Here is a 67,500-nt window from a genome sequence, read left to right as displayed (position 1 = left end):
AAGTGTGACTTAATTGTTTTTATAATGCAGTCTCAGGGGTCTATGGCTTATGTGTACGTAGCCAATCAAACATATGATAAATGGACTCAATGCAACACAGTGTCGTTAAGTTACACAAGTTTTCACTGGATTTTAACGACGTCCTGTAATAATACTGCGTACGTGTACTGCTGATTCAATACAATCTGTCCCAGCATTGCCGTTGTTTTCATCCCTGTCCTTGATAACAAAGAGTCTGTGTTATTAATTCACATTTAATTCATATTCTAATAAATGTTAATTCTCTGGCTAAGATGTTATGAGGCTTCCACATTCCCAAACCTATGCTTGAAAATGAATAACTCGGCATCTGTTCCATGGTGCTATCAGATGAAAATCACACCCTAGTGCACCGTCTAGCATATTCGGTACTGGAAATCAAACAAAACATGCAGGCAGCTCACACAAAATATTAACACTCTGTTATTGTGGGGTTAAAAGGATGAAAAGGATTGGCTTTAGTTTACGTGTTTGTGTGGGCTCGTATTCTCATACATGCTGACGCTCACGGTAACGTTTATGCTTTACTCGTGCTTTTTTTTTACCACCGTTCCTAATCCGATCATTTGGGCCGAACTCGATTATGATGTAATAGTATTTAAAACAACACGGCAAACGTTTGTCTCTGACATTATATTCAACGGTTTCCTCTCTCTCTTGTCTATGTCTATACTGTGAAGGAGCTACAGGTAAGCTCTAGTTGTATTCAGTGCAAGGACTGTAGCCTTTCGTGCATCTGTATTATCATGTTTTCTGTAGTGTGTGTGCTTGCGGTGTCGTGCATGGTGTTATTCCACTTGTGCATGGTTTGATATGGTTTTTGAACACTTTTAAATTTCGCCAAGCTCGGCTTTAATGGAAATATGAATGCTCTTAATCCATCAGTAACGTGACGAACGTCTTTGTAGTAAAATATAATGATGGTTGGAATTAATGCGGGATCATGACAGGACGTTCCTGCACCGGAAGTCGTCCTTTCTCTGAGATGGTCCTTAGTTCAGAAGGAAGCGCAATTGAGCGTGGGAAGTCATGGCTCTGGAGGGTTTGGTGAAACCGACAAACATGAGTGCATGCGATTTTTGGTTTCACCGATCTACTTTTTGGGCAGTTGGTTTTCACTATTCATGCCAGGAACGAGTTGTTAAACAGCCTGATCTACACACATGACATATAGTGCATCTATATTAGAAGAGCATGATGCTGCCTGCTTTTGTGAGTGTGTATGCAAGCATGAGTGTGTATAGAAGTATGTACTGTATATAGAATCATGAATTCCCCCCCCCCCCCAATATGCTCTGTGTGTTATCTGTGCCAGGGGGAGACGGTGGACAGTTTTAATTGGGGGGCAAGGAGGCGCTCTATAGACAGTCTGGACCGTGTGGAACAACGCATCCAAGAGGAAGATGAGAGTCAACAGTCGGGCAGCTCGACCAGCCTCAGGCCCATCGTCCGCCACGACTCAGACGAGTCCTCAGAGGAAGAGTCCCTTACTGTCAGCCAGATCCTAGCCTCCTCACAGCTCGTGAGTCAAAATCTCTGCTTTGGTGTCAATGTAGCTCCAGTTTGGCTAAGATTCCCAAATATTTCATCGCTGATGGATGTTAAACTTAGCAGGTGGTTCTCAGGATAATCGTTGTAACAATACCTAAAGGTGGGGTCAGCGATTTTTAAATAAAGTCTTCTTTGTATTCAGGCAGTTTCAGTAAAATATACTGTATGTTCAGATGAGAAAGTCTGGTCTCTGTGCTGACCAGCATCCGTGTGTCTCCAGTGACCACATTACCAATATGATGTTGTCATATGTGTTCCAGACCACCTCGGCATGTGGTTTGAGTTATCGGATAAGAATGCATGTTGACCCCGCTCACGCCTGTACTTAGTGCTGATCGCTTGTGATCCGATCCCCCAGGATGCATGTCAATGCAAGGTCTTTACATTAACACTCAGATGGTCTTGCCATTGCTTCGGACCTGTGCGTGTTTTGTGGGTGTGGCTGTGGACAGAACAATAAATAGCCTGCATTATGTGGATGAAAACAACTACTATCCCCTGTAAATGCTAAATTTTAGGATTGAAATAACGCCTTTAGATGGGTGAACTTAAATCCTGTTAGTGAGGTGTTGGGACACCACGAGCCAGCAGAACCGCTTCACTGCTCCTAGTCATCGATTCTTCACGTTCCTGGAACTGCACTGGAGTGACGAACAGCATTGGTGGTGGCCAAGAGCACCGTCGATCCTAAATCTCCAATCTCAATCTCAATCTAAATTCAGTTGGGTTGAGATCTGGTGAGTGTGAAGGCCATAGCTTATGACTCGCACCATTTTCATCCTCATCAAACCATTCACTGAGCTTTTGTGGATGGGGGTGGAGTCATCCTGGAAGAGACCACAACCATCAGTATAGAAATGTTTCACTGTAGGTTAAAGGGGATCCGTCAGAAGAGCTTTGTATTGATTTGCAGTGAGGCTTGCAGTTCTCAAACCCTGTCACCTGTCGGTAGTCTACGAGTATAGATGTCAATTAAACTTTCCCTTTCTTAAAGCATTTGTAAGTAAGATCCTGTGTATCTCTTTCCAGAATGTCATGATGTCCCCCATTGAGAAGGTGAACCACCTGGACTCACTTCCTTCCTCACTGGAACCTGTGCCAGCAACCCCCCTCTCTCTGTCCCCATCAGTGCCTGGTCTTCACGCCTCTACACCCGAGGACTCGACCCCACGGGTGAATAAGGCCCTCAGAACGGCTGACTTCTGGGGGCCGAGTCACTCCTACACCTACCGCACCTCCATTCTTCAGTTTTTCACTAACCCTGCTGATTAAAAACTCTTTCTGCTTTCTGTTTTGGGAAATGATTCTGCTTTTAGCTCTGCACACGGTTGAGGTTTAACATGTTCTGAGGGCTTATGGTTAGCTGCTGTACAGCTTGGTTTTTAATAACCTGCTTCTTTTATAGACCATTGCAGGATCTGGGATTTCTGTACATAGACATAGTTGCATGAAATTCAGCTAACATTAGCGCACTATAGAAGCGCCGTTGCTTTAAGGTTTCGTCTGGCTGTATTAACTGGCATCGCTTTGGGTTTGGGTTTGGGTTTGGGTGGCAGCGACTTTTACTCGGCCACCGTGGCAGTGTGTACGGCTTCTCGCTGGGGTGGCTGGGCTCGGATCTCCTCTGCATGTAAATTACGCTTGGAACTACAACGGAAGCGAGCGTACACATTGCCTGTGGCCTCATATATTAGACAAGATCGCTGGGTCTTAGTCTTCCGACGATTTTTAAACATTTCTCAATTTCCATTGATTTGAGCATTTTAAAAAATACCCTAAAGAAAAAAAAGAAACTCAACAAGAAGAATCTTAGTCTAAAAAGGTTAGTGTATCCATAATTCATTCCTCTACGTTTTCCTAAGCTTACGTAATTTTGCCATGAATACCTTTTGTTATAAATATATTATATTGCTTGCTTAACGTATTGGTTTCTTGGCTAAAAAAAGACTTTTCCACCATCGTTTTCCATCGTAGCATTGCTACTGTTCGCAGACATTAAACGTAACTAAAAACGGATAAAAAAAGAATGACGTGTTGATAAATAATCAACGGGATTGTTGGTAAATTGCCGCTGTATAAGGAGAATAACCACGCTGACACTGATTATTTTCCTATAACAGCATGTCATGTCATGTTTTATTCCTTAATTATGTTCCCGAGTTCAAAGGTAAAAGTGGAATTTTAACAGGAAGTTATAATACGAATAATATACTAATACAGTATATTAGTTATGATTATATAGTTCCATAGTTACATCGTTAGTGATGATTACACTGTATAGCTTCAGATTGAACTTTTTTTAAATACAGACCAGCCCGTATTTGCTCTTGATTATGAATCACTGTATTTAAAACAGGACATTATGTAACTTAACAATGAAAGGTGTAGCAAAGTCTGTATATAAAGATTTAGATATCTACAGTAGATATATACTTTATAATATAAGATACACTATGATTTTGGGTAAGGTAGACTTCCTTTACATTATACACGTCATTACATTAACATTGTAGCTACATGAAGAAGCAAGTGTGAGACATTAAACATGCCTCGGCTACATCGGGGGTAAAATTGCATAAGTTTATATAACGATAGGCTTTTTTTCAGTTTTAGATAGAATTGGGATTAATGAACACATAAAAGGACGAGAAACATACGATGATCCACATAGAGCATGAGTGTTTGCTTGACTGCTTATGCATAATTCAGTGCTAGCACACACTGTTTACTTTTCCAGTTATTGAGTTTCCAATAAAAGACCAACGTGTGGTGCGTTTTTACAGCCTCCAATTGCTTACACAGCTTTTCACCGTGTTTAATTATTAGACTGAGCTATCAGCAGAGGACGAGGATACGAGCCTCCATGAGGATGAGATCTCCCTCTGCATTTCTGAGCTTCCCAGTGGCTTTGACCACTCTGACAGGGTGTCTCTGAGCGCTCACGGGGAGGAAAAGGAAGATATGGGGCCGAGCTGTCCACCCAGGTTTGGGCGTTAAATGATTTTAATGATGAATACGAAGCATGGGTTCTCTTTTCAGTGCCATGGAATAGCTAGAGATTACTAAAGATCGCTTTTAGTAAATTAGCCAGGTCCATATTGGTACACATGGGCTTTGTCTTTCCATGGAATTCCCATCTTTGTTTTAGTCTAGGTCCATAATGAATTTCTAGTATACTTATGTAAAGAATAGTTCTCCGAGATCCATGAGATCCAACCCAAATATGGTGAAATAGTATTCAGCTTTTATGCTGCACATACCTAAAACCAATTCCTAGAAGATTTTAACTTTTAATTCATTTATTTACTTGTATTTTTCTCTTCTTTTATTGTAATTCTAATCTCAAGCTTTTCATTTTAGTCTTGTTTTTTTTTATTTTTTTTTATTTTAATTGCTATTATTATTATTATTATTATTATTATCATTTTTATTATGTAAAGCACTTTGAATGACCCCTGAGTATGAAATGTGCTAAACGGCTAAACCTCTGTCTCTTATTTTGCCTTTCACTCGGTTTGGGGATATTTTATGTTTTATTTATTTATTTATTAATTATTATTTATTTATTATTTTTAGCCTCAATTTATTGTAGGTCTATGACTTCCTTTTTTTTTTTTTTTTTTTAAATTATTTATTGTTATATTCTTTATGAAAAGAAATTGACCTTTGTGACCTCTGTGTTCGATTTTTTTTATTCACATAATCGTACTTTGCCTTGCAGTCGCTTTCGGGATCAGCCCAGTCCTGGAGCGATGGCTGAAGATGACCGAGAGGACGTCCTGCTTGACTCTCGTTCCTCCTCTCCCCCTCCGTCTCCCTTCTTCTCAGCTATCCTGGCTGCCTTCCAGCCGGTGGTGTGCGATGACGCGGAGGAGGCCTGGCGCTGCCACCTTAACCAGCTAGTATCCGACACTGACGGCTCCTGCGCTGTCTACACCTTCCACGTCTTTTCTTCACTCTTCGAGGTATGACGTGCTTCACTCTGAGGCTCATGTGCTTCAATAGTGCTGAAACACAGCTGCCTGCTTTGTTTTGATGTGGGTTTGTCATTAGGATGATTCGAAACATTGGTCCTGGAAAATCCGGTTTATTTTGGATTTTGTGGTTTATTCATTAATCTACTTCGTTGTGCTCCATTTCTCAAAGCTGACCGGCGTGGATGCGTGCTGTGACGTTATTAATACTGATGACATTTTTCTGTTAGAGCATCCAGACCAAGTTCTGTGCCTTGACGTGTGACTCTGCTGGCTTCCTCGGCGACGGACTTCGTGGAATAGGAGCGAAGTTCGTCAGGTCGTCGCAGATGTTAACCTCGTGCTTTAAGTGCCCCACTCTGTTTATAGACGCTGATACAGTGAGTGACGCTAGAACTACACACGTTACCTCCACACAAAACATCTTGGTATCGCTTAGGCCAAATGAACGTTCTTGGCCATATCTGATATGGAAGTTTTATCAGCAATGCTGATGTTACGCAGCTAAAATTTCTGATAGCACCGGCAGCTGTAATTAAAGATGATCAATAACGTAAACACAATATCGATATAGCACTTATTTAGGTCCTTAGACTTAAATAAACAGCAGAAACTTAAAAGTTCCAAAGAGGACTTTCTGTTACCACACTGAAGTTGATTATTTTCCTATTACAGCGTCATCCCAGCGTGTTTTATTCCTCTTACTCCACAGGGATTTGGCAGTGGTTAAAATACATTATTTGTTATTAAAGAATGACAGTTTTGTGCCCTTTATCCATTTACAGTTATATTTAATGATGTGGAATGTCCACGTAACGCATTCATTTTTATTTATTTATTTATTTATTTTCTTGAATGAAATTCAGATTTTCATTTATATTTTATGCATTCTATCATCATCATCATCATCATCATCTTTTTTTTAAATATACATACGTGCAGGTAGGGAAGCAAGGAAAATAAGGGGGAGGAGAAGTCGAAAGAAAGAAAGAGATGAGGAAGGGAGGGAAGAGAAGAAGATGAAGGGGCAAAAATGTTAAACACACGTTAATCCCTGTTCTCACTTACGTCAAAGCAGCTATGAAGTCTTGTTCCGCCATTTTCTCTTGAAGTTACTAAGACACAAAATCCTTGCAACCCCCCCAACCGCCTCTCCCCCCCCCAACCCCCTTAAAACCTTCTATCCGTTCCAGATCGTCTCTTATGGACTGCTGGAGAAAATGAAGTTCAGTGTGCTGGAGCTCCAGGAATATCTGGATACCTACAACAGCAGGAAGGAAGCGGCCATCTCAGTACGTGTCGTTTCTTTTCCCTTCTAATGCCTGATTTCAGATCTTTTCCCAACACCTCGTGTGTCGCTTTGCTTTCTCGCAGTGGCTGCGGAACTGCAAGGCTACTTTTCCCAAAGGCCCAGGAGACGGGATTATCACGTACCAGACTTCCGAAACTGAAGAGAAGGTATAAATTCACGTCAGTGTACAAATCTTACTTCATAATCATCTCAAAGTCTGAAATAATCCTCATGATGCGAGTCAGAATGTACCCAGTATATAAAGTGGACCACTGTAGGCTTGCCTGCTGCCCACTGCTCGCGTCATGACGTTGTTTGATCCAGAGTTTCATGTTGTACGTCGCCATTGATTACTGTTATGTATTGATGTGTAGCACTTGGTTTCCATGGTAACAAGTGAGCAATCTACGTGTTTTATGTACTGTAGCCGTCCAAATGTGATGCACGTTACCTACTTCTCACCTGTCTGTAGAGATATGACTCATTATTTGACCAGGTTTAATTTCAGCTTCCGTTTCAATCTGTCTCTCACATTTCCTGCCTGTCGGTTGTTCTGCGGTAGCTCTGTGAGTGAAATCGCTGTCTTGTCCTCTGACTCTTGAGCTTTAAGCCTGTTTCCAGAGCAGCCTTGTACGTTTGGCATATGGTTAAAAGGAAACCCCTCTCGTTTCTCAGGATTATTTTGAAAACTCTGCTGGGCAGAAGAGCCTTTGAAGGGTGTGGTTTACATGAGGATGTGTAACGTTCACCAACATTACTGCTTCATTTTCACTTCCTTAAATCTACACATCTAAAATGATTATTATATTATATTCAGGATGTCCTTGGATACGTATTAGTCATGATTTGCTTATAACATCATCCAGAAACACTTAAGGGTCGTGCTCATAGGACTACATGAAACAGTGTACTTTTTACAGTACACATCAGTTGTCTGAAATACTGTTTTTGTCAATTTTAATGTAAAAACAAAAAAATCACATTAATATTACTCCACTCAAAGAGCAGAGAAACATATCTATAACTCTCATTACAGTGGAGTAACTGTTAAATAACTTCCGATTACCAAGACATAGAAGAGGTGCTACTAGGCTACAGTGTCAGCTTAGAGGTTGCCATGTAAATTCCGTGACACTGAAGTTGATAAAAAGCATCCATCGTGTGAAAAGACTTTTACTGTATAGTAATGATAGAGTCTTTATTGATCACATATACATAGTGAGATTCTTTTCTTCACATACCCCAGCATGTCAGGAAGCTGGGGTCAGCCATGATACAGCGCCCCCTGGAGCAGAGAGGGTTAAGGGCCTTGCTCAAGGGCCCAACAGTGGCAGCTTGGCAGTACTGGGGCTTGAACCCCCGACCTTCTGATCAGTAACCCAGAGCCTTAACCGCCATGCCACTACCAGTCAAAAGTTTAGAATAACGTTTAGATAATAACGTTTTAGAATAATAATAAAGTCCTCAAAACTCTGGAGTAACTCAAATGGATCTATGGGAATTATGTTGTGATAAAAAATCCAAAATAAATCAAAATAATTTAATATTTTAGCATCTTCAGAGTAGATGGCGTTTTTGCCAATAATTTCCAGAAATGTATTCTTGGCGTTTTTCCTCACCCGATTTCTCGAGGAATTTCCCCGAGATGATTTTTAAACAGGAGTTCACACCGGAGCTGGACTCTTAACGGCTGCTTTTCGGAATATTTCTCTCCGAGTCGTCCGTTTAAAATATATATTTTTTTTATAAATCATTTTTTTTTTCTAATGAAACAAACGAACACGTCGGCACGATTATATTTTCAAACGTTTAATCACACACCTTCAGGTCAAAAGCTTTTTAACATCACGAGAAACATTTCAGTCGCGTGTCCACAAACTTTTGACCGGTAGTGTATGTCTATTGCAGTTGTCTCATGTAGCCCAATGAACGGCACCCTTAAAGAAACTCGTTGCCATAATTCTGAAAAATTTGAATAAACGTACAATATTTAGTACGTGTAAGGCTTGGGTTATACTTGTGCTTTCGGGTATTTGCGGTCATGCGAGGGTGTCGTGTTTGGTCCCACTGGTCCCTGCAGCTCTAGAACAACTGCGTGCAACAAATGAGTGCATAAAAATCTGGAAGGAGGTGAGTGGAAGACGGCTTGTAGCACCACCTCTGGCCACTATGAATATTGCATCATGCCTTATGGGCTCTCTTGCGCCCTCTCTATGTTCCAGCGTCTCATAAATGATGTCCCGCTAGAACATGCTCGGAAAGTTCGTCATTGCCTACACTGATGACATCCTGATCTATTCAATTCGATTCAGTTTTATTTACATAGCGCTTTTAACAATGGACAACAATGCACAGTGTCCCAAAGCAGCTTTATATACAGAAATATATAAACTCAGGATAAAGATTTTTAAATGTATGTATTTATCCCTGAATTTATCCCTGATCTACTCTCCCTTCCTCGAAAAACACACGTCAGTCACGTTCGCCAAGTCCTCGAGCGTCTGTCAAAACAGGTAGGCGGAAACGTATGATAAATGCTGTGAGAGTTTATTTTGAAACGCACGAGCAGACAGATCCAAATCGAGAGGCAAGGTCGTAGTGCGAAGTCGTAGTGCGAAGTGCAAAAGGCGAAATGAGGCAAAACCAGAAAACAAAAACCAGGGAGAGAGCAAGATCAAAACCAGATTAGCAATACACAACAAACGGCATGATAAGTCATGTACAAACACACACATACTTCGCGATGAGAGTGTGAAACAGAGGACGTTATATATTCTATAAGACAGACTACATGTGCACCAGGTTTACCCATAAACCCCTTCTCTGTGTAATGATCCAAATACACCGAACTCTACAAGTATAACCCAGCTGTAATAGGTCTCGCTGTCCCAGCAGAGTCTCCGCGAGAGGGCAGTGCTGCTTCTGTGCTTGGCTTGAAATAAGAGAGCTGCAGAGTTGCCTCATATTTCATCTCCATTTTGCCGCCCTTCGGCTCCGTCTTTCTCTGGCCATGCATGTGTCAATCAAACCGAGCCTCTGCTTGATCCTGCCCTGTCTGGAGGGCTGCATGTTTGTTTTTTGTTTTTTTGTTTTTTATGTTGATCTGCTAAACTTTCTCTTTCCTCACCTCTCGCCTTTCCCCTTGTAAACCGCCTGCTTTGTAGCAAATGGAAACGCTTGCAGTAAGTTTCACCAAACCTTTCTACACCCTTTTCCAACACTGGATTAAGTACTTTTGATCTGTACACTTTATTCTGTTATTATACTTTCTGTATGTCCCTAAAGAGATGACATTTAAAAGGTCGTGGAATTCATATAAATAAATACACAAATAAAACCTGCATTTGTTTTTGTTTTTGTTTTGTTTTGTTTTTTGCCGAGTGTAGTACATGAAGCAAGCCCTGATCATATTAGTCTGCTTTTTATTCATTGATTTATTTTTTTTTATTCTAGCAACTGGAGCTGTGTCAAAGACTGTACAAACTCCACTTTCAACTGCTCCTGCTTTTTCAGTCTTACTGTAAACTGATCAGTGAAGTCTACGCGATCAGCTCTGTCCCAGAGGTACCATCTTCATGAATGAACAATTTATATCAGGGCACGACTGATGAGTGAAGCTTGCATCCTTGTGGTTTTTTTAAATTATTATTTTATTTTCTGGCATGGGGTTTATTCCACTTGTCCTCTTAGAATGAAGTATCATGGCAAATCAGTACAAAGCCAAATGATTGATGAATTTAGGGTGGGGGGGGTTCGAATCCCACCTTCTCGCTGTGTGTGCGTAGCTTGCATGTTCTCCCTGTGCTTTGGTGGTTTCCTCCTGGTACTCCAGTTTCCTTCCCCAGTCCAAAGACGTGCATAGGCTGTAGGCTCTCTAACCTGTCCATAGTGTGTGAATGGGTGTAGGGGGGTGGGGGATGTAGCACCCCATCTTGTGCCCCAAGTTCCCTGGGATAGCCTCCAGACTCCCCCACGACCCAGTGTAGGAGAAGCGGTTTAGAAAACGGATGGATTGATAAATCATGTCCATTATGAGGAATCAATGATTCCTACTGATGCTGAAACCTTAATATCGGCTGTGTGGGGTTTTTTGTTTTGTTTTGTTTTGTTCAGGCGTTTTTTATGGCGGTATTCCTACCCCATTCATCTTAAGGCTATAAGCTCTTAGTTCCCTTTCATGACATTTATTAATATTTGATCATCCAAACCTCCAGACCGAGTAAAACTATAAAATATCATTTCTCCTCTCTAGCTGGTAAACATGTCCAAGGAGCTGAACGATCTAAAGAATAAACTGCGAGCAGCAGCAGCTTTGGTTGCAGGAGAGCAGGCAGCGCACGACACTGATCCCTCCTTCAGCTCGTCTGAGGCAGCGGTGCAGGCCATCCTGGAGAGCCTGAGGAACAACGAGTTCTCCACAGCCATCCTCTACATTCAGGAGTGCAGGTAGAACCACGGGCTCAAGCAGGCCTTTTCCATTTTCATTAGCATGTGAGCCCAATGAGGAAAATCAAGGCGATTTAGCTCGTTTAGTTCTCGTGTTGGGATTCAACACTCTGGGAGTTTTAGTCAAAGGGATTAGTATCAGACGTGGGATTGGTCATACTTTCTATGAGAGCTGGTGGGAGTGGGACTAAAAAATAAAAAATAAAAAAACAGTCACACATTTCTTTGAGAATGCTTTATTAGCTAAATAGTGAACGGGATATGAATTGGGAATCACCTCTGCCCCGCAGGAAGCTGTGGCCGAGCGACATCTTCGGCAGCAGCTCGGAGAACGAGACCCAGACTCTCTTGAACATCTACTTCCGGCACCAGACGCTGGGTCAGACGGGCACGTTCGCCCTGGTGGGCTGCAAGCAAGACTTGTCCGAGGCCTGCTCACGTCTCACCGAGCTTAACCGCGAGATCAGGGACATGCTCCGTTGGGCGCAAGGCTACAGCGCCATCACGGCCTTCCTGCCCGACTCCAGTGTCACTGGGATCAGCCTCTGAGGTCCCGCTTTTCCACTGGAGATCCATACACGCTGCTGAATTTACTATCTTCCATCCATGTAGGACTGGATACTGAATGTGTGACAATCTGTTCTAGGCTTAGTTTAAAAAATGACTCCTTGGCCTTGAGTATTGCACTAAATCTAGTACATATGATGTCACAGGGTCATGTTTTTCCGCCACTGGCGAAACCAAAGCTCCCTGAACGCCACACTCCCGTCTACCGTTGTAAAGGTTAAGGGAAAATGTGCAATGCTTTAAAAAAGACTTACTGTATCTTTGAAAGAATGTTTTTTTGTTGTTTTTTTGTTTTTTTTTTACTTTATTCAGGCTACCTGAATACTGTAGCAGCTGTAATGATGATGCTGTATTTTTCTTCTTCTTCTTCTTCATGATTAATCGTTAATGAAGATGGGTTTGTGCTCATCTGGGGAATATGACCATTAAGCACCTCAGTTTAACGACTACACACACACACACACACACACACAGAGTTATATACCAACTCAGAGCTATGTTGCTGCAGTGCTACTGTCTGAATGATCTGGATGCTTAGAAAAGTCATCCACTACTTAATGAAGATCAAATTATTATTATTATTTTTTTTTTTTTGCTTTCTACTGTTGCATATAGGAAATTTATTTATATTCTCAATCCATCCACATGCTTTGGATGGTCTAGTTTTATAGAAGGAAACATGGCCAAGCATGCAAATGTATGTACCATAAGAAGAGAGATATTTATGAAAATAAGAAGCTTATTTTAAATCAAGGTTGCATTTGTACATAATCGTACGTGTGAGTGAAGCGTGCTTGTACCTTTTTCTCTTCCCCCCCCCCGGCTTTCTGTTTTATTCCTCTTATTTTGTCGTTTTGACTCTGCAGACGTGCGTGCTTCGAAAGGGATGGCACGGACGTGCGACGCTTTGAGAGACGTGTTTAACGTGTAAATACTGTTCTTGTTGTGTTCTTTAAAGTTCCCTTGTAGAATAAACGTGATGAGTAACGTGTCAGTACACTACATCCTCCTGTAGTCATGCCTGATGCTTTGCAGACATTCTCTAACGTGAGCTTTAACATGAGAGACTATATGATGTGGATCTTGTTTGGGGTTTTTTTTTTTTTTTTCTTGTTTCCAATGGAAATCAATTTGAAAGCATCTGTTTATATTTTTTTGCTAGCTGCTTTACTAGCTAAAGCAGAATGAAACCAGAGTCTGCTAGAATACCTGAGCGAAGATGTCGGGTATACTTTTGCTAAATCTCTACGGATTAGCGATCGAAACGTTAGTTCCGGAATTAAAACCACGTGTCTGATATTGTGAAGATCCCCCGTGTGCCACCGAAACAGCTCTGAGTCGTCGAGGCATGGACTCTACGAGACCTCTGAAGGTGTGCTGTGGTGTCTGGTACCAAGGTGTTAGCAGTAGATCCTTTACGTCCTGTAAGTTGTGAGGTCGGGCCTCAATGGATCTGACTTGTTTGTCCAGAACGTCCCACAGACGCTCGATCGGATTGAGATCTGGGGAATTTGGAGCCCGAGTAATCGCGTTGAACTCTGTCATGTTCCTCAAACCATTCCTCAACAATTTTTGCAGTGTGTCAGGGCGTTTTATCCTGCTGAAAGAGGCCAGTACAATTAGTGAACACAGTTGCCATGAAGGTGTGTACTTGGTCTACAAATGTTTAGGTAGGTGGTACGTGTCAAAGTAACATCCACATAATGCTAGAACATCACACCGCCTCTGCCGGTTTCCCTTCGTCCCATTGTGCAACCTGGTGCCATCTCTTCCCAAGGTAAGAGACGCACACACACCCAGTCGTCCACATGAATTACAAGAAAACCCGATTCATCAGACCAGGCCACCTTCTTCCATTGCTCCATGGTCCAGTTCTGATGTGCCCATTGTAGGTACTTTCTTGCCCATTTTTCCTGCTTCCAACACATCAACTTCAACAACTGACTGTTCTCTGGCTGCCTAATAAACATATCCCACCCTTTGACAGGTGCCATCATAACGAGATCATTAATGTTCACTTGACCTGTCAGTGGTTTTAATCTTATGGCTGATTGGTGTATGTTGTAGCCGCTATAAATATACGTTGGATATAAAATATTTTGTTTTGGATATCGAATAATTCAGGGTTTTAGACTAATCAACTCTACAGTATACACACAATTCACGTTTTTCTTTCCTATAGCTGCAACTACTACTTAATTGAACAATAATCATTAAAAAAAAGGGTTAGGTTAGGTATAATATGAGTATTCCACATGTTTATGAGTTATAGTAAAACTACAAGAAGTTTTTAGTTTTCTTTAGCTTCATTTATAAAGTGTAAAAGTGCATCAGCGCCCTCTAGTGTGGTAATTATTAGAAGCCTATATTCATAGAGAGGGTACACTGGGTACATTTCTTCTACTTCTTTTTAAACTTTTTTAAACATTTTGAACATAGAATTCACATGAAACGATACTACATTTTTTTATATTCATTATAAAGATTACATTAAACATAATGTTTAATATTTTATTCAACTATTATCTAACTTGATCTTCAGTAAGCTCTACAGTACGTTCCGCTCTGGGACGGAAGCTAGGGCTGAAGCTGATTGGTCCGTGTTCGTTGTAAGCCCGCCTCTTTACACCAATACTTACATTTGATTGGGTGTTTACGCTATTCTTTCGCCGAGGGATGCTGGCTGTGTTCCTATGTCCAGCTAAGTGCCCTAGGTAGTATGTACTAGTCTTTTTCCCCCAAGACCTTCGTAGTGTACCTAAGTAGGGAGCGTGGCGTTATTTGGGACAGAGCTAGCGGGGTTTGTTAAATCAGTGGACACACAAGCAGAGGCGGCAACTTTTAATGTGTCCTGACAAGCACTAGCTCGGATTAATAGCTAAAAGCTAATAGCAGATGCTAGCAAAAGTCATTAGGAATCACTTTGACAGATGTCAGCGGGTTATAAAACGATGCCGATATGTTTGGCTGACGGTAAAGTACAACTTTAGTACAATTATGACTCATTTCAGTTGTGAACAGGTTTATTGGCGAAGTGAAGAGTTAGCCAGCTAGCTAGCAGGTTCCGCTCAAGTTTCCTGTCAGGATTTTAAACCGATTTGTCGTGACATTATTTATTAACCTTCATACTCTTGTGATAATGTGTAGAAATGTAGTTTCCTTCTAGCTCGCCATGTTGTGGTGTGGAGTTTGTTTTGGTGGATTAAGACTCTGAGGAAACTTCAGCAGAAAAGTGAGAAATAAAACCGGAAAACAAACAAACAAACAAAATTTGGAGTAAAGCAGCGGAGTTTATACGACAGGTAGGAAAATACTGCAGTGTTGTCAAGTCTTTTCAGGGGAAAGAAGCTAAAGCACGCTCGGGAAGTCGCTTGATGTCGTCACAGGTTCATTTGCATATTCGTGTTTTCATTGGCTGAGGCCGGTGAAGGAATGACGCCTTTATAGCTGCTGTAATGTAAGTGATAATGGGAACTAACTTGTTTTGTGGCTTTTAGTATAAATATGTCTGACTTAAGGTTATCTATAAGCTAGTGCGTGCCAAAACAATGAAAATAATCCACGTTTACAAGATAAACACATTCAAAATGTACAGTCTCTCTCTCTCTCTCGCTCTCTCTCTCTCTCTCTCTCTCTCTCTCTCAGCAATTTTGATGACATCATTCTGCACTTCTCATCAGATTTTCTGTCTAATCAGATGATGTTTCGAATCTGAAGAGTCCTTACGTCACGTTGGAACGACTACGGAAAACCAGCTATTCTCCCGTAGTCGACGGTTACGGTAGAACATCACGAAGTAACAGTTAAAGTCGTGCATGTGCAATACGTCTGCGAAACACTATCGGCTATTTAAAAGGAGGGCGGAGCCAGTCTACGTCCCGCCCCGACTTCCTGTTTGAATGGAAATTGCGTCAACACATGAAATAATGGGTAACGCTGCACGTTTCAAGGCACTTCACGGGGACTTTATAGTAACTGTAAATGGGTAGAAAGGATAACGTGTCGTCGTTTGATCGATTTAATTAAAAAAAAAAAGAATGTTGGAAAACTGCTGTGGTGTAAGAGGAATAAAACACTTCAGATTGTACCGTTCGAGGAAAGCGGTCACCTTCAGGATGGATCGGATCACTTCACGATGGCTTCGATTATTTACGCGCCCAAGTGTTTTATTGCTTTCATGTACAGAAGTGTGAAAAGTGGGGGGTTTTTTTTTTGCACGTTTTTTTTTTCCTTCCGATTTGCAGTCACCCTTAGGAAAAACAAGTCCGTACGGTGAATTCATACAATCACGTATATGTTTAAAGGAAACCTTAACGATCTCAATGAATTGAAACTGAAATTCACACCACGGTTCAGATCTGTGACTACTACTTCCTTCACGCTAATTTTCTTTTTTTTTTTTTTCTTTTCTTGTTTTCAGCTGTCTTGAGAGGCCAGCTCGTCTTCATCTCAGACGTCACGCTAACAAACACGAGTCGAAATGTTTGACGACTTCTTCCATCAAATCGAAACAGGTGCCTGTGCATAGTTTGTAAAGGTTTAATGACAGACCCCGGTCACGCTTCGGGTCACGGTACTGGTTTCACGATTCGATTCGATTCTCTGAATATTCTGAACAAAGTTTTAATAAAGAAATCGTTATTATTTTTTATTTCTAAATCATAAACAACGTGCTGTATGAAAGTAAATAAATTCAGTATCGCTGCGAACAGAGGTTGAATATTGTAAACAGGTAAATGTACTTCAGGTTTACCGTATCCTAAAAAGAAATGAATACATTTATAAAATCTCTGTATATTCTCTGTAGCTGTATACTCTCTGTAGCTCTCTGTATATTCTAACTCCATGGGATGCGCAGATTGGGACGTCTGGAGCTCAAACAGTGCAATTGCGTTATATACGGAATCAATTGAACGCTGGTGTCTACAATGCATCGTTACACCCCTAATAGTTTATGTTCCAGTTTATTTTACCATCACAGAATGTCCTTTAACTTGAACGTTTTAATTGAAGAGCTCGGGCCACTAAACTCGGACTGGTTTGAGGAGTTGACTGTGAGAGCCTCCGAAAATGGACGTGATGACTCCACCGTCGTTGAACACGACGCCTCGGCACATAAGGACAACGCCGTTTTCAGCGCTCCGGCTAAGACGCCGGTCTCGGACAGTCAGATGTGTTCAACACCCAGAATATTTAGGTGTAGAAGACCACGTCCTGCTGCGTCAGGTCTCGAAGAATCTCCCGATTCAGGTAGGGGAATCTTTTAAAAAAACATTTAATTTTGGTTTTGTCTTTCTATCTTTCTTTCTTTCTCTCTTCCTCTCTTTCTTTCTCTCTCTTTCTCGCTATCTTTCTTTCTTTCTCTCTCTTTCTTTCTGTCTATCTTTCTTTCTCTCTCTTTCTTTCTCTCTATCTTTCTTTCTTTCTCTCTCTTTCTTTCTCTCTATCTTTCTTTCTTTCTCTCTCTCTCTTTCTTTCTTTCTCTTTCTTTCTCTTTCTTTATCTCTTTCTTTCTCTCTATCTTCCTCTCTTTCGTTCTTTTTTTCTCTTTCTCTTTCTTTATCTCTTTCTTTCTCTCTATCTTCCTCTCTTTCTTTCTTTTTTTCCTTTCTCTCTATCTTTTTCTTTCTCTCTCTCTCTCTTTCTTTCTATCTTTCTTTCTCTCTCTCTGTCTTTCTATCTTTCTTTCTGTCATGCGCATTAAGAACACCCGTACACCTGCACATTCATGCAGTTAGCTGTTCTTCCAGTCATGTAGCAGCAGCACAATGCAAAGCAGTCGCGCAGATACAGGTGAAGAGCGCCATGCTCACATCAGACATCAGAATGAGGAGAAGTGTGATCTGAGTGACTGTAACCGTGGCCTGATGCGCTGGTTTGAGTATTTCAGGAGCTGCTGATTTCCTGGGAATTTCCTACACGACATTCTCTAGAGTTTCACCGTTACAGAGCAGCTGATTTAAGTTCAAATATCACACTGAACCAGGGTTTTTTTTTTTTGTTTGCTGCTGTTTTGTTCTATTATTTCATTATTTTACTAAGTAAATAATAAAAATAAAAAAGTAAAAATATATTTCTATCATCAAACTCTTTTTGTTTTGTTTTTTGGAGATCATTGTTTTATTGAGCTTGAGAGAGATGTTTTTTTGCTCTGTTGTAACCAGCAGCAAGCCCTCCTTTTAATCCAGAAACAACATCATCTCTTTCCCCCCCCCCCCCACTTCAATCCCAGGGCTGCAGAACTTGTTTCCTGTTCCACCCGGTGCAGAATCAAGCCCGTGTCTGTTCGGCTTAGCTAAAGACAGGTAACTAACCTGGCCATGATAATTACTTTCAAATAATAAGTACTTTTCTAAGAAACTTTCCAATGTACTGCTATATTTGCGAACAAGTCGTTGGCCAGAGTTTGATTATGAGCTGTGGTGTTTTCTCTTCGCTCCACACAGAAGATATCAGAATGGTGGCGCCCAGGCGTCTGATTTCTCCACCCCGGGGTATAAATGTTTACATTTCATGTTTAAGGTATAAATACGAGGTCTTTCTGTTTCTCTAGCCAGCGGTTTGAGAAAGACTGGGGATCACTAAAGACAAGCGCATGCTTGGGTAAGAAACAAGGCTACTGTTCGAATATGGATATATTTTTGTGCGGAGCCTTTTCTATATATTAAAATGTATTTTCCTGCAGCTGCAGCTTGCGGTGTTTTTTGTTCTTTTCTTTGCTTTTTTTTGTGTGCGGAGAACTACTTAAATTGGTGAAATTGCAAATGCATGAGATTGTTTCGCACAGCGATTGTCTTTCGCAGCGATGTTTGTCGGTAAATGAGACCGTTTTCTCGATGCATGTGAATCGTCTTGGCCCAAATCTGCGGTAAAAAATCGCAAGCTCCTCGGGCTTTTGCTTGATTTTGATTTCTACAGCGGTCCCTGTAAATAACTGGTTTTATACCACATGTTGTTTAATGTGTTTAAAATGAATAATTGTTGATTTTCATTTGTTTTGTTAGGAGACATTTGTTTAACGTTTACGGGAGGAGTCTTGGTTGTAAGCTCTTTGTAAATTTTCAGAGAGAGAACACGAGTAGGAGTTTATCAAAAAAAAAAAGTGTTCACGTTGATTATTTTTAATATTCAAGTACTCCAACAGTAGTCTTAACGTCGTGTGTTTCTACTTTTTTATGTGTTCGTTGTTCCAGATCTACTTGACACACCGACGGGATTAACAGTAAGACACACTGCTGTATTATATTCCCATCTATGTTCTAATCTGAATATACTTTGTTTTTTTAAAAAATTCTTGTAAAATCGAATCGTGTCGAACTTCTCAAACGTCGTCTTAGACACAAGCGTCGTCCGCACAGCGCATCTGCGAGAGCCTCGGAGCTCAGTTAAATCCTGATCTATCTTGGAGCAGTTCCTTTAACACACCATCAGCGTTGACCCCCACGGTTATTTTGTGTAAGTATAACCATTATGTTAAATAACGTTTGAATAAACTGATGTTACGAACAAAACAAAAAAAAAAAAATCCACCCCCAAATCGTTATATTAACATCATTGTATTTTGCCTTCGTCAGCCAAAACGGAAGGCCAGTCTTCACCAGGAAGTTTTCTCAGGGACAAAGAAGTCATTGTAAGTAGAAAATAAATCACTTTTTAATCTGGGATTGATTTTCCTTTATTGTCGTCTCAGATTCACTTTTAAAGTGGGTTGTGGGAATCATATCTGATTTGCGTCGAGTTGAGAAAACCCCAGTGTAGTTTCATCGAAAATGAACGGTCGCCGGTTGCTTTGTCACGCGACCGTGCGAACACGGGGTAATGGACTACGAAAGAAAAAAAGAAGTGGATTTTATTACAATCTCTCTCTCTGTCTTTCTATACAGATTGTACGAAAGCTGTTTCCGTCACTCTCAAAAGGCACGGAATCAACATCCGCATGTACATCCAATGCACAACACAACGGTTAGTCGTGTGTGTGTGTGTGTGTGTGTGTGTGTGTGTGTGTGTGTGTGTGTATGTGTGTGTGTATATATAATATATATATTATTATGTATGTATTGTGAGGAACTCATTTCGAAAGCAGAAATAGTACATTTGGACCTGGACCTTTTCCCACAGACACACTAACAGACGGGAATGTCCAGGCAGAAGAGCAAAAATCTGATTCATCCTCTGACAATATAGAAGGCATTTGGAAGCAGACGGTACCGGACGCGATAAAGGACGACAACGTGCGGAACACAGTGGAGAGGGTGCTTAACGGCGCCGAGGACGTGCTGTCCTTCTTGTTCACCAACAGCAGCTCAGCCCTGCGAAGGGTTAAAACCATGGAAAGAAAAAAGAGAGTGAACGGCGTCTCTAAGGACGTAAAGTCAAATCCTATGACGCTAGATTGCGCTACAGGTTGTATATCGGCATCGAAGCCAGACACCGTCACAGCTGTCGCAAGTTTAAAGTCCCCTTTATTTTCAAATCAGCTTAATAATAATAATAAGGATTTCACACAGTGGACTCCTCTGAGTTTATCCGACGTCCCAGACTCTAAGTGTATCTCTGAACTATCAAGTAAACACACGAGTCCTCATGTAGACTCCTTAGTCAAAAGCGAGCGTACCGAGCAGCCCGGACAGTCCTCCTCACGCACTTCCGAGCGACAGAGGTTCTCTCCCGATTCGTGCCACGAGAAGTCTCAAGGGCGAAGTTGTTTATCGGACTCGTCTCCAGGACTTACCTTCTCGAGAAAACCCAGGAAGTTCGTGTATCGAGTGCAAAATTCGGAAAGTAAGAGAACGCCCAGCGTCACTGGTACGAGTTTTCTCGAGCGGGATCATCCTGCGAGTCTTAACATGGATCATGACCTTGATACGACCCAGCTTTGCCAAGCGTTCGCAGAGGATTTCAGTCAGGAAGCGAACGTGTTAAACTCACCACCCAGAAGTGCACAGAGCAGCCACGACGGTGTCTTAACGCCGGCTTGCGCAGCAATAGAAATGAGCGAAGTGCGGCGTGAAACAGAATCTGTGGTACGTTGTGAAGGCCTTGCCGAGCACCAGGAAGCAGAAATAATCCGTTTAACAAACACACCATCTGTCGAGAGCACAAACCGTGACAGTGGCTATCCGACAGTTTGTTCTGGTTTTAGCCTGGAAACTCCGCCACCTAGTGACACTGAACATATTCATTCCGGTTTTAAAACAGCAAATAATAAGATTATCGCAATACCTCTTGAAGCTGTAATGAAAGCTAAAGCAGCATTAGACGAATCCGTAGAGCACACGACATGTACGGGCGCTTCAAGTGTAACCGAAGCAATGAAAGCAGGTACAAAACAGTACAAATCTTACAAACCTGTTACAGCAAACGCTGCCCGAGAGAAATCGCTTTCGGGAAGCTATCACCGTGGATACGGTGAAGCCGGAAGAGAGACCTCTGACGGAAGCGTTTCAAGGTCCGAGGCAGCCGCAGAGAATGTTCCTAGCACGTTCATGTGCCAAACAAACGAATCTGGCTTCAACACGGCATCTAACAAAAGTATCACAGTCTCACGTGCGAACCTCGAGAAAGCCAAAGACGTGTCCACGGAGTCGGATGAAGAGACGTTTGATCCGTGTCCGTCAAATAACGAGCTGCAGGTCTGCGATGTAAAAGATGCCAGGCCGTCTAAACCTTCACGACGTTCCACTGGTGACGACCACGGCGGTTCGTCTTTGACCGCTTCGCAAAGAGCGGACGTGACGGAGCTGTGCATCATGTTGGAAGAGACCGGCAGCCAGGATGAGTTTACACAGTTTAAACCCACAAAGATTGGCTCAAAGTGTCCAGATAGCATGCCGTTTGAGAGAGAGTGGGATCCTGAGCTACTCGCTGGTATTGACTTTGATGATAGTTTTAACTGCGATTTAACTGTGAAGCAGGTGTCAAACAAACATCAGCCCAAGGACGTGCGTCAGACATCAGACATGCCTGCTTCGGTCCCAAACAGTCTGACGAACGGAGACGTGGCTGTTCAAAGTATAAACGCTAGGAAGTCATGCCGTGTTCCATGGGAAATGCCAAATATGGCCGATGAGAGTCTGCAAGAAAAGTCTTTTTGTTCTGGCTTTAAAACTGCAAAGGGAAATGCTGTGACCGTCTCGGAGAAATGTCTGAGCAAGGCAAGAAGCCTTTTTGCAGATATAGAGTCCACCGAAGGACACTTTGGTCTCCAGAGTGACTGCAAAGCAGATCTGGTTAAACAAAAGGAAAGACAGTCAAGTGACCACCAGGACATTGCCATGGAATCTGTGCTTGAACTAAAGCCAAGGTCAAATCTGTGTAACGGAGACGCAAGCTCGATAACGAAAGACGCTGAAACGTGCGAACAAACGTGTAGCGAAGCAAATCTGGAAACACAAGGAACTGTAGTAGAGAAACCAGATTTAATGGGCAACTTTGGATTTACTACTGCTGCAGGAAAGGAAGTAAAGGTCTCAGAAAAAGCTCTTCAAAATGCAAAGAAACTCCTAAACGAATTTGCAAAGGACAAAGAAACCAAGCACGATAATTCCCCCGCAAAAACCAAAGCCACCACTTGGACTTCAGTCCAAAATTCTTCTAACGTGTTGGAAGATGTACTTCATGATCCAAAGACGTCTGATGGATCTTTACCAAAAGGTGGGAAAGAACACCCTTTTGAAAACAGCCCTGAGATAAAACAGGCAACGAGTCCTCCGAGTCCTCGGTCCGTGGACGGTAACGGGTTTAAAACGGCCAGCGACAAAGGAGCGTCTGTCTCGGCGAGCGCGATTCAGAAATCAAAACCCATTTTCAAAGATCTCGATGACAGCCCGAGAAGCCCGGATGAAACCAAGTCAACGGAAGAGAATACAAAACCGGACGTCGAAGGAGATGCAGGCCAGCACGCGTTTGTTGGCGGATTCAAGATGGCAAGTGGTAAAGGAGTGAGCTTTTCTGAAAAAGCGTTTATGAAAGCCAAGACGTTCTTTCAAAATCGTGATCCTGATCGCATGGATATTTCTCAAGTAAAAGGAGACGACACAAGTGTGATGGATGACTGTGGCTTCGAGGCGGTTGCGGGAAACGCGGTGCGCTTGCCAGGAATAGACAGTCTGAACAAAGAGACGTTAAAGAAAGACTCCACAGATTTGAATAAATATGTCCAAAGGAAATTCACTAAAACCTCCACTGAGACTCTTCAAGCACCATCTGGCTGTGGTTTCAGTACAGCAAGTGGTGCTGTGGTGTCCGTTTCAGCCGAAGCACTTCAGAGAGTTAAAGCTATGTTCGATTATTCAAATGCTGCTTCACCTGGTGAAAGGAGATTGGAAATATCAGAAGAGAAGAATACTTCCAGAAACGAGACGGGAAAAACCTGCGGCTTTACTACTGCGAGTGGAAGGAAAGTTGCCATTTCTGAGAAAGCCCTCCAGAAAGCAAAGAGTCTTTTTACTGACTGTGATGTGGATGGATTCGGACCTGATCCCTGTAATTCATCAGCTGCAAAGACATCAGCAGCAAGTCCTGAGCGTACAAGATTACCTTTCAACACTGCCAGTAAGAAGCACATTGCACTGTCAGAAAGGGAGCTGAATAAAAGTAAAGACGAGTTTGTTAGTTGTGACGACGTTTCAGTCGAGAACCCGTTAACCATACAGACCAGGCAACGCGATAGCCGTAATCGCGAAGCTTTGAGTAATACGACGGAAAGCGTTCCAGCTAACGCTGGAAAATCTGCAGGGAGATACGAGAACACGATGAACGGAGGCCCAAAGGCTGATCGCTTAGGATCAGGAACTTGTGGTTTTAGCACAGCCAGCGGAAAAGGCGTTAGCGTGTCGGAATCGGCCCTCGCGGTAGCTTTTGAGATGTTTAGAGATTGTGATGCACAATCAGTTCCTAACGGACAGTGCAAAGTTACCAGTGGAGGTCCGTTTGCAAATATTGACAAAACAGCGGCTGTGCCAAACACCAAAGCCACCAGTCCATCTCTCCCATCACAGGCCACACGGGATAATCCTTCCCTGCTGAGCCGCCATTCTTTAAATCTCGATGGATGCACTGTAACCCAGCGAAAATATTTCGAGCAAGAAGCGATGGCTTGCACTAAAGCACTTTTAGAGGATGAGCTCAACGAGGACGGTTTGTCGAGTAGCTCGGACAGTGGCATTAGGCAAAGGCCTCCCGTGCTTCAGGAGGGATGCTTGGAGGTGAACGCAGGAATACGAAAACGGACCTCAGATGACAAGAGTTTGACAGGTAAGACCTTCTCCAAGCTCTTGATTTTAGGCAGGAGAACGTTTGTATTGCTGTTCCGCACTACTAATGCAAGTTTGAATCGTATTCAGGTCAACCCCCTTTGAAGAGAAGACTTGTGTCAGAGTTCGACCGGATCTCGGAAGACAGGACAGCCTGCGCTCCAGTGAAAAGCAGCCCCAATGGTTAGTGTTGGAAAATGAGCATAACCTTCTTTTTTTCTTCTTCTTCTTCTTCTCCTTATTATACCACAGCACTGCTGAAATCTCAAACGCTGATTGGTTAATTCATTTTCATGGAACAGCAGCTCTGATAGTAGTGCACTCATTCAAACATGTTATCGTTTCTATAGTAACAACTCATTCACGGGGACTTGTACGGCGCTGTGAATCACCGCCGTGATTTCTTCTGTTTTTGTGTGTCTCGTACTAAATTGTTTCCACAAATCTGTGAAACTGCATTCATAATGGGGTTCAGCTTGACTAGACACAACCAGGCCTGATTACTGCAAACCCTGTTCAATCACATCAACACTTATGTAGAACTTTTTCAAGATTTTTATTATTTTATTTACTCATTGCGCCTGATCACAAAGCTCCGCCCTCAAATGTTATTGTGGTTCAACAAGAGTTAGCTTGCTAACTAGAGTTCCCATTAGCAAGGACAGTCCTGACATCACTTTCAAGTAGGATTTGATATGATTTTTGAGATCCATCTTCACACTGTGGACAACCGAGGGACTCGTACACAACTATTACAAAAGGTGCAAACATTCACTGATGCTCAAGAAGGCAACGTGATGCGTTAAGAGGCAGGGGGTGTAAACTTTTGAACGTGTATGAAAAAATAAATAAATGCCTTCCGGCCTGAAATGTTTTGGATTGCCCTCTTGTCAGTAATTTTATAGATATGCCCCCAGTGCCCCATTCAAATGTTCATAAATCATTACGGGGAGAAGTTTAGATTGTTTTTATTGTGACTTTGCTTTCAAGCAGTTGAATCTCTGACTGCACTTGGAAGTAAAGGTCGACGGATAGCGGATTTTACCGATAAGCAAGTTGGACGGTACCTGTGGATAAACGATTAATCAACCGATAGTTTTTCAAATTGATACCGAATGACAACATAACACTCAAAGTAAAATATTACTGAACTTTAATACAAAAATAAACAGTACTGACTGTGTACCGTGAAAATGTACTGTACTTTTTTTTAAATGAAATATTGATGTAAAAAGATATACATCTAAACTGAACCAAAAAGTAACACTCCAAATAAAAATAGAAAGATCCAAAATGAATCAAAAACACTTCAAATAACACAACAAAATTTCAGTGCTAGTTTTTATTTCGCCTCTAGAGGCCGCTCTTCCACTTTTTTTTTTTTTTTTTTTTTAAGTATTAACATTTTGCAGATTCTGCAAGGGGTATGTAAATTTATGAGCAAAATTTGATGTGTATATCATTGGAAATTTGCTAGGAAAAAATTCTGGAACTTGCTGTTAGTGGAAAATCGTCTACTTTGGGATGTAGGTTTGCATTGAGCCACACCACTTTGTTGCTGCTTATTTTCCTATAACAGCATGCCTCCAAGTGTTTTATTCCTTAATTAATCTAACCTGCTTCTTATATACACGTGGCCTCATGTTTACAGGCACACTGAGAGACAGAAGAGTCTCCACATACAACTTCAAGCCCAATATCACTTATCCATCCAGGTATGCAACACAATGTAGACGTGATTTTTCAGGGGGGAATAAAACCCTGCCTTTAGAAGTAAAACGAACAATTGTTTTGACTTACAGGAATGTTGTGGACCAAACCTCAGCCGACCCAGATCACCAGAAAAGGAGACCGTCAGACTCCAAGGCTCCAGTGTTTATGCCCCCATTTCGAAAAAATCTTCAGGTTGAGATGCCTAAAAACTGTGTTCCTACAGCTGTGGCCCAGGTTCCCAGTGTGTTTGTTCCTCCCATTAAAAAGAAAGATGCGTCAGGTAGCGTTTGTGTGAAGGTTAAGGCTTCACCGCAGATTTCTGGCGATTCCGCAGCAATCACAAGCTCTAGTTGTGAAATCGGCAGGAATCACTCGGTCGGGAAAGCAGAGGACGGGAAAGCCGCGGCGGAAACCGAGAGAGAGGGGATGTTGGAGAATCACACCACTGATCCTTGTGAAACGAAAGGTAGGCAAGTCGATTTTAAAAGTCATACTACAAACAACAGCAAAAAACAAATACACTGTAGTTTTTGGTATTCTTCCTGCCTGCTAAGATTTTCTTGTTTTGCAGTGTTGGCACCTCAATGTTTGTTCATTCATTCGTTTCAATCTTGTTCTTATCTAAGTCTCGTTTTGCTTATTAAAGTTATTTGGCAGCACTCCTTGGAGTTAGCGCAAGACGTGCAGAACATGAGAATCAGAAAAAAGACGCGCCAGAGAGTTCGACCTCTGCCTGGCACGTTTTATCTGGCTAAGACGTCCGGGGTGAGCAGAGTTTCCCTGAAAGAGGCTGTAGGATACAAGTGTCCTGAGCTACACACGGTAGAACAGGTACGTTTTGTTCTTCTGTATGTCTTTATAGTATATTTTTAACCTGTTTTAACCACTACCCCCCCCCCCACCCCCCCCTCTCTTTCAGCTCTATCAGCATGGTGTATCCTTCAAAGTGTCCCAGACAACCAGCGAGAATGCCGAGTCGTTCCGATTCAGCTGCGATGAGTTTTTCAGACGTGAGGCTCTCGAAGAGAGTGGAGGGGTTCAGCTGGCTGATGGAGGGTGGCTGATTCCAGATCACAGGGGAATGCTGGGTAAAGAGGAGTTCTACAGGTAAGCGAGTGGGGGATCTCTGTTCATATTTAGCGTCTCCTGAGTTACGTAGCTGGAACTTTGTTCTTTGGCAGAGCCTTGTGTGATACTCCTGGTGTCGACCCCAAACTGATCAGTGAAGCATGGGTGTATAACCACTATCGGTGGGTCGTGTGGAAACAAGCCTCCATGGAAAGAGCCTTCCCTGAAGTGATGGGTGGTCGGTGTCTCACTCCAGAGCAGGTGCTCCTGCAGCTCAAACTCAGGTATTATAGTATTTTCTGCTGTGCGTTTATACAGTATACATGTATATTGTTTGTATGTTGCTGAGTATAGTCCAGTCTTTTTAATTCCAGGTTTCCGGCCAGGTGAACACTTTGATACAAATCTTTGACCTGGAAGTTCGATAATAGCTGTTCAGCTTTTCATGTTTTACTGATTAAATGCAAGAAGATCAGAGTTATTGGGAAGTCATTTATTCTTTTCAGGTACGACGTTGAGGTGGACCACAGTCGAAGATCAGCCCTGAAGAAGATTACGGAGAGAGACGACACCCCAGCCAAGACCATAGTGCTCTGTGTGTGTGGAATCGCCAAACGCGAACACAGTCCAGTCAGGTCAGAGGAGGCCACCGACCCCGCACGTCCAAAGCCCGAGTCGCCTGCTGCGGTCGTTTGGCTTACCGACGGCTGGTATTCCATTAAAGCGCTGCTGGATGCTCCTCTGTCTGCCATGCTGCGAAAGGGCCGTCTCAGAGCGGGCGTGAAACTTTTGATCCACGGAGCAGAGCTGATCGGCTCTCAGGACGCCTGTCCTCCTCTAGAGGCTCCCGATTCACTCATGCTCAAGGTGAGGCAACATTTTCTTTCAGAATAAATAAATAATAGGGTTGTGTGTTATGAAGAACACGCCATATACACAGCCACAGAAAACCACAGTAACACTTTCTGGAAAGCGACACTTTCAGGCCCTTTTCCCCTTATCATGGCGCCGTCCAAGCATGGCTTAGGGCTGTGATCGGACATTCGATTGCGTTTCCGTGCGGCATGTCTGTAACGTAGCGGTGAAAGTGAAACGCGTGCGATTTGGAATTACATTCCCTTCAAGTCAGCATTTAATTCGGCCTGGAACCTTCCCCATACCATACAGTGTGGGGCGAAGAAGTGGTTCAGGCATTAAAAAACGTTTTATTGTATTGTTTTTCTTTCTTTTTTTTAAAAAGATTTCGGCCAACAGTACGAGACGAGCTCGCTGGGACACCAAGCTTGGCTTCCATAAAGACCCTCGACCCTTTCCTCTGTTGCTTTCATCACTGTATGCTAATGGAGGAGTGGTGAGCTGTGTGGACATCATCGTGTTGCGGATTTACCCAGCGCAGGTGTGTGTGTTTTTGTTTTGTTTGTTTTTTTCCTCTGGTCCCATTTCGCAATTTGCTGTTCAGTTCGTCACGGTCATTCAGTTTGTCGTTCACCGACATCGTTCACTGCATAAAAACCCAATCCGATACCGATTTAGTATTTCATACCAATATTGCCCCTGATGTTTCGATATTGAAGTCCAGACTCGCCCACACCCGGATCGTCTGTATTCTATTTCGTTCTGACCGTTAACTTTGTCTTATTAAACAGTGGATGGAGAAGAAGCCAGGTCCGGTCTTTGTGTTTCGCAACGAGCGAGCCGAAGACAGAGAGGCTGCACGCTACAACAGCACCAAACAGAAGACCATGGAGCTCCTGTTCTCCAAAATACAAGCCCAGATTGAGAAAGAGGAAGAAGGTATGATCTTACTAAAATTGGGACCACTTATTGTTGACTTTGTATGCCACAGCATCAGACTGGGGTGCTCGCTGCTAGGCTAGGAATAATGACTGCATTTTTTAAAAATTTATTTATTTTTATAAAATTCCCAATCCTCTTTGAGCTAGACGTCTCAGTCTAACTGCATTCAGTATCCTGTATTGAACTTCTAAAAAATAAATAAATAAACCCACATTACAGCTGTTCTGGTGCCTCTTCATAGGGTGACTTTCAATAAATTTAATATCATTTTATTTAGAATTATAACATATCATATCATATTTTTTGTGCATCTGAAGCCGCGTAACTAATTGCGGCTCGCGCTCAACCTAAACTTCATCTAACCTAAACTTCAGACCTTGATGTGACGTGATTTCTTTAGGGTACAGGCCTTAAGGTGCTTTTATTTAAGATTTTTCATTATTATTATTATTTATTATTATTATTCAGTATGTGCATTTACAGAAAAGAAGAAAACCTGGAGATGCAGAAGTTTTAGTCTCCATGAGATTAAGAACCTGCAGGAAGGGGAGGAGCTTCATGAAGCAATGGAGAGTGATCCAGCTTTTGTTGAGGTAAAGCACGTAATCAAATTTTTTATAACCGACCTCTTAGAAACACCACTCTTCGCGGTTCACGCAGTTCGGGGTTTGCACTGTGAAGGGGTGTTGCCCTTCGAAGAGAATCGGTTGTAGTCACGTCCAATTCAGCATGGACCGTAGCCATTTTCTCACCACACACACACACACACACACGTCACACAACAGTTCATTTAAAATGTGAATAAACCACATACTGTGTGAAGAGCTTCCACTGTACAGTCTTTTTTTATCATTTATTTATATTTTCACGTGTACTTGCACAGCCCCATTTAAGCTCAGAACAGGTGAGAGCTGTGAGTAGCTACAGACGAGCGTTAACCGAAAGGAAGAGAGCTGAGCTACAGGATCGGGTGCACAAGGCTACGCAGGAGGCCGAGGGGGGCTGCGCTAACCGCGACGTTACTCCCGTCTGGAAACTCTCCATCGCTGACTCGAATGATTTGTACAGCAGCTGTGGTGAGCGATTACCCCGTTCTCTGACGCTACAGAATATCGATTGCACACGAAAGAAAAGTGCCTTTCAAGTCTGAACACGTTTTGTAACGCTTACCTCCTCAGAGGAGAAAGTCTGATCTTTCTTTGTAGCAGCTGAAGCGCCGTAAACCAACAGCTAGCGAATCAGGAAGCGTCTGTACATGCCTCTTAATCATGTCGCGTTCAGCCATATGCTTCGGGATGTAACTTTAAAGGGAAAATGGCGTTTGTTTGGATTTCAAGTTTCAAACAAGCTAGCCGTACCCAACGGGGTCTAGCATAAATGTTTTAACCAGACACCTCAGGACATGCACTTGGAACTGCTGGTCATTTTACACATCAGGTTTTAATGCTGTATGTTAAAACACTAAGGCTAATATTCAAGCAACCGATTGTGTATATTTTCTAGTATACACACTGAATATCTGGCGGCCCTCGGCGGAGTTGCGCTCCGTACTGAGAGAGGGCTGCAGATACAAGGCTTATCATCTGGCCACATCGGAGACCAAGAAACACTCCGGAACGTCCAACATCCAGTTCACCGCCACCAAGAAAACCCAGTTTAAGGACATTGAGGTAAAGCTGGGGGCTGGGGAGGTTACATTAATACTAGTCTTTTGATTCGAAAGAACATTTTCTCTACGTTACTCAGCGTACATTGCGTTGTGTTATTGAAGCGTGACATTTGGACTGCTCAGTCCTTAATGGAAACTGATATAAGAGTAACTGTGAAACAGGTTTGCCCAGAATGGTTAAGTCTGCATTTTCCTGCAAGACAATCAGCGAAATTCAGAGATCTCCAGAGCCCCGGATTCAGCTCTCCATGTGGAGAAGTCGACATCGTGGGATATGTGATCTCCATCTTGGACAGACAAGGTTTGTTTTATTCCTTTTGCCAACGTGGTTAGTGGAACTGGGTGTTGTCATTAATTAATCATAATATATTTATATATACACACGCACGGTCAAAAGTTTGTGGACACTCGACTGAAATGTTTCTCGTGACGTTGAAAAGCTTCTGATCTGACGGTGTGTGATTAAACGTGTGAAATCGGTGTCGTAGACGGAAATATAATCGCGCCGACGTGTTCGTCTCTTTCATTAGAAAACTAACATTTTATTTGCAAAAAAATCTTTTTTTAAACGGACGACTCTGAGCGAAATATTCCGAAAAGCAGCCGATAAGAGTCCAGCGTCGGTGTGAACTCCTTTAAATACTGTTTAAAATCATCTCGGGGAAATTCCTCGTGATACCGTGTGAGAAAACTCCAAGAATACATTTCTGTAAATTCTAGCTGAAAATGGGGGTCTACTTTAAAGATGCTAAAATATTCAATTATTTCGATTTATTTTGGGGTTTTTTCTCAGCATAATTCCCATAGCTCCAGTTGTGTTACTCCAGAGTTTCACTTTATTATTATTATTCTACAATATGGGGGAACAAATTTATAAAGAACGAGTGTGTCTAAACTTGCTCGTGAGGGGGGGGGGGGGGGGGGGGGTAAATAAATAAATAAATAAGATTACGAATCATGAAAGCTCTGGTGTCGATTCAATTAAAACGTTACATATTTTAAAATATTACATAATTCATAATCAATGCCCGTTTGTCACGTACCGTTCACAATGTGGCACGACAAGCTCAGATTTAATCGGAGCAAAGTGGTAATTTCCCGGTATAAATCATAAATCGGTTGAAAACTACATAGCCAGTGTGCTTTGTTTTTTTTGTTTTGTTTGTCTTTTTCCCCCCTCTAACTCAAGTACTGCATCTTGTATTGATTTACCATTTGATGAAGCCATCACAGTTGGTTAAAGGAAGTCCAAGTGCCACCTACAGGGCTATCAGGTGAAGTGCAGGCAGTTAGGTCAAGACCATGCAAAATGTGAAATAGCCTTTGTTACATTACCACTTTTAACAACTATGATAAAAAATAAAGTGAAGTAAAAAAAGATAATAATAATAATAAGAAGAAGAAGCGTATAAAAACGTCAGACTTTTCTCTGACTCTTTAAACAAAAGAAGTCACAATTTAGTTTGGCCTTTTATGGCTCTGCCACCTGAAAAGTTTCCCAAAATCATCTCTGCTGTCATTATACAGTACGAGGGCGGCCTCTACAGGCGGAATAAAAACGGTCAATTTTGTTGTGTTATTTGAAGTGTGTTTTTTTTTTTTTTTTTTAATTCATTCTTGATGTCTTTATTTTGATTTGTTATTTGGAGTGCTACTTTTCGGTTCAGTTTGGATGTGTATCTTTTATTTATTTTAATCTTTATTAATAGTTAATATACATATTCATTTCGTAAAATATGCAGGTTTTTCATTACATACGTACATGAAAAGCACAGAACATTTTTATGGTACAGTCAGTGTTTTTGTAGTAAAGTTCAGCAGTATTATTCTTATGTTTTCATTCAGTATCAGTATTAAATCGGTTGATTAATCAGTTATCTGCAGGTACTGCCCAACTTCTTAGCTTCTTTGCCGTCAACATTCACATTTTTTTAGCTTGCGTTTCTTCTTCGTCTTAAAAAAAAAAAAAAAAAAAAAAAAATTGTAGCAAAAACTTTAGATAGCGGTCAGTTTGCACTCTCAGATGAATTGCCCTACGAGAATTTAGGCTAATGCTGAGATCACAGCATATACATGGCTTCCCTGTTGTATAATCTATGTTGTCACAACTCCTAATTAGAAGACAAACCTGCAGTCCCTCAGTATTTCCAGCTGTATAATGACGAAGTGACGTATTTCCCTCTTGTGATTTGCAGGTACGTCTCCTGTGTTGTACTTTGTGGATGAAAAGTTTGACTTTGTCTCCGTGAGGCTCTGCAGCAGCCTGGCTCTTCTCGCTCTGGAGGACCTGGTAAAGCCATTAGCTCTACTGACTGTAAGCAACCTGCAGCTCCGACAGCAGTCTGGCCCACTCCCCAGCCTTTATGCTGGAGAACAAGCACTGTTCTCTACAAACCCTAAAGAAGCCCACTTACAGGAAGCTGTTTCTCGTCTGAAGACGTTTGCTGAGGTAACCAGGTTCTACTTCTCGGTCAGGTTAATATACAGTTTCAGAACCTCTGTTTAACAGCTCAGAATTGTTTTGGATTTTATCTTAGCTGAAGATTTTAGTTTAAGATTAGATAGTTGAAGATTAAATGAAAAGCAGTGTTGCATCAACTCGCTTTTGTATAAACCAAGATTGAAAAGGTTGGTTTGTATGTTCCTTCGGAGCCTAGAATCATGAGAAGCTTTGTTTCATGCTGAAATGGAAACTTTTTTTTTTTTCTCCAGTGGATTTATTCGTCATTGATTGCTTTCCATACAGGATTATGAGCATTTCTTCATAGTTGCTGAAGAGAAGCTCTCGAACCTGATTCCAGAAGGTTTCTCGAACTCTCGCGAGTCCCAAAGAACTCCAGGTTTACCATCCGGGCCAAAACCAAGCGTCAGAAATAACGTGAGTTTATTTATTGCATCACTGTTAATGAATTATGCAGGACAATAGGAAGACGCAGTGATTCGCTAACCTGATACGGACAGCCAAATCCAGTGTCATTTCCACACTTTGTCATTATTCCCAGGTTACACCCCTTCAGACAAGCCGAGTTTTCTCCCCTTTCACCCCAGTGACCAAAAGAACCCCTGTAGCAACTGGAAACTCGGACACCAAGGACCCCAAGAGTGTGAAAAGGAAGCGTGGTATTGAATACCTGTCGCGCCTCCAAAACCCAGCACCCACCCTCGTTCCTCTGGGAATGGTCCGTTCTCCCAGAGTCAGCAAGACCTTTAACCCTCCCAGGAGGTGCGAGACTCCTCGTAATCCCCAGACAGTTCTAACTCCACCAGCACAGAACAAGCAGTGGGTGAACGATGAGGAACTGGCCATGATAAACACACAAACACTACTAAAGAGGTAGTTGATGCAGGAATGGCAGCAGGAAGATGCTGTTCCTGTGTTGTGGCCATTTTGTTTGTATATAGTCCATATATGGTCCATATATTTCTACTAAATACTGTGTACTACTGAGATGACTTGAATATTGCACAAGAGATGTTCTCTGTAATCTTATTACTGTGTCGTTTTGCCAGTTTCTTAAAAAAAAAAAAAATAATAATAATAAATGTTCATTTATTTTTTTAAGTATGTTTATCGTTCAACCCCTGGGGAAACTTGTGAAGCAGCCTTGCGTTGGAGTTTTAATTGAATTATTCACATTTGGTGCTACTACCATGATTGAAACACTAGGGGGCAGCAAAACCTATGCATTCGTCTCTGGACCTCACACGGTAGGTAGTTCAATTAATAACAAATTGTCATGACGAATCATTTACCTGTTCAGACTAGTGAATCGGACGCTGTACTTATGTATGTTTTTAGTGAAAATGAAATGAATGAATATAGATTCGCTTCGATGTGGATGCTTTTGTGCTGTCGGTGTTTTGCCAAGCCAAATAGTGCCAAGATAGATGTGGAAGTGTTATCTAGGGGGGGGTGGAAATGTTGGGTATTCAAACATATTTAGCTTAGTACAAAGAATAAAATAAATAAATACAGAATCTACACTACAGCAGCCTTTGCTCTATATAGCAATGTGTTCCTTTTTTTTTTTTTTTTTTCCAGGATTGAGGAACAGCCCCATAATCTACTGCCTCTGCAAAAACGGTCTTCGAAAACCGCAGGCATGTCAGTTCGAAGTCCACAGTCTCAGTTAACAGCCACCATTGGCCTCTCTCCGCAGTTGTTCAGTTTAGCATCTGTTATCTCATTTTAGAGAAAATGACATTCTATTCTAAGTAGTGTATTGCTTGGTTATAAGGAAAGAAGAAGGAGAGGTAAAAAAAAAAAAAAAAAACACTCTACATTTGTAATGAATGATCGCATCCTCTACATTCCAAAGTTGACTTGGCTGAAATGTCTGCCTGAGATCAGCTCTGAAAATACTTGTGACCGCTAATGAGAAAGTACTGCAGTTTTTTTGTTGTTGTTTTTTTTTTTTGTTGTTTTTTGGAAGATCCCTTGAAATGTGTGTGGTTTTGTTTTTTTTTTTTTTGGTTTTTTTTTTTTTAAATTTGGAAGTATTACTAGTCAGATTCAGACAGTGACCATGAAATGAGGCATGTAGGACAGATTTGTTATTTTCAGTTTTTCAATATTTCAACGGTTAATGTTGCGTGTCTCTCCACTAAAAATTTCAGAGGTCGTTTCATCAGCCTCTCTCCTGTGAGCCAATAGAAACCGAGTGGGTGGGACTTTGGGGTTTTTTTCCGGTAAATTCATTATTAAGTAGCATTAAATAATAATAATAATAATAATAGCAATAGCTGTCCTGTCCACCAACATGCACTAGGGTTTTTTGAGGTAAAATATCTATATATTTTTTTTTAATGAATGTAAATGATTAGGTTAATCACATGGACTTTCCTGCAACGTCTGAGTCATTTCAAGCTGCAGGTTTTAAAGGCGTTTTTTTATCAAAACACCTTTCCTAAGATAGCTTGCACAATAGAGAACAGACTAATAACACCCTTTGGAATTTCATCTCAAATCTCACTCAGCATAGGAGCCCTCAAAAAATATAAAACCCTAACAGACTTACAAAAAGCACTTTATTTATTTATTTAGTTATTTATTTATTTTTATTCCTCTTTAAGCTGCTTTAATCAATGCACTTAGTCTACCACTGACTGTTCACTCCTGTGGTTCTGCTGAATGAATCTGAAATGTTAAAATGAGCCAGTTGCCAGACACTCCCCCTGGTTGCCTTATCCGCTGTGCAACCCCACTGTGCGGAATTAAGACTGTCGCTTGGCTATCGTGAAACCCTGCCAGAACCCGAAACTGTGATTTAAGTTTGGTTTCTTATCTAATAATTGCCCGAGCACTTAACAGCAGCCATAAAACTGTTATAAAATACAGGCCTGATTCATTCACCCTAAAGAACAAAGCAAGTGGGATTAAAATGTGAGTCTGAGACATAAAGCCATGAAGTTTATACTGTTGGAGGAAAAAAAAAAAAAAATAGTTTACAAGTCAATGATGGTAATTGCAGCATTGCTCTGTTTTTAATACGACTATTTTATCATAAAAAATGACTAATGTAACTATGGCGATGGAATATCTGTTCAGTATGTAAGGACGTAAAAATTTTCTGCCACATAATAACTAACTGTTAGTAATATCTTCCTGATGACTTCCTGCACGTCATTTGATGATTCGCCATCTTGGATTTGACTGCTGCCTAAATCAATCGCTCTCGTTTTTAAAGATAAAGCTCTTGCATTTGCTTTTGATTAAGCCTCCATTTCGCTCTGTGCTCTTGACCTTGCACAGGCTCTGTTTACACTGGAGTACAGGGGCTGGCTGCTTACACTCCCTCTCTTTATTTAATTTCAATCGCTCCCCAGTCGACTCGCCGTTGTACCACTTCCTCTCCGGGTTTTGCGTGCGTTCAGTGAAAATGAGCTTCACAGACAGTTGACCTTGTAGATCCACCACCTGAGGTCTGGCACAGCAGAGCCTGCAGAATGACCCATGAACTGACCCTGCTGTAAATCTTTTTGCTTTCTCATTTTTCAACCCCCAAAATTCATTAATCTCATAACCATACATGAAGAACAGGGTTGGGAAATCTATTCCCAGGACTCAGAGAAAGGGATATGGTGCCCTGCTTATTTTAACAACGCTAGATTCTTTTCTGGATGAGTCCCTCATTTGATACACTTAGAAGGAAGTGGGTTATCAATGGGCCATGGCCTGGGCTGAAACATGACCTGAGGATTTGAACGTACTGGAAATCATGAAATGTTAGTGGGGTGTTGGAAGGAAAATGTACCATAACAATTAACTCGACCATCTCGTACTGCCGCAATCGTCCTTTGAAATCTTTTATAGCGGGAAACGCACTGATCCGTGTAGAGCTCTCAGTTCCACTGTTGACATCCATGAATACTATCATCACTGTCTGCTTTCTTGTTCAGTGCCATCGTCCTTCTCAGATCTAATCCTTTTTTCCGTTAGAAGCATTTCCTCTGGTTGGAGTTTTTCTGCTCACCATGTGCTTTTAAGGAAATATTGATAAATACGAGCATAAATCTGTGAAAGAATTGGGCAACCTGGTCAACTTGGACAACTTAACAGAATACTCTGTGGATAAAAAAGTATGGTTCAGCCCAGGACATTGTGCTTCTCATGTTGGCCACAGATGAACGATTGTGTCATGAGTTGTGACACCGGACTTTAATGAAAAGATTTCCCAACAATGAACGTTCCTTTCCAAAACCATAGACATTAATATGCAGTTAGTCCCCCTTTTCTGTTTTAGCAGACTCTACTCTTACTGGAAGGTTTTCCATTAGATTTTGGATCATGACTTTGGGGATTTGTGCTCATTCAGCCACATGGGCATTAGTGAGGATGGGCAGTAATGTTGGGCGAGGAGGCCTTGTACGCAGTCTGCAGTGGGGTTGAGGTCAGGACACTCGAAGTCTTCCATGCGAACCTTGGCGAAGCATGTCTGTATGGAGCTTGCTTTGTGCACAAGGGCACTGTCATGCTGGAACAGGTTTGGGCTCCTTACATCCAGTGAAGGGAAAATCTCAATGCTACAGCATACAAAGACATTCGAGACAACCGTGTGTTCCACATACAGGTGTGATGGTCAGGTTTACACATGAGTTGTTGCTGCTCTAGAGTTATTTACTGTTTTTACTATGATTTGCTGAGAATGGTTAGTCTTGGTCGGACAGTTCAGTGAGCATTGGTTACTGTGCTCCAGGGTCCTGGGTTCGATCCTGAGCTTGGGTTTCTATCTGTGCAGAGTTTTATGTGTTCGCATGGGTTTCCTCTGGTTTCTCCAGTTTTATCCCCACTAGTGTCACACTCGGGGTGAATTCTCACACCTTGCACTCAGTGCTCCACCGTGACCGAGACCAGGATAACGTGAAAGTAAGTGATTCTTGTTATTCTTGATAAGGAAAAAAGTTTGTTTTCCAGTTCCAATTTTTCATCCCAACTGATGTTACATCTCGAGTTGTAGGTGCTTTGAGTGCCTAGAAAAGTGCTCTCTTCCTCCTCCTCCTCCTCCACACGTAGCCCTGAGCTGGATTTGTCTGCAGGCACATCAGAAAACCCAATAACAGATAAGCATAGACGATAAATGAAATTGGTATTAGCATTTTGGAGATGGAGGAAGTGGACCAAAGCTTCCTTTCCGAGTTTCTCATATTCACTTTTGACAGAAGCGAGGCCCAACCCTGATTCTTTCCAGTGTCAACAGGTCAGCTTTCCCAGCTTTTTCCTCTCTAATTTAGTCAGTGTGAGTTTCCTATATTCCGTCGGCGAATACCTTGCAAGCTGTACTGATGACGTTGAAAGAGGGCCGCGTAGGAGTGGTCGGGTGAGGGCAGTTTTCTTCCGGAGGCACTGAAGTTTCAACTTGTAAGACTTCTTACACCGTAATTATAACCAGAGTGAGAGTGCTCGACACGTTTGGGCTGGTTCTGGAATAAAAGTGCGTTGTTGAAGGAAATTCTCCCCATGGACCATTTAATACACGGCAGACTTTCTGTGACCTTTTCGGTCCTATTTCATGCTGTCTTGGCTGCAGGCCATATGTTTTTATGTACCTTTTACCACGATGTGCTAATGTAGTCTTAGTCTCGGTGAGGTCATTTCTAGATACATTTGAGCTGAAGTCTTGACCAGTAGATAATTGTAAAGTATTACATTGTTATTTTTGGGACTGGACTCACTTCCCTATTATCATAAACCAGCTTTCATTCTCATCTCTGGCCAAAGCACGACCTGATTTGGTCAGGTTCATTCTTGGATCAGGATAATAGTTAAATTCCAGATAGTAATCGGGGCTAAACAAAATTTGGGGCAATCAAATTCTTGATGCCTTTACACCCCTTATCCTTAACAATCTTTCCAAACCTCCTTAGACAATGCACTATTAAGTATCTTTTTATTTTGTCACGTCTTGTGTAAGTTCACGTAATTCTTAGCGTCACTCTGTGCCACGTGTCTGAAATTTCCAACACGTTCCACACATCTCTGTAAATACTTGAGCTGTGAGTAACGGTGCCAAGCATGATTATTTCTTGCATGGCGAGCTGTTGGCCGTGTTGCCTCATTAAAACGTGTTAGACGTGCACTTGGGCCTCCCAAAGGGGCTTGGACGTGTTTTACGCCCAACTCCAGAGGAAACCGCGTGGCCTGTGCGACATTTTCCACTCTGTAAATGCTGTATTTATTTTTGAAGCTCCACATCAATGAGTTCTGCTTCCGAAAAATACCTTCCTTTAAAACATGATGCAGGATCTGACCTCAGTGTGTGTGTGTGTGTGTGTGTGTGTGTAAATGAGAGTCAGGAGTCCAGATGGTAGGGAAACGGCCACATGTGGAATCCTGAGTGTGTTCCTTTCCGGGCGATAAAAGTTACACACCTGAGCATTTGAGAGGTGGGAGGAAAGAAAACTGATTATTTATGAAGATGCTTTTACAAGAAGCAGTGTTTTATAGTGCTTTGACTGACCCTGTAATGACTTGAGCATCGGTCAAGAAATTATAAATGGGCACATAGATCCTTGTATTGATATTCAGCCATTTGAGGCGGTTTATTTTCTTTTTCACAGCCCTGATTTTCTGTATCAGGAGTTTTCAAATTCTGTTGTACACACCCAGTTTCGTTGTATACACCCAGCCCTTTGAAGAGAAAATGCTTCTTGGTTGTTTATGATGTTGCACGAAAGGCATGCGAGTGTAGATCTTCGAGCTTAGTGTTAGTTTTGCTTCCTCCTTTCACTGATGCCGCGGCAGTGTTTTTCTCCTTCTTCTTCGTTCCTTTTCTGGATTCCCCTGTGTGTGGCCCGTGGCTTAACACGATAACACAGCAGCCAGGGATCAAAGATCGTTCTTCTAACAAACAGGCTGACACGTTGCCAATCGCTACCACCTGGGGCCTTAAGGGCGCAGCTGCCTGTCTGTCCCCGCTCCCCCTTAAAAAGCATTAGGATGCAGCCCAGATGTGGAGAAATCAACCTCACGGAAGACACAGATGTTGTTGCTGCGTAGACCACGACAGATTAAATTCGCATGTCTGAAGGCTTATTGAATTTTCAGTATTCGAATCGTATGTCTGTAAAGGTTTAAAAGCGGCACTGGTCATTCAAGGGCTGGCTAGCCAGAAGCAAAATCTGATCTGGATCCTTCTTAGCAGCAAATCACGTCACTTTAAAATACGACAGAAGAAACTTGTGTGTGGATAATGACATTGGGAAACCATCTAGCGACGCAAACACAGTGAGATACGGAGCATCCGATCATTGTCGTACCCTTTTCTGGCCACGATCTCCAGAACGTATAAGGCCGAAATCGATCGGCTGTCCGCAAATGGCTTGGTTTTCAGCGCAAAAGTGGTGAATAAACAATATAATTTTGCATCTTTGCCAGTCTGTGAAAGTCTCAGACTTACACAATCTTTTTTTTTTATTATTATTATTTTTTTTTAAATCACCTACTGAGCCTGTAACACTAAGGTAATCCCCCCCCCAAAAAATGGCCTAATTATAATTGGCTTACAGCCAGGATGAAACCACGGACATGAGGATACTTCAGAATTGTATGTCTTGACATTGGTATACATTTCAGGGTGCAATTTATTTAACCCGACACAGTTAGTAAACTGAGGATAGTGCTACAGCAAGGTTCTTGTAAGATGACTCTGTTGCTTGTACTGCATTTAGTGCCGTGTTTGTAAGATGTATCCTTGTTGTTTGAGGTTTCTAAACATAATCCCTAACGAGCATGTTTTTATTTAGCTAATGCTTTCCCAATGGTAACCACTTAGCCCCAAATTGCGTTCTAAATGGCTGTTTTTGCCTTTTGAAAGGAACGGCATATTTTCCGTCGACTAAAACCCTATTTTGTCCTCTTTCTGAAAACTCCACCTCTGCCAAACACTAACCTACATTTCGACCCTTATTGTTTTAATCCCAGATTGCAGATTGCTTTCCCATATAAAATCAGGCTACTTTTTAAATTGGATTATTGTGGGTGGGAAAGCACAATGGGGATCTGCTAATGAAGGGCAGGTGTTCTGGGAAGCTGTCTAAAGCCCCCGCCCCCCCCTCTTTTTATTTTTTATTTTTTTTTAAATCCACAGGGTGTTTCGGCCATAGCATAGGTTGCTGACGATTTCTGAAATTAGGACCTCGATGGACGTACAAGAGGCCAAACGAGAACTCCAGTGTATAAGTTCTGACTGAGGTGAATTCCTGTTCAGATATTTGACCTGATTACCATCTGGTTCTGCACTTCCCTTCAGAAAGCATGCAGTACTGTAAGGAAAAATGATTATATATATAATATAAACCTAATCTTACCTTAGATTGTGTATGATTGGCAGAGACAGAGTCCCTAATTGAGCTTTGCCTTTAGATTTTTCTGCTAGAGAAGTGAGTACCGAGGTCTAGACTATACTTTCATGAGGAGGGAGTTAAACACTTGGGGTTGAGCTATTTTGGGAATCAATAAAACGAGCCGTGTGATGCGATCTGATGCAACGAACGACACCTAAAGTTCATTATTTTTCTAATCAACTTTAGGAACTGCACGTCCTAACGTATTTTATTCGTCTTGTACCATTACAATTTTTGTTAAAGAATGACGCATCATATGTATTATCCATTTACAGTTACATTTAATGTTGTGAATGTCTGCAAAACAATGCATTCCCTTATGAGCAAGGATGAATCTCCTTATAGAAAACTGCACCTTATTAATTTAGCTGAAATAATCGAAATGGTCATTCATGTTTTGGGGGTTTTTTCGAGTCATGGTCAAATATTTTCTATTTCGACATGGACCATTGGTACTTATGGTTAGTATTATTGTTGCTATAGTTACCCTAACAAAGAGAAGTAAGTTTTTCACCCAGTGGATGAAAACGCGATGGTAAGTGGACAATTCTGTTCTTTCCATATGCAAAGTGGAAGAGACCGCTGGCGCAGAGAGCGATTCATTGCTTCGTGTTTAAAAAGCCAACAGCGGCAGGTCATTTTCTTGCCTGTTAACGTGCAGTAGAAAGATGATGGAGATGCATTCTTGCCATTTTTTAAAGTGGTGCACGTCTGATGTTAACACCAGACCCAAGTCAGGTTACGCCTGGTCTTCCTCTCCTGCGTGCTCCCAGTAGAGATTAGAAAAACATTCGTTGGACATTATCCCCTGTTATTATTCTTTTCTTTGTCTCTGCCGCCTATCTCCCTCTCTCTGACTCTGCACACCATTAAAATAACATCTCTGAGGCAGGGTCACTGAACCGAACATCGGAAGTATTGTTCATCCATGTCCGACCTTTGCCCTCCATCCCTGTACTTGGCCATATTTGTTTCTCCATGTAATTACCCTTTTCCTCATTTAGCACTCCTGACTTCTGTTTTTCATTCTGAGAGTAGACTGATGACAGGGGGGAAAAAAAATCTTGTATCTTCTCTGCTCTTTTAACGTTTTGATAGAAGAAATGTGTTTTTTGTATTATTATTATTATTATTATTAAACTTGTTTTGAACGTTCCGTTCACACACATGAAAGCACTGATACTGACCTAATTCAGCGAATGAGGAGAGTCTACACAGAAGGCCTCGGATTATTATGAATTCCTCGAACACGTCCAGTCTGTTCACCGTCTCGTTTTGTGGATTACTTTGTGGAAACTGTGTCTTCTGGCTGCTCTCCTTGTACGCTCTCTTTCCTGGAGTGGCTGAACCCCGGACTCTTCTATTCTGGAAGGATGTGTGTCTTCTGAGCTGGCTTGATGACAGATAGCAACATTATCATAAGCACAAATACTGTACAAGTCCTTCGGCTTGCGCTCGCTCGTAGGGCTTTAGTGAGCCAGCTGAATGACCTGCTCGGGGACAGAAGGATATTTCTTAGGGAAAGTTAATTCAATTATCTATTCATTTCCAAGTGCTGGTGTGAGCTGCTTGGATAGATTATGTTCTTAGGTAATTCGCTGTCTTCTTTCCAGAATGCAGCTTAATTCTACTTTTTTTTAATTCTATTTTGTGATTGTGAAAGAAGGGCATTGAGTAATTGCCCTCAGTATATTTAGCAAGGTCAAGATGGAGGTCTCGTCATGTTTTGCGTGGTTCAACGATATCCTGGTAGGTACCATCAGAATATTACAATATGACCTACAAAAAATTATCCGATTTTTGGCGCCACTGTCCTGCACCCGAGATTATCCCGAGATGGCGGCGGATCCAAGCTATCTCTTTAGACTTCCTGAATCTTATAAAGGTATTCACGGGCATATTCATAATCGTTGCTACCTCACAGCTCCAGGGGCTTAGATTCAACCCTGAGCGTGGATTATCATCTGCACAGAGTTTCAGATGTTCTCCCATTGTCTATGTGGGTTTCCTCCGCATGCTCTGGTTTCCTCCCACCTCCAAAAACGTGGAAAATTCTCGACTAAATTTCGCACTAGGTGTGCATGTGTGCGCGTAGTGGGCTAGCATCCCGTCCAGGGTATATTCCCAGCTCATGCTCGGTGTTCCTGGAATAGCCTCAACACCGGTACACTGTAAAACCGGATGAGTTCATTTAACTCAAGAAACTAATAACCCCCGCCCCCATCCCATTTTAATTTGAAAATAAAATGGCCGAACACCAAGCTGTACACATCCACACCATTTGTGATTCCGTTGTGATTTTCAAGTCGAGTTTATCTCCTTTAAAACGTGATCTTGCCGTTTGTGTGCAGCAGTTTTCCAAAGCAGTGAGTCATTGCTGCCTTCTTCTCGTGCTCAGCGCTGCAGCACACAACCCACATGACAGGGAGAGGAAAAATCCGCCGTCTCCTCAAAAGGCTCCACCATGCCTTTGATTTATGATTTTCATGTTTACATCATCATCGCTCCCCATCCGCATTCAGAGAATCACATGCTTCGAGTAGTCGCGCTCTGATGGATGGATGGAGCATCTGGTGTATTTTTAGAGCCGGGCTGGCCAGCGGAGCTAATTGCGTGGTACTGATTATAACGTTTGTGCCGTATGTCGTAACACAGCTATGACTTTTCACATCATAAAATATCTGCTCGTGACTAATGCTTCAAAGTGACATGGTGGGGTGAACTTCTCATGTGGCGTGTACCTGTTTTATTTGGACTTATTTTAGGACGACTCTGGAAACGCTGTAGTTTATAGTTTTTTTGTTGTTGTTGTTGTTGTTGTTGTTTTTTGGTGGGGTTTGCTAGCAAATTACTGGATATTGCATGACCTTGAAATATTTTTTACTGAGGTCACTTAAGCTTTAGGAAATGTAGACGTTTTAGTTTAAGAAGAAAACTAGCTTCAAAACAGATGAACAATATCCTCTGAATCATGTTACCGGTACACATCCTTGGCTCAGTTCACAACACGGCTCTGATGTATCCCTTAAGGTGGAGTTGATTTGACATAATGAACGAATCTGCCTCTTTTCCATTAAACTAGCATTAAACCACAGGGATGTTGTGATCCTAATATGACCCATTTATTTTCACAGGCTTTTTGAAATGTATATGTCCACCACTCAGAACATGTAAACACCAGGGAGGAAGCCATTTCGCATGCTTGTTAATACATCTCAGTAAATATTTCCTGATGGTTCCAACATTTTGCTGGATGTTTTCTTTGCCCGACGCTTCACAGTCGGGCTCAAATGAAATGCTTTCACGGTGATTTATAGTGTGGAGAGGTACACACAAGCTTTATTTTGGTTTGGCTCCATTGAGGGACAGAAAACGATAACTGTTATATTACCCATAGATGGCTTTACGACTGATTTCCTGTGTTTCCTTACAGGGGGAAAGTGATTACAGCATGCCGGTAGAATGATGCTTTTTATACGAAATAGTTTTTAAAAAAAATAATACTTTTAAAAGTCTTAAGCGCTGATCTGATACTCGCTAGATTTGATGGATGCCCTAAATTTGATCCGTTGCCGTATCTGAAACTGTGAATGTGATCGTAGACGTTCGTGAACGATTGTCTTTTTGAACGCACCAGTAAGATAATCGAATCGGTATCAGTCTTTCCATAGTTCAGTTGCTCCTGAACTTTAAATTGCAAACCACATATTTGAACTTTCCATTTCTTGCGATTACGTTATGCTATTACAGGGAGCACCGTGGTTAGCACGTTTGCCTCACATCTCCAGGGTTGAGGGTTTGAGTCCCGCCAGTGGCCCTGTGTGTGTGTGTGTGGAGTCTGCATGTTCTCTACATGCTTCAGGGGTTTCCTCAGGGTACTCCAGTTTCCTCCCCCAGTCCAAAGACATGCATGTTAGGCTGATTTGCATGTCCAAAAAAGTGTCTGCAGTGTATAAATGTGTGTGTGTATGTGATTGTGCCCTGCAATGGATTGGCACCCCATCCAGGGTGTCCCCCACCTTGTTCCCCATGCCCTCTGGCATAGGCTCCAGGTTCCCCGTGACCCTGTTAGATAAGCGGTACAGAAAATGGATGGATGGATGGATACATTATTCTCTTACGTTACGTTTCCATTATATGGTTATCTTTCGGTAAATTTTAAACATGAATGAATTCTGTAAGTTCTATTTGCAACCTAACCTGTTCAAGGCCCCTTGAGTCGGCGAATCTTTTTGGTAAAGCTCGAGAGTCACGTCTCTCTCGTCCAGCAGATCAGCTGAGATCGTGAGATAAATGAGCGTCCCAGTATCGCAGCACATACAACAGTAGTCTGTGTTAGACTTGATGGCTGTATATACTGTATGAGTCGCCAACATGCCACCATTCACTCCCAATGTGCCGATTTAAAAGCCTTTTTTTTTTCGGTCAAAATGGGAGTCGCCAACTTGCTCAAATTGAAGCGAGTGCATTCACAGCATACATGGCCAGTTGGACCGTGTGTCGTCCTCTTGCCTGACCATTTTGGTGATGGACACTACTTGTTCGTGTCATGAACACACACGCTGTGATGGCTGAAGTATCTTAACATGGTGTTTCGGCTAACACAAAGTGGCAAGTTCAGCGTTATGCATGAATTATAGTCCTGTAATTTCTGCAAGTGTATTGATTTTATTGTTATCAGGAAGAACATTTTTAGAGCTTTGAGTCATGACTGACTGAGCTTTTATATGCTAGCTAGCTGACCGTTATCCACCATTTTAATCAACGTAAGTGTAAATAGTTAATGTAAAGTACCGACTGAAAATATACTGGTAAACAGCAGTCAACATACTCTTTTATGGGGAAAAAAAATCACTACTCTCCATGATTTTCATTATTTTCTTCATGAAAAAGGTATGCTTCTTTTTCCCCGCCCACTGAGAAACGTTACGTGTTCGTATGGATCCGGATATGTTGTCCCCAGTCGCAGTTCCTGAACCGGCTGATGATTTCCACCATGATGAAACGGTGCCAGTATTTTTGTTGCTAAGACAGTATAGACAAGCGTTCACAAAGAGCAGTTGGTTTTAGCTGTTTATTTATGCAATCTATACACGTCTTTGTTTGTTATTTTTCTTTTTCGGAATTTAATTTTTTGTTAGAATGTGTCAGCTCTTGTCAAAATCGGCAAAATATCATAAAATTTTTAGTGCAAAGACGACTGCTTGATGAACATGGGGTTAGTTTGCATGCTTTCTCCAGCTAGCTAGGTAAATTGCGCAGCCCAATGGGACTAGTCATGTGCTACCAGGGTGAAACCTGGCAACCAGCAGAGAATCAGTCCGGCTAGGATTTCGTGATTTTTTGCGTTCATTTCCACGATCGCAAAATCGCGAAATCCTAGATCCTTCTGACATTCCGAGGGGCTTGCAATTCTCCAAAATTACTTCGATTGACGTGCGCCGAACATGAGTACAAAAGTTGGAGAGGAAGAGCTCAAATGACCTGAACAGAACCCTGACTTCAACCTCACTGAACAACTTTGGGGTGAACTGGCACGCAAACTTTGCACCAGACGTCCTCACCCGAAATCGGCACCTGACCTCACTAATGCTCTTGTGGCTGAACGGCCAAATACCCACAGCAACAAAATCTAGTGGAAAACCTTCCCAGAAGACTGGAGCTTATTATAACAGCCAAAGGGAGACCAAATCTGGAACGGGATGTTCAACAAGCACATACGGGTGTGACAGTCAGGTGTCCGCAAACTTTTGGCCAGATAGTGTATAATATGATACCTTAAATGTTATACTTTTGTTTGGAAAAGAACATAGAAGTTTTTATGGTCCATTTGGTGTAGGGTCTTGATGTCTCTTGATTTCTGCATAAGAGCAAGTAAAGGGTAAATAAGAAAGCAGGTGCAGAGAGGCTTTTTAGGTGGACGTGAGTAGATTTCCAGGAAAACACAAAGGATTTGGATACGGTATTAACCTTTGGTTTCATTTCAGGAAGACCTCCAGCCACTCCCCAAGCCTGAAGAACCTCAGTTTTGCACACACATCTGTCTATTCGTCTTCGTCGTTGTGAAGTCAGCCAAAGGTAAGTCACTCATCCAGAACCCAAGTGACTCCCCAGCACATGGAAGTGACTTGTGTCGGCCGTGTTACCTCACATCTGTTGTGACCTGAGACGTGTATGCTGGCTTTGGCTGTAGAATTACATCAGGGTGTAGATTTCACAACCGTGCGCTCCGTTAGTTTGCTGGTCTCTCGTGGATGATATCGGGAATGATGCGGAGGTTATACGCAGGTCAGCATCTGATCATAGAGACTACATTGTATTAATAGAGGAGAAAAGTAAAGTCTGTAGCAGCAGAACGTGTGCAGGAGACAGCACAATCCTTCAGCGTTAGAATGATTCGAGTAGCAGAATGTATCGCTGTTTTGCCAGAAACAAGAATGTTTTTAGTTACATGAAACATGCAGTAAAACCCGTCGGCCACAAGTTTGTTTTTGTGTCCGTCAAACGAGACTCCAGTGAGTTTTTCAGGTTTTGTGATTTGAAAATGAATGCTTGCAATAGCGCACTGATTGCCCCCACAGATCCAGAATAACGACTGTGAGACGGGGTGTTGCGGTCGTGTGAAACGTATTTTAGGAAAATCCGATCGCTCGATGGTCTCCGAAAAAAACAAACCAGAACGTGTCATATAAAACTGTGACTATCGAAAAACAGCGAATATAAAGAGCAGTTCGGGAAACGTTCAGCGCAGTATTGTGGTTTGGTGGGATTTGTTGGAAACTCTTATTCCTGTTTGGTATGTCCGTCAGTAACCCTTCCTGCTGCTCGAGCCCAAATGAAGATCCAGAGCTGCTTTCAGATTAGAGATTGGCTCAACTCTTGCGTTGCACATTTTGAAAAGCTGCAACAACAAAAAAAAACATGTTTAAATGTGTAACTTGGTCAATCCCTGGCAAGCGACAATATTTACATTTACATTTATTCATTTAGCGGACGCTTTTATGCAAAGCGACTTACTAATGCAGAAATACAGGCAAAGCGATATATCAAGCGGAGAACAATACGAGTCGTGCTACCGTGCAAGATTTATAAGTGAGTTCTAGAGAAGCAAAGTGCGCAGAGTCGAGGTGTAAGAGCCAGAGTAAAGTTTTTTTTGTTTTGTTTTTTGGTGGGTCGTTAGCTGTTTTTTGAAGATGGTGAGAGATTCTGAGGTCCGGATTGAGGTCGGACGTTCATTCCACCACTGAGGAACAGTTAGCGTGAAGGTTCTGGAAAGGGATCTTGGGCCACGTTGAGTAGGCAGTACTAAGCGTCGGTCGTTAACCGATCGCAGATCGCGTGAGGGAACGTAAGCCTTCAGGAGAGAGTTGAGGTAGGGCGGTGCTGATCCAGACAAGGTCTTGTACGTGAGCATCAAGGCCATGAATTTGATACGGGCGGATACAGGAAGCCAGTGCAGGGAGATGAAGAGGGGTGTGACATTGGTTCTCTTGGGCTGGTTGAAGAATATTTAATGTTAATTATTTTATTTAGTTAGTTATTTATTTATTTTTACAGGCAGACAGATGTGGCAGTTTCAATGTCCTGCCCCTGTGACTGTGAATTTAAGGTAAGTTTCATGTTCAAGCCCAGCTCGGTCCGATCACTGACTCGGCATGGCTAAGGGGTCAGAGGGCGTGAATCTCACTTTCCAGCTGACCAATTTGCACTTCGGGTGTACGACTTGCTATAAGTTCAGCCTACACGTGAACGATGTTTCTGGAATAATCCGGGAAAAAAAAAAAAACACATCTGCAGATTTTGCAAAAAAAAAAAACCATACCCTGATGATAAAATTTTCAAATTTTGATTGAAAAACAAATGAAAGGTGCAGGTACGTTTTACATTTACGGCATTTGGTGGATGCCTTTATCCAGAGAGACTTACATTTATCTCATTTATACAAGTGAGCAGGTGAGGGTTAAGGGCCTTGCTCAGGGGCCCAGCAGTAGAAGCTTGGTGGTGCTGGGATTTGAACTCACAACCTTCCAATCAGAAGTCTTAACCACTGAGCTACCACTATCCCCATTTTATACATTTTAGAGTAAATAAATGTTATATATATATATATATATATATATATATATATATCTTACTATTTGTATTTGCAACATGCATTTTTAGAGTTTGATACTTAAGATCTCCAAGCAAAATCTTTATTATTTTCCTTGATACTTTTGCCACAAATTGAATTAGAAATTGGATTGAAATTGGAACTCTATGCAAACGGATTCTGGGCTGAATCTTTCAATGCACCCATTGACTTGACTTCTCCTGTTCCGCCACATGCAGAGCTCTTCTATGCTTTGTAAGTCAGTTCTTTGTTCATCATTAATCGCTCTCTGGAGAAGACAGACATGCTTTAGAATTGGCAGCAGAATGAGCTGAAAAGATATACAGCTCATGTTGTCTGCGTTCACTTATGAATTCGAATCATCCATACAACTCCAAATGTTTCAGGGCAACATAAACAATCTCCTTGTCTTTTCGATATGATTTGTGTACATATTTATATGAATAATTCTACATACTCTTTTCTTAGTGTCAAATAAACACCCTGAGAATTTCCCGTCATGATTTCCTATCATGGATCGTGAGGATTTCAATGAATCTCACATTTAAGCACACGGCCTCGTATTCAGCGTGGAGACTTCTTAATTTTTGCCCGAAGTTAGGACGTTTTCTCGGTCCCGCTACCCGAATTGTGTTTTACACGTTCTACAAATGATATTTTAAATCTTCCCCGTGACAGAGAAACACCTCGAAGACCTGGTGTCACTGATGGAGTTTATTATTTGTTATGAGTTTTGAGACGCTCACTGCGTGTGGGTCGCTCAACTATTTATGTCTCGTTTCAAAGAGCGGAGCCGTTTGTGAGAGGAAGCGGCCTGAAATGAAAGGATGAGGGGAGGCGCATGTTGATGTTGGATCATTAGTCAGTTGAGTTACATTAAGCATCAAAGCGTTATGTGATTTACCGAAAGACCAGACTGTCTCGGAGTAACAGGATGGCCGTCAGCTTGAGCCTATCACGGCGCTAATGAAGACCACACTCCGAGAGCCGTAGTTTTTATTAACGTGTTTGCATTGGTTTATTTATTCGCTCGTTTATTATAGGAGCAGGAGGAGGCCAAGTCATCTGTCTGGGTTAGAACGTCTTGACAGCTCTTGTTGCTAAACTCTCTCATCTGCTGCTCTTCTTGTTATGTAAATGTATGCACATGAGCCTGACCACAAAGGTCGCCGTATTCAAAGAAATCCCGTTCACGAAGTTAGAGAAACAAATGGCCCCAGACTCCCTTCTGGCTGCGATTTGGGCATACCGCCCGAGCTCAGTAATCAAAGCAAGTCAGTTCAGTCAATTGGAGACGTCAGAGCCCAGCTGGTACAATGGCATCTTTGGGTGGAAGCTTGGCAACCTGCGTCCCTGGTCAAATGAATGGGGTTGTCACGTCAAACTTGCTGTGTGAGCCCAGATTGAAATCGAGTCTCTGTGCTGTGCAGCGCTGCATATGGCCTCCATTTTGATGAGGTTAACCAGGAAATTATTTACGTTTCTGCCTGCGCCTATTGTTTATGGAAATGTCAAGTCTCTACTGCCGTGAGCTAATAACTGAACATTAATACAATTCCCCCTGACTCACACTGAGCCACTTCTCCTTCAACTGTCAAAGGGCTGGTGAAGCTGTGTATGTGTGTGTATGTGTGTGTATGTGTGTGTATGTGTGTGTATGTGTGTGTATGTGTGTGTATGTGTGTGTGTGTGTGTGTGTGTGTGTGTGTATATATATATATGTATATATATATATATATATATATATATATATATATATATATATATATATATATATATATATACACACATATACATAATGTATATTGTATATATATGTATATATATACATAATCAAATTAAATGAAACATAAATCACACGCAAGCTGCATGAACACACAATATAGCCCATGTGGAAAAAGTAATTGCACCATTAAATTTAAAATCTGGTTGTGCCACCTTTAGGAACAATAACTGCAACCAAATGCTTCCGATAACTGGAGGCCAGTCTTTCACAGCGCTGTGGTGAAATTTTGGCCCACCTTCACACTTTTAGTTCAGACTGGAGGCTTTTCTAGCATGATCTGTCCGTTTAAGGTCCTGCCACAGCATCTCAACTGGTTTAAGTCAGGACTTTGACTAGGTCACTCCAAAACTTGAGTCATTCAGATGTGAACTTACTTCTATGCTTTGGATCGTTGTCTTGCTGTGTAATCCAGTTGTGCTCGAGTTTCAACTTACAGACTGAAGACTGGATATTCTCCTTTAGGATTTTCTGGTAGAGAGCAGAATTCCTGTTTCCCTCAGTTACTGCAAGTTGCCCAGGCCTTGAAGCAGCAAAGCATCCCCACATCATCACACTGCCACCACCATGCTTTGGCATAGTGTGTTACTGGGTAAGACCTTTTAACCAACTTCAATCTGTTGAACAAGTTCTATTTAAGTGTTGATGTGATTGAACAGGGTTTGCAGTAATCAGGCCTGTTTGTGTCTAGTCCAGTTGAACCCCATTACGAATGCAGTTTCATAGACTTCGGGAATTGGTAACTACGGGGGCATATACATTTTCACACAAGCCCATTTGGGATTGAATAATGTTTTTTGCTTCAATAAATAACATTATCATTTCAAAACTGTGTTTTGTGTTGACTCAGGTTGCCTTTGTTTTATCACAGGTTTTGTTTTAACGTCTGAAAAAATTTTGTTCAAAAACAGAAGAAATCAGGATGGGGGCACATACTTTTTCACAGCACTGTAAAATAAAATACAAAACACAATGTGTCCTGTGACCAAATGACCAGAAATACAGCAGAATATAAAAATATAACACTTTACAAATCACTTCAATTATGTTAAGAATGAAGGAAATTTGTTGACCTCTATTTTTTTATTTTTATTTATTTATTTATTTTTTTCCACACCATTTTTCTGAATGTCGATTTCAGTCTTCATCTTTGTGATTCACTACTAATGATTGTTTTTATAGGCATGGGCTTCCAAATCGGATATTTTTCTAGTCTGACACAGGCACTTCATTTACGTGTGTAAGTAGTGTATACAAAACTCGTCAATGCGCATTGCGGGATTTCTAAAATGAACACGTGCATCGATTTGTGTATATTTTCTGCACAGATTTCTAGAAACAAGTAAAGATACAAGCCATGAAAAATAGAGCGATTAGAGTAATGCTTTGGCTCAGGAGCGCTTTACGTAAGGTTTTGTTTAATCATGAGTCTGGATTAATCTTTTAACTAACTACAAAATCCATCACTGCTTTCTGATTAAATGCGATTACTGTTAAATACAAACATGTTTGTAGTTCTGCTCAAATCCTATAAAAGTTTTCGGTGTGTTAAAGACTATACGAGGGATGTGGCATCTTGTGCCATTTGGAAAGTGCCTGTTTCACAGACTGGACCAATTAGTTAGCTGAAGCTTGGCGTGGTTTATCAGCAGATAAACTCATTCCTGAAACCACTGCTAATAAATTAGTTTTGGGACTCCAGTTGGAGGGAAATGAGGCTCACAAACACAATTCTTGTGCAAGTCCAAGTCGTTCCAACATAGTGTTTTTGTCTACAGGCACATTTCAGAAAGGAATCGAGGCTAAAGCAGTTTCCCGGCAATCACTGAGTAGGACTGTGCCCGCAGTGCTGGGTGTCATTTTGTTAAGCCCAACTGATCCAGTTGGGACATGGTGGCTTAGTGGTTAGCACGTTTGCCTCGCACCTTCTTGGATCGGGGCTCGAATCCTGCCTCCGCCCCTTGTGCATGGAGCATGCATGTTCTCTCGGTGCTTCAGGGATTTCCTTGAGGTACTCTGGTTTCGTCCCCCATGCATTGTAGGCTTATTGTCATTTCTAAATTGTCCATAGTGTGTGAACGCGTGTGCGATTGTGCTTGGTTATGGGTTAGAAGAAGCCTTTATTTGAGCAGAGAGGGTTAAGGGCTTTGCTCAAGGGCCCAACATTGGTAGGTTGGCAGTGCTGGAGCTTTAACCCCTGACCTTCTGATCAGTATCCCAGAGCTTTAACCGTTGAGCCGCCATCCAGGGTGTCCCCCAGTCTCGTACCCCAGGTTCCCTGGGATAGGCTCCAGGCTCTCCGTGACCCCGTGTAGGACAAGAAAATGGATGGATGGATGCCTAAGAAACCATTTAGAACCTTTTCTACATAGTATTGATAAATAAGATCCCAGGACTGCAAAAGCTTCAACTTCAAAGTACTAGTAAACACTCTGAACTTTTTAATTCCCTTTTAACAACAAACATAACACAAATGTGACTTTGACACACACTAGATTATTTTGTTCGTTTTCCTCCTGAAAGGGTTTAGGATGTCTTGTACTCCAGGATTTCATGAATAAAATGACATGTCACTTCAAAACACAGGTAAAGACGCATTACACAGTACAGGATTTACATTAAACCCTCAAAACAAGGCATTTCTGTTATTTATCTTCACATTATAGCCCACTGTTTCCACTCGTACTATGCGAGTGGTAAACTATTGGAATTTTTGTCCTTATATGTAGCCTAAAACTGGTGGGTTTATTATTGATTTTCAGTCTTTATGGTGCTGAACATCTGATGATAACATGAAAAGACTTGCTGACCATACAGCACATACAGTAACATATTTTACATACAGTAAAATGTATTTATTCACAATTGAGATTATTATTGATTATAATTAAATATATTATTAATTAAATATTAATTATTATTATTGCTTCAGCGCATCAGAAAGGTACTCCAGATGGGGTGCAGAATGACTGTTCAGAAAGGTCACGCCCTGAAACAGAACTTCCAAACTGCAGGTTCGCCTGCCAGAACCGAAGCAGCACAAACGAAGCACAAACGATTGAGACTATTTGGGGTTAATTTGGAGCATGTGGGGGGGCTGAGTGACCCCAGAATGACCTTTGAATATTCTTTTAATATCTCCTGAACCGAAGCAGCACAAACGAAAATTTTTACGGCACAAACGAAGCACAAACGATTGAGAATATTTTGCTGACGTTTTGCGTTGGTGGGGGGGCCAACTTCACGCAGGTTCGTTAACCTCCTTAGTGATTCACCAGTGTTACATGTGAATGTAACGTCCTGGAATGACCGTGTCTCCTCTTCACACCTATTTATCACAGACTTTAGTGGTGGTAGTGAATCTCTCACTTTAATCCCGAGGAGGACGTGTAGCTTCTAAATGAGCGTTGAAATCAATAATTCAATAAGCAAACCTTGAAATAACCAATTAAACATCTCTTCTTCGGTAAGTGCTTTATCTTGATTAGAGTCGCAGTGGATCCAGAGCCTATCCTGGGAATACTATGGGAATACACCCTGAATGGCACACCAATGCAATTCAGTTGTATTTGTGTAGCGCTCTTAACAATGGACATTGTCTCAAAACAGCTTTAGAGAAATATATAAACACAGGATAGAGATTTGAAGTGTGTGAATGTGTGTTATCCCTATTGAGCGAGCCGGTGGTGACGGTGGTGAGGAAAAACTCCCTGAGATGATACGAGGAAGAAACCTTGAGAGGAACCAGACTCGGAAGGGAACCCGTCCTCATCTGGGGAACGACGGATAGTGTGAAAGTAAAAGAAAGTTCATTATGGGATTTATATGAAGTCTGTCTGTTGTCAAGCTCTCTCAAGAATCCATGCACACATTCACACTCTCATTCACACCTATGGGGAATTTAGTGAAGATTTTGGGAGGTGAGCGGAAGCCAGAGAGCTCTGAGGAAACTTACAGACATGTGGAGAACATGTGAAACTCCACACCCAAGCTCAGGATCATAGCAGGGACCCTGGAGTTGTTCTGGCCCCAGTTAAATACGTTTCATTTGTGTTTTTATTTGACTTCTTTAATGAATTGATTATACGACCTTTATGGTATTTTATTGAACGAATACAATGTGCTTCCGTTCGGTCTGTAACAACCCGTTGTTCCGGAGTAACTTCAATAAACTTCAATCGCGAATTCGCTAACAGCTTCCAAAACACGCCCACAGTCTCCTGGCTCAACAGACTTGATTTACACATTTGGGTTTGTTTAATTCGAAACATCAGGATTTACAGCCTTTGCAATGCTACTGCTCGTCACCGATGTTTATTTATTGAGTAGGCAGGATACAGTCATGTCCAGTCTCTCCACTCCCTCACATTCTCTGCTGTTGTTTGTGGATCTGAAATCCTCCATATCCACTCCCCTGCTAATGCAGGAACTTCCAGAACTTCTGACGTCCATGTGTGTGGTCAGGATGAGATTTCACAAAGACAATGTAGAGGAGTGGATTGTCTGTCTGAGTCAAAAGAGGAAGAGCTCAATCAACGTCCATCACCTCCTCCTCCTCCCTCGATCCGGTGAGTGGGTGTCTACTGGCACGCTAGATCCTGAATCCCGTTAGAAACGAACGGATCGGATTTTGTCTAAAGATGGAAAAAACCACAACTTTAAATAGACGCGCCGATATACAAATAAACAGGAGATGCACAACGGGAATGTACTCCCTAAACAAAATCCAGCATGGCTATTTTGTCCTTGTTTGGGCTCAACAGTTTGTATCTGCATACCCCGACAAAATGAAGAAGACAAAGAAGTGTCGTTTATTCCAACTAGGCATTCGGTGTTTTCCGTTTCACAGACTTTTCCTTCATTCTCACAGGTAACAAAAACACTCAAGATGTTCTTAGCGAGCAAATAGGAATGACTTGATCTCCGTTTAACAACACAGTCCCGTTGAATTCTCATTGGTCAGAGGGTGTTGATTTATTTTTCTTTAACAACAGCTCTGGTGATAGTTATGTCTAAGATAAATCGCAGGTTTATGTTGATGTGTTTGTTCTAATTCGTTATTGTTTCTATAGTAACAGTTACGCAGGGATTTATACAGTGGATGTTCCATATAATTGATGATTAATAAAAATTAAAAAAAAGATGTTATTTAACAAATAAAGACGTACAATCATCATAACGTTGAAGTTTTATATAAAAAGACATTTATTTAGACATTAGGACATTAGGTCTTCAGGACCGAGGACTTACTCTGTCCAGTTTCTCAGTAACTGGGGAGGAAAAAAAGAAGGGCTAGAAAGACAGAGGCTGATGAGGGATGACTGTTTATATCTCTTATAGCATAAGTGACTAACTTGTATAGGGGAAATTCCACATTTACATTAAATGTAACTATAAAAAGATAGAAAGTCTGATGTGTCTTCATCATCATCATCATTATCATCATAATATTAATAATAATAATAATAATAATAATAGGGCACATGGTGGCTTAGTGGTTAGCACGTTTGCCTCACACCTCCATGTTCGGGGGCTCGATTCCCACCGTGGCCCTGTGTGTGCGGAGTTTGCATGTTCTCCCCGTGCTGCGGGGGTTTCCTCCGGGTACTCCGGTTTCCTCCCCCAGTCCAAAGACATGCATGGTAGGCTGATTGGCGTGTCTAAAGTGTCCATAGTGTATGAATGAGTGTGTGAATGTGTATGTGATTGTGCCCTGCGATGGATTGGCACCCTGTCCAGGGTGTACCCCGCCTTGTGCCCCATGCTCCCTGGGATAGGCTCCAGGTTTCCCCGCGACCCTGAAAAGGATAAAGTGGTATAGAAGATGGATGGATGGATGGTAAATTATAGCTGTATAAGAGGAATAAATCACTTTCGGTTGTGCTGCTGTTGGAAAATAATCAACTTCGGGGTGGTATCTGTAACACTGCTTCATATTGGGCCGTCATTGATTATTTTCCTATAACAGCCTGCTTTATTTCTTACGCATCTTCAGATCAGGTCTGATGACTTTTACGTTTCTTATTTTTGTTAAAGCAACAAGACCTTTTCGTAAAGCAGTAATGTTTTTTGATAGATCGAAATAAATCGTGTTACATTTAAACGTTTTTGTTTTTTTTTTCTTCCTAATTTCCTGAGATTTTCTATATTTCCTGTGTGGTCCTGGACGTCTCACCTCATGTCAAACCAAAAGACTACGTTTAAGCGCATTTTTCTCCCACCTGTCAATGAGCCGAGAACCGAACGTAAGAGAATTCATCGTCTTAGTTTGTCTCCTTTTGTCCATTCCACATAGCAGAAATATTTTCCTACACAAACGGATTGTTCTAGTGCGCTTAACACTCGAGAGGGGGGGGGACCCCGCATTCCTCACTCATCAAAATGAATTGCACTCATCATTCAGCCTGAGCGGCTTTCACAGAATAGTGGAATGCGTTCAGGCACTTTATTCTTCCCGGTGTTGTTTTACTCTGCTTGGCTTAGGAATCTTTTGCGTGTCTCACAATGCTGCTGTTCTCGGAGGCTTTAATAAGTCATCTACGTATTCCGCATTCAGCAGGGAAGACGAAGTAGAATCGCATCTGTCATCCAAACACAGACATTCCATCAGTTCGTGTGTGGACTCCACAGACCCTTGCGTTTATCTGTATTTAGTCTCATCCTCTTAAGGGCCCTCTCAGCCTAGGGGCCCTAGCTAGTCAGTTCTACTTGCATCCAAAGCGTCATTTCGATACGACTGAGATTTTTAGCTTTAGGCTTGGATTGAATCCAGTAGAATAAATCACCAAATGAAGTATTAAGAAGGAACAACTCATGAATAAACCCGATCTGATCTCACACATGAATCTGTGTTTATTTCTGGCTGCTGATATATACACCAAAGAGGTGTAAGGCAGTAACTTCAGCCTGGGATTAATTATCCGATGGCTTTTCATCTCTAAAGACATGACTTGTAGTAATACGAGTTGTGCAACTTTCCTATTTGTTGTAAGTAACTTGTATTGCGCCGAGTAACACGATTTGTTTTGGTTGTTAAGAAATTCCAGAAGCTTCCATCACTCACTGTCTCAATTCGAGTAAAGTGATGTCACACTCGGAATCAGCACAGTCCTATCAATCTTTCTTTCTAAGGAAATCAGACATGGGAAATGAGGGGAAATAAATAAATGAAAGTTTGTTTATAATACGCCGATAGCAGAGTGTAAGAAATCGTCAGCCGACAAAGTGTTTGCTTACGTCTTCCGTATCAAGCTATCTTTTACAAACACAGAAGGGCTGCTGATGCAAACAGTCGATAAGCTGCACGCTTTGAAGTGACGGAAGGCCCCGGTGGGTTTCTGTAACACAGATCTCTCCATCTCCGACTAAATGTAATTGAACTCTACCCTGGCTCTTACTGAGGAACAATAACTCTCTTCTCTTTCAGCAGAGCCAGATTGAGTCCTGAGTCTACTGGTCTCGCTGGCACGCCGGTACACGGGACGGTGCAGTTGCTTCTCAGCATCTTTGGATTCTCAGAAGTTGTAGACGTTGCCTTACGAGTGTGGTCTTCTTACGTCTGATTTGACGGGCAAAATGAAAGAAACACTGTTTTCTCCTGCCCCACAGGTTAGCGAAATATTTCAGCTTTAATTAAAGTGGACAAACTAATCCTGCTCTTTAGTGGATTGTAAAACAGGTGCGGTAATGTAGAGCTTTTAAATACCAGACATGCACTGATAATCATCTTTACAGACCAAATGGTAGAACGGTGCGGTTTAAAGGAGAGATGTATGATAAAGTTTACCATTATTAAATTACAGTCAGTTGTGCAGAACATTGCATTTAAAATCAAACTATGACTATGAGGTACTTTGAAAGTACAGTTAAGTACAAACAGCAAGAAAAAAAAATAAATGACATCCAAGAAAATACTTTGACACCTCTACTTTATTTTTTTTCACCAAGCAGCCAGCTCTTTCTTGTCACACGTCAGCTACCAACCCGGAACTGTGAAGACTAACACGTGCTTCCTCGGAGACGCGTCAAGCCAACCAACAGCATCTTTTTGAACTGCTGCTCATATGCTACATGACAGGTAGGAAAGGAAAATGCTGTCTACCCTCTTCTACATACAAGACCTCACAGACACGTATGATTGGCTAGCATTACTGTGATGTGTGTTCGAATCCCACCAACCCCGCCAACTTCGAATGTTCTCCCTGTGCTTCGAAGGTTTCCTCCAGGTACTCTGGTTTCCTTCCCTAGTCCAAAGATTTGGATTGGCATTTCCAAATTGTCTGTAGTGTGTGTGTGTGAGCGATCGTGCCCTGCGATGGGTTGGCACTCCGTCCAGGCTGTCCCCCACCTTGTACCCCTAGTTCTCTGGGATAGGCTCCAGGCTCCCCGACAACCCTGTGTAGGATAAAGAATTATAGAAGATGGATGGATGGATGGATGGATGGATGGATTCCCAGGCTGTAGCGTCATCGAGATTTGACCTCATGACCTCCGGACGATTTGCAGCCTTTCTGTTGCGCCACTCGGGAGCCTGGAATGGAAATTTAAATGCAGTTTTCTCTATGCAAAAGACATGGTGACAAAAATACATGCTGTAGTTCGGTTCAGGAAAGCCTGAAAGCTTTCTTTACTACATAATAGTCAAAAATATAGGAAAATCATATGTGAAATAAAATTTCTTTGCATTCCTGATCTGTCTCACATGTACTTCTGGAACACATTGGAAAGATGTTTTCAAATCTATCAAATTTTTGATGCACTGTATAACCAGATTAATTTGTTCTACTGTGTTAATACTAATTCAAATGGTTAGCTTGGATAATCACTGCTCTATTTCTTATAAGCATTTCTATTAGAAATCGATCTTTTCCGTTTCCCTCTCTCCCCCTCTCTCTCTCTCTCTCTTTCCTTTTACTAGATTTAGTGGCTCACTCTTACAGCGGCAGTTTCTGGATTTCAGCAACACTAAACAGGGTTCCTATAAAAGTGCTTTTGTCTGAAACCTGTACGAGAAGATGACAAGAAGGTCAGAGTATTGCCTCACTAATTTGAACCATCTGCGAAGCCCAGTGCAGTTACTAAGCCTTCGAAGGTTATCCTTTTCAACACACAAACCCTTTCTTTTGTTCCTTCACTACTTTGTAATCTGGCATCAGGCAGGACATATACACTGGCACTGCAGTGTTTACATGTGAAGTGGGCATCTATCATTTATGTTTATTCACAGGAGATCTGTAGCATGGTGTTTATATCCTCTTTAAGCCAAACACCACGATAAAAGGACAGCTTTTCGCCATATTTGTCCATCCAGTCCACTGTACCTGATGTGGGTTCGTTGGATTTTATAGATGACAATAACAGAGCCAAGCTCATATCTCATTGTTATAAGGTGCTGGCTTTAAAATTTCCCCATCCAGCGTCTGGATAGTGTTTATTCCTCTGTAATAAACTTCCATACCGCATCATTATTGTTAAATTTTTCCCCGTGTGCACATCCCTGCGCGGACCAAGTACCTGAGGTGCTTAATGAGGCCTAGAATAGAGCCCGTAGGTAAATAAACTTAAATATAATAAAATGAAATGAGGTGAAACAGTCTTCTTAGACAGTTTTGTATTACTCTGCAGAATGACTCAGCCAACAGGCACCAAAATAGCCATCATGGAGGAATTACAATCGCCACAACTGCATGCTGTGAATGGCAGCCCGACCTCAAAGTAATATAGCAGACGTTACACAACCTTGACTTTCCATTAAACTGCCTTCTAATCTAAAATGAAGTAATACGCCTCTGTCAGCGTTGATGGGCATATAGCTAGTGCTCTGTGTGAATGTTCAAGATAGAGATTTTTTTTTTTAATAAGTAAGAAATTGCTTGGCATTGGAAATATTGACTCTGTGGGACGGTAAAGCGATGCTGTGGATAACCTGAGTTGGTTTAGGATGAAAACCGGTCAGGTGAACACAGTGTATATCGGTCTCATGGACGTAGGGGGTTCAAATGTTCAAGTCAACAGAGTGAAAAAAGTGGGAGATTTGTCGTGATTTTTAAGAGAATTTGTTTTCTAAAATGTTGCGTTGTGATGTCAGAAAAGGAAATGTGTTCATAAGCACACTCCCCCCCCCCCCCCCCCCCCATTGAATCGGACAACTTTCCAAGTAAACAGAAGATGGTTGTGGTTACAGGCAATTAGGAGGGATAAAATTTGCGTTATTTCATCTCTGTCATTTCATCTCATCAAGTAGCTAACTATCATATCACAGAAGTTGGCTTGCTAACAGGAGCATTATCATGCTGGAACAGGTTTTTAACCATTTAGTTCCAGTAATGCTACAGAATCCATAGATGGCTGTGGGTTGGCTGTGGCTCAGGTGGTAGAGCGGGTTGTCCACCAATCGTAGGGTTGGCGGTTTGATTCCCGGCCCACGTGACTCCACATACCGAAGTGTCCTTTGGCAAGACACTGAACCCCAAGTTGCTCCCAGTGACAAGTTAGCGCCTTGCATGGCAGATCTGCTACCATTGGTGTGTGTGTGAATGGGTGAATGAGACACAGTGTAAAGCGCTTTGTATAAAAGCGCTATATAAGTGCGCCATTTACCATTTACAAAGACAGCATAGACAATTGTGAGCTTCCAACTTTGTGGCAACAGTTTAAGGAAGAACCACATATGGGTTTGATGGTCTGGTGTAAACAAACTATTGACCTATTATTAAACTATCACATGCTTTGACACTTCTACTGTAAGAAACCATAAATATATTTCACCAAAACAATGTGGAGGTGTTTTTATGGACTTTATTTTCTTGACTATCTTCGTGCCGAGATCATGTTGTGTAAGGAACCAGTTTCACAAACGCCAGTGGTAAAACCAGTCCGTCTTCCTAAAGAGGTCTACAACCTCCCTAGCTATTTCTTCTTGGTCATGTTGTTTGATAGCTATGCGCTGTAGGAAAAGGACATACGCCTTCAAATCAATTTAGTTTGTAATGAGATGCCGACCGTCAAAATGTCTCCTGCTCCTGTGGCTCAGTTGGAAATATCTTCAGCATATTTTGTAGACCATACCAATGCTATACTAATCTAAGCATTGAGCTCCTATAAAACAGCATAAAATCAAAAATGTGATCGTGTCTGTTTTGATATACGAGCAAATCTGCAGTGGAAACGGCTCTATGATGATGACAAAGACGTCTTGATATGTCTAAATGGTCCCAATCCCGACCATTAAACGGTCCCAATCCCGACCATTAATACATCACAGTGAATCTATAAGTTCTGAGAGTTTATGAGAGCTCAGTCGGTCCCTGTTCCAGCTGTTCTCAGCCATATTGGCTACATATGGTCCTGTGATAGATCTCTCTAATCAGCGTTACCACTGGGCTAACGGTAAACACTCCCAATGTGACATTTATCTTTGCGTGTTTTGTGTCTTGCGCTAGTTTTTCTGGCAGCCGTTCCACACGAGTGAGTCAGATCTAAAAACACTCTGCTTGTCCAGGTTGGTGTGCAGATACTGTTACTGTATCGGGCTTGGGGATAAAAAATAGCCTGGCTGGTTATTGTTTAGTGTAAGAGATTTATGCTTTACGGCATAAGTGTCCTTTCATTTTGACGAAAATATGACCGTACTGTATATTTTGTTCGGTCTATTCTTACTAGATCAACATGCATGGATAATTCACATAACCTCCACAACCATAATCACTGGTCAAGTCACCTGTTCTGTTCTGATCTGATCTGAATGATGACGTCATTGTATTCTTGGATAGATCCTTTATTGAAAGTCTTAAAACGCTGATGTGAATGCTGTACTCTCAAACACAAATGTGTGTTGGCCTGGGAAAACCTTCACACGGGCAACGTCTGACATTTTCTATACAGTTCTGAACACTACAGACTTTCCTGGCCTGAAATATGTTTCTCAACCACAGTAAACTCCTGGCATTTTAAAATCTCGTCTAAAAGCATCTATTTATTGATTCTCTTTACATTTCATTTTTAAAAAATGACACGTTTTACTATGGGAAAAGCGAGTAATGGGATACTTTGAGTACCAGCATCATCCACATCCGTCTCTCTCTCATCATTTCCCGTGTTTTTGGGTCATTCGAGCGTTATCAAGCATTTCTCTGTAGCCATCTGTATAGAGTGTATACGCGCTCTTCTCTGTTCTGATGATGACGAGATGGCGCAGGATCATCGCAGACATTTTGACAGCTGGTACTGAATTGATTAGGTGTAATCATAGCATGACATTCACACGACCTTATAGAGCTATTTAGGTAAGGTAAGGTTGTAAAAAAAAAGTATAGTATTACTTAGTGTTATTGAGCCATCAAACCCCTTTACAGGTAATTATAAAGAAGTGGACTGTAACTGTGAATTGCTGGCGCTCAGTGACCTCATTCCTTTAATCGCTTCGTATTAAGTGTTATTTAACCCAAGACTAATAAATACTGATCCACTTGCATGGTTAGTTTACATTTACTGTATAATATACTAGGCTTTTTCTATACATTAATCTACTCAAAAGACATTGCATACTGTATAATTAAACATAAACAGACAGATGCATGTAAATGATGATCAGGCATATGATTCATGAGTCCTAAACGGACATTTTTTCTGTGTATGGCTTTCCCTTTCTTTCTTTCTTTTTTTTCTCTTTCCTCACTTTTCGTCATGGTGGTAACTGTCAGTAAGATCTCTGTTACAGGATGAGAATCCGTAGTAAATTCTTCTTCTTCTTTTTTTCCCTCCTGCCCTTTCACGTCTTCATGAAGACATCGTTTATACTCGATTTCCTTTTCATGCTTCTATCTTACCCCCCAAAACACCACTTATATAAATAAGCCCTCCTGTATATTTTTCGAGAACGCGTCATCTCCTGTCCTAATACCCTAATGTGTGTCTCGTTCATGAATTCCGTGTCCACTGTGTCTTACTGATCCCAAAACTAAATAACTAAAAATAAATTGTTACCAGATACGCAGGCGTATTCGAATAGCTCGAGCAGCTGTTCACGATTTCAGTTTCACTTCAAGCAGAAAAAAAATGTTCCTTTAATTCTTTTCATTTTCCTCGTCTCCTTTATATCAGTTCCCTTTTCGATATTTTTAATAAAATGTCCATAACGGTGTGGAGAATGAGCTCCCTGTATCAGCTAACTGCAAGATAAAAATCTCATCAAGTGCAAAGATTCTACGTAGAGTCAATTTTATCTAATGTTTCTTATTAGATTAAGATAAAAAAAAAGTATTACTAAGACAATAAAGATGAATTATTTTCCTATAACAGCATGACATGGTGTGTTTTATTCCTTACGTAACTCCTATATTATAAGATATTTTCTTTTTTGAGATATCTTTTTTGTTCCCAGTGTGACAATCTCTGTGGAATTTAAATCAGTCGAATAAATGACTCAGGAGATCTTGTATCTAAAAACGGAGACTGTTCTATTGGGGTGGGACACTCACCCATGATTATAGAATTTCATTTTAAGTGCCTATTGTAGCCTCAGATTCCTCTTCTTGGCTGACAGGAGTGGAGCCTGATGTGGTCTTCTGCTTTTGTAGCTCTTTTGCCTCAAGGTTTGATGTCTAATACATTCCGAGATGCTTTTCTGCTCAACACGGGTGTAAAGAGTGGTTATTTGAGTTATCGTAGCCTTCCGGTCAGCTCAAACCAGTGTGGCCATTGTACTCTGAACTCACACTACCACACACTGCATGCTTTTTGTTTTCCGCACCATTTGATGAGGCGTCAAATTGTCAAACTGAGCTGAGAGAACTTTCTGGAAGTGCATTGTCTAGTTCTGGTGTCCTTGACTAAACTTGCAATGACATTTACAGGAAAAGATCAGAGCTTTAGAAAAGGCACAAAACTATACAACACTGTGCGATTGCCAGACCAGGTATAAAGAACGCTTCCATAATGCATACAGTCATTTTAAAGGCAGTGTAGGCGTAGTTTTGGGAATAGTGCTGCTGCACAGCACCATCATGGAACTATTGACTGGAGTCTGCTTCATATAAATACTTCAGCAGTGTTCTGCTTAAATTGATGTCAGAAGGATTTATTTGCAGACAGACAGTGATTTGCTTGCATTGTCTCTCAGGACCAACGGACCAGGGATGTAAGCCAAGGTCATGGCTTTTCTTCAGCTGCAGATGAAAGTCCGAGTGTACGCTTCCATCAAACCAGACAATTGGCAGATAGAAGGAAATGTTTAGTTACAAGCCTCCATGGCCCAAACTCATCCACTCACAGCAAGCTAGGCCTCTCTGCTCTTTAAACTGTCCTCTTGGTTGTTCTTTTCTTCTAATGTTTAAAAGGAAAAAAAAAAAGCAAGAATAGAAAGGAAACCCGAATGTATAGATAACCATTGTAGTCTGGGTAAATACTTAAAGCTGTTACAGGAGGTAAGATTTTGGAAATTCGCCCTCTCTGGTAGAAAAGTGTTATTACAAGCTAGTCACTGAACAACATCATCTCACAACTCACAATAGGCATTCGGAGAGAATTCAGGGCTGTGTCCCAAACCAAATAAAATACATGTATTGCAAAAAAAAACAAACAAAAAAAAAAACCAAATAATGTATAGCAACTCTAGGGATAAAATTATTTACATTAATTAGCTCAGTATTACAAAAGCATTATGACAATAATAATAAAAATTTAATGTCTGCATGACTCAGTTACTGAGAACCAGTGGAAACAGTAAAATATCTCAGTTTCTTCCTCACAGTGCGCTGTTAAACAAATGAGACAAAAATATTTTACTTGGTCATTTATTTATTGAGGAAATTGATCCAATATTTCATATCTGTGAGTGGCAAAAGTATATGAACCTCTACGTATGACAATCGGGTGTTTTTAATTTAAAGAACATGGATCTATCAAAGTCTGAACTTCACAACACATGTTTGTGGAAGTGTATCGTGGAATGAACAAAGGAGATTTCTGAGGACCTTGGAAAAAAAAAAGAAGAGTTGTTGATCCTTTTCATCAGACTGGAAAAGGTTATCTCTAAAAAGCCATCTCTAAAGAGTTTGGACTCCACCAATCCACAGTCAGACAAATGGAGGAAATTTAAGACCATTGTTACCCTCCCCAGGAGTGCGCAACCGTCAAAGATCACTCCAAGAGCAAGACGTGTAATAGTCCGAAAGGTCACAAAGTAACCCAGGGTTACTTCTAAGCAACTTAAGGCCTCTCTCACATTGGCTAATGTTAATGTTCATGACTCCACCATCAGGAGAACACTGAACAACAATGGTGTGCATGGCAGGGTTGCAAGGAGAAAACCATTGCTCTCCATAAAGAACATTTGTGCCCTTCTGCAGATTGCTAAAGATCACATGGACAGGCCAGGAGGCTAATGGAAAAATGTTTTGTGGACAGATGAGACCAAAATAGAACTTTTTGGTTTAAATGAGAAGTGTTATGTTTGGAGAAAGGAAAACACTGCATTCCAGAATAAGGAACTTATGCCATCTGTGAAACATGGTTTGGGTCTGTTGTGCTGCTTCTGTGCCAGGACGACTTGCTATCATTGATGGAACAATGAATTCTGAATGATACCAGCGAATTCCACAGGAAAATTTCAGGACATCTGTCTATGAACTGAATCTCAAGAGAACGCGTACCCTAAGCACTCAAGTCATCCTACTACAGAATGGTTAAATAAGAATAAAGTTAATGTTTTGAAATGGCCAAGTCCTGACCTTACTCCAGTAAAAATGAAGAAACCCACCAACATCCCAGAGTTGAAGCTGTTCTCTACTGAGGAACGGGCTAAAACTCCTCCAAGTCCATGTGCAGGACTGATGAACAATTACTGGACCCGTTATGTGCAGTTATTGCTGCTCAAGGGGCTCAGACCACATACTGAAAGTAAAGGTTCACATACTTTTGCCTCTCACAGATATATAATATTGAATCATTTTCCTCAATAAATAAGTCTAATATTTTTGTCTCATTTGTTTAATTGGGTTCTGCTTATCTGCTCTTAGGAAAATCAGATGACGTTTTAGGTCATATTTCTACAGAAATATAGAAAATTGTATATAGAAGTATAGGAAACCCCACTGTATACTTCTGAGTACTGTTATATTCAACGTAACAGGAAGCTGGCTGAAGTTTGAAAAATCTTCTGAATTTGTGTTCTTAATATATAATTTCTCTTTTATGCTTGTAATGTATTGTGATATGATTAAAAAAAAAACACATTTTAATTGTTTTAATTATTTATCTTATTTTTCCCTCATTTCAATGGTTTCTATATCTGTTTACTTTATTTTTAAAAACATCTTTAATTGCCGTGTGTAGGAAATGTGCGATGTAAATAAATTTGCCTTGCTTTGCCATATCATCGGCCTAATTTAATTCA

At 41.5% G+C, this 67,500-nt stretch overlaps 2 protein-coding genes across 6 annotated transcripts in view; both read left to right on the top strand.

Annotated features, from left to right (window-relative positions):
* Positions 1 to 12,874, top strand: part of frya (furry homolog a (Drosophila)) — a 92,148-nt gene extending 79,274 nt beyond the window's left edge. For 4 of the 5 annotated variants that reach the window (XM_053647750.1, XM_053647751.1, XM_053647753.1 and 1 more), the window contains 10 exons: positions 1,355 to 1,561; positions 2,620 to 2,763; positions 4,417 to 4,574; positions 5,312 to 5,555; positions 5,795 to 5,944; positions 6,758 to 6,856; positions 6,939 to 7,022; positions 10,309 to 10,419; positions 11,108 to 11,301; positions 11,592 to 12,874. In XM_053647750.1, the coding sequence (XP_053503725.1) occupies positions 1,355 to 1,561; positions 2,620 to 2,763; positions 4,417 to 4,574; positions 5,312 to 5,555; positions 5,795 to 5,944; positions 6,758 to 6,856; positions 6,939 to 7,022; positions 10,309 to 10,419; positions 11,108 to 11,301; positions 11,592 to 11,850 (1,650 nt within the window). In that variant the 3' untranslated portion in view covers positions 11,851 to 12,874. Of the gene's footprint in view, positions 1 to 1,354; positions 1,562 to 2,619; positions 2,764 to 4,416; positions 4,575 to 5,311; positions 5,556 to 5,794; positions 5,945 to 6,757; positions 6,857 to 6,938; positions 7,035 to 10,308; positions 10,420 to 11,107; positions 11,302 to 11,591 lie in introns of those variants that run through there. The other variant, XM_053647754.1, reaches the window with a different exon arrangement.
* Positions 12,875 to 15,256: 2,382 nt separating this feature from the next.
* On the top strand, positions 15,257 to 36,419 carry brca2 (BRCA2 DNA repair associated). The gene is made up of 27 exons (XM_053647755.1): positions 15,257 to 15,325; positions 15,514 to 16,382; positions 16,882 to 17,118; positions 18,101 to 18,173; positions 18,422 to 18,471; positions 19,062 to 19,090; positions 19,206 to 19,323; positions 19,443 to 19,498; positions 19,752 to 19,830; positions 19,987 to 20,465; positions 20,520 to 24,123; positions 24,213 to 24,305; positions 25,774 to 25,837; positions 25,925 to 26,301; positions 26,482 to 26,666; positions 26,755 to 26,942; positions 27,017 to 27,187; positions 27,410 to 27,770; positions 28,144 to 28,299; positions 28,550 to 28,697; positions 29,184 to 29,293; positions 29,584 to 29,776; positions 30,204 to 30,370; positions 30,532 to 30,670; positions 32,565 to 32,818; positions 33,116 to 33,247; positions 33,372 to 36,419. Exons 2-27 carry the CDS (start codon positions 16,349 to 16,351, stop codon positions 33,705 to 33,707), a joined length of 7,833 nt encoding a protein of 2,610 aa, XP_053503730.1. The 5' UTR covers positions 15,257 to 15,325; positions 15,514 to 16,348; the 3' UTR covers positions 33,708 to 36,419.
* The last annotated feature ends 31,081 nt before the right edge of the window (positions 36,420 to 67,500 follow it).

This window comes from Ictalurus furcatus, chromosome 17, assembly GCF_023375685.1.
Source record: "Ictalurus furcatus strain D&B chromosome 17, Billie_1.0, whole genome shotgun sequence".
NCBI lineage: Eukaryota > Metazoa > Chordata > Actinopteri > Siluriformes > Ictaluridae > Ictalurus > Ictalurus furcatus.
Note: the sequence above shows the minus strand (reverse complement) of the source record. Positions and strands in the feature narration are given on the sequence as shown.

What these genes read in the sequence shown, in the direction of transcription:
- brca2 (XM_053647755.1), top strand. Translation starts at nt 16,349, where the DNA reads ATGTTTGACGACTTCTTCCATCAAATCGAAACAG. An exon ending in GACCCCCACGGTTATTTTGT is followed by an intron (nt 19,324 to 19,442) that starts GTAAGTATAACC and finishes TGCCTTCGTCAG; the next exon opens with CCAAAACGGAAGGCCAGTCT. An exon ending in GTGATCCAGCTTTTGTTGAG is followed by an intron (nt 29,294 to 29,583) that starts GTAAAGCACGTA and finishes GTACTTGCACAG; the next exon opens with CCCCATTTAAGCTCAGAACA.